Consider the following 71,901-nt stretch of genomic DNA (forward strand, 5'->3'; position numbering starts at 1 on the left):
TTTTTTGAGACAGGTCTCACTCTGGTTGCCCAGGCTGGAGTGCAGTGGCAGGATCACGACTCACTGCAGCCTTGACTTCCCATGCTCAAGGAATCCTCCTACCTCAGCCTCCCCAGTAGCTGGGACTACAGGTGCGCACCAGCACACCCGGCTACTTTTTCAAAATTTTAGTAGAGTCGGGATCTCACCATTTTACACAGGCTGGTCTCCAACTCCTGGGCTCAACAGATCCACCTGCCTTGGCCTCCCAAAGTGCTGACATTACAGGTGTATGCCACCTCACTCAGCCTATTTACATCTTTTAAAGCATATATCATTTAAAATATCAAATTGGCCAGGCATGGTGGCTCACACCTGTAATTCCAGCACTTTGGGAGGCCGAGATGGATGGATCACTTGAGGTCAGGAGTTCGAGACCAGCCTGACCAACATGGTGAAATTTCATCACTACTAAAAATACAAAAATTAGCCAGGCGTGGTGGCACACACCTATAATCCCAGGTACTTGGGAGGCTGAGGCAGGAGAGGCGCTTGAACTCAGGAGGCGGAGGTTGCGGTGAGCTGAGATCACACCACTGCATGCCAGCCTGGGCAATAGTGTGAGACTGTCTCAAAAAAAAAAAAAAAAAAAAAAGTCAACAATCAATGATCCCAGCTTAGAAATTAACGACCTAGAAAAAGGTCAGCAAATTAAACTCAACAGAAGAAGAAAACAGTAATGATAAGAACTGAAATCAACTAAGTAGAAAGAAACATGCAATATAGAAATTCAACAAAGCCAGAGTTAGTTGGTTGTCAAGAATAACATCAAGGCCACGGCCGGGCACAGTGGCTCATGCCTGTTATCCCAGCACTTTGGGAGGTCAAGGTGGGTGGATCACCTGGGGCCAGGAGTTCGAGACCAGCCTGACCAGCATGGTGAAACCCTGTGTCTACTAAAAATACAAAAATTACCTGGCGTAGTGGCATATGCCTGTAATCCCAGCTATTCAGGAGGCTGAGGCAGGAGAATCGCTTGAACCCAGGAGGTGGAGGTTGTGGTGAGCCAAGGTTGCCCCATTGCACTCCAGCCTAGGCAATCAGAGCGAAACTCCGTCTGAAAAAAAAAAAAAGGAATAACATCGATAAACCACTGGCAAGGCTGGTCAAGACAAAAAGAAAATATATAAATCGTCAATAATAAAACTAAAAAATAGCACCATTATAGATTCCACAAACATTTAAAAGATATGTTTTTAAATGTAAGAAATAATATTATGCCAATAAAATTGAAAATCTAGATGAGGTATTCAACTTCCTTAAAAACTGTAACAGTCATAGATGGAGTTTTCTTTTTGGCACAATTTTAAAAAGCATTTAAGAAATACATATTACCAATATTATAGAAAGTTTAGGCTGGGCACAGTGGTTCACGCCTGTAATCCCAGTACTTTGGGAGGCTGAGGCAGGCGGATCACTTGAGGTCAGGATTTCAAGACCAGCCTGACCAACAGGGAGAAACCCAGTCTCTACTAAATATACAAAAATTAGCCAGGCATGGTGACGCACGCCTATAATCCCAGCTACTCAGGAGGCTGAGGTAGGAGAATCATTTGAACCCAGGAGGCGGAGGTTGCAGTGAGCCAAAATTGCACCACTGCACTCCAGCCTGGGCAACAGAGCGAGGCTTCATCTCAAAAAAAAAAAAAAAAAGTTTAGCAATAGAAAATTAGACAAAACTTTTCAATTCATTTTAGGAGGACAGAAAAACATTAATAGTAAAACTTAACAAGCATATAACGGTAAGGAAAATCACAAATCGGTATCTCTCATGAACATAGAATCAAACATCTTAAACATGGTATTATCACATTTATCACATTTAATAATGTGCTTTATAAAAAGAAAAATATAACAAAGTGGGGCTTATTCTATAAATGCAAAGTTGGCTCAACAGTAACAAAACAAATTAGTTTACTACATTAACAGAATAAAGAAGAAAAATATATGGTCAATTTGGTAAATGTGGAAAAAAATTAATGCTTTTACACAATATTTTAAATCTCAAAAAAAATTGAAGAAAATTTTCTCAATTTGATAACAGGTATCAACTAAAACACCTACAGTTTTTACCCTATGTAATGGTTAAAAAAATTTTTTTTAATCAAAAAATAAACATAAACATAAACACAAAAATAACCCAAAACCGAACATTTTTTGCTATGATGTTGTAAACAAAGTAAGAATGTCCTCTACTACCACTTCTTTTTTAACATTATCCTGGACATCATAGCCAGTGCACTAAAGTAATTAGGGGCAGCTGGGTGGGCAGCACAAATATTAAACAAAATGAAGTAAAGCTCTTCTTATAACCAGATACCACAATTATATATATAGAAACTCCAAAAAAAATCTAACAATACATGAAACATAAAAAGATAATTTAGCAAGGTCTCTAGATACAAGATCAATATACAAAATAAATTGTGTAACTATATAATACAACAAACAGGAAGAAAATAAGCTCTTTAAAGTATCACTTATAACAGCACCAAAAAAATGCAATTTTGTTTGCTTGTTTGTTTGTTTGTTTGTTTTTGAGACAGAGTCTCACCTCGTCACCCAGACTAGAGTGCAGTGGTGTGATCTCGGCTCACTGGAACCTCCACCTCTGGGTTCAAGTGATTCTCATGCCTCAGCCTAGTATCTGGGATTACAGGCATGTGCCACCACACCCAGCTAATGTTTCTGTATTTCTAGTAGAGACAGGGTTTCACCATGTTGCCCAGGCTGGTCTTGATTCCTGGCCTCAAGTGATCTGCCTGCCTCAACCTCCCAATGTGCTGGGATTACAGACATGAGCTACCACTTCTGGTCTACCATAGGGTTTTTCAACCTTGGTACTATCAACATTTTGAGCCAGATCAGTCTTTGTTGTGGAGGGCCTATACTGTACATTGCAGGATGTTTAGCAGGATAGTTGATCTCTACCCACTAGATGCCAATAGCACTCCTCACCTCAGTTGGGACAGCTAAAAATATCTCGACATTGTCGAATGTCCCCGAGGGAAGCAAAATTAACCGTTGCTGAGAATCGTTGATCTAATGAAAGATATCAATACTCTTCCACTCAATACCTTAAAATATAGTTGACAGAAATTAAAGATCTAAATAAATAGATATTTATTATAGTTTGGAAGACAATATTGTTACAAGGTTAATTCTCCCTAAATTCATCTAGATAGTCAATGTAATTCCAATTAAAATCCCATCAGGTGGGCTAGGCATGGTGGCTCACGCCTGTAATCCCAGCACTTTGGGAGGCCGAGGCAGGCGGATCACTTAAGATCAGGAGTTCGAGACAAGCCTGGCAAAAGTGGTGAAACCCCATCTCTACTAAAAATACAAAAATTGGCCGGACATGGTGGTGGGCTCCTGTAATCCTAGCTACTTGGGAGGCTAAGGCAGTAAAATTGCTTGAACCTGGGAGGCGGAGGTTGCCATGAGCCGAGATCACGCCATTGCACTCCAGCCTGGGTGACAAGAGTGAAATTTCATCTCAACAACAACAACAAAAAAATTCCCACCAGGTTTCTTTAATGGAAAATGATAAACCCTATCTAAAATTTATGCAGAAACGAAAAGGCAACAGCCTATGCAATCTTGAAGAAAAAGAATAACAAAGTTACACAACTTATACCATCAGATATTACGTCTCTATATAATCCTACAGTAATTAACACAATGTGGCATTTGTGTAAGGACAGTCCAATAAACTGAATAGAAAGAACAAAAACAGTCACTTGATTTTTTTTTTTTAAAGTGCCACAGCAATTCACTGGATTAGAAATGGTCTTACCAATATATAGAGCTGGGTCTACTGAAAAACCACAGGGAAAGAACTAATCTTCAGCTTTAAAAAATTATTTTGAGATGGATTATGGACATAAATGTGAGACTATCTTCATGACTTCATTTAGGCAGAAATCAAACCTGACACATAAAAAAGAAAATCAACAAATTCAACTTCATTAAAATTAAGAATTTCTGAGCATCAAAGCTACAGGCAAGCTACAAGCAAAGAGAATGCTCGTAATATGTATATCTGGCAATGGGCTCATATCCATATTAAACAAAAACTTCCTAAACATTAGTAAGAAAAAGACTGACAACCTTCTTCCTCCTAATGGATAAAACAAATGGGCATTTCACTAAAGAAGATATCCAAATGACCCACCATATTACAAAGTCGCTCGGCAACATTAACTATCAAGGAAATGCAAACTGAAATCACAATAAAAAATTAACACAACCTCCTTAGAATGGCTAACATTTTAAAAGACTGGCAACACTATGTGTTGGCAAGGATGTTGAACAATGGGAGATCTCATTCATTGCTGGTTGGGAGATCTCATTCATTGCTAAAGATCATTGTAAATTGATCTTTAGAAAACTTTTTGACAGTATGTAGTGAAACTAGACATGCTGATACCATGTAACTGAGCAATTCCAACCCTGGATGTATTTCCAACAGAAATGGTGCATCAGTCCATCCAAAGGCATACACAGGAATGTTCATAGCTGCTTTCATAATAACCTCAAAGAGGAAACAGCCCAAAAGGATAAACTGTAGTATAGTCAAGTTACAGAATACTAAACATCAGTGAAAAGGAATAATCTCTCTCTCTCTCTCCGTTTCTCTTTTTTGTCCTTGTTCCCTGTCTCTTCTGCTAATGCTGCTAAAAAATAATCAAGGTCAGTTCTCAAGGGCTAGGGGAAAAGGAAAGAAAGCAACGAGACGGAAAAGAACTATCCCCCCAATTCTGAAGTCCAAATGCATTGTTATGAGGCAAAAATAAAGATTGTAGAAACAGGTCGGGCGCAGTGGGTCAAGCCTGTAATCCCAACACCTTGGGAGGCTGAGGCAGGTGGATCACCCCAGGTCAGGAGTTCGAGACCAGCCTGGCCAACATGGGGAAACCCTGTCTCTACTAAAAATAGAAAAACTTAGCTTGTAATCCTAGGTACTCCGGAGGCTGAAGCTGGAGAATCACTTGAATCCTGGAGGCGGAGGTTGCAGTGAGCCGAGATCGGGCCAATGCACTCCAGCCTGAGCAACAGAGCAAGACTCCATCTCAAAAAAAAAAAAAAAAAAGTAGAAACGAAGGCAATCTTCAATAGAAAATAAGAAAAGTGTGTTTTCTATTAAACAGCATGCTGTACCAGAACAAAAGTGGTCTAAAAAACAAAAATAAATAAACAGTATGTTGTAATGTACTGTGTATGGAAACTTTTTTTTTTTTTTTGGCCTTTAAATGTACATTTTAAGGAAAAAAAAAAAAACCCCCACAGATGGTAAAACAGAATAGTTTCCTAAGTAGTCACAGACATTTGTCTTCCAAAATAGATAAACCTAATTCAGAATAATGTTTTCTTCAGAAACGTTTGAGTCATCAAACGTAGATAATTCTAAATCTGAGGTTATAGCTCTTGAGACTAGGACATTAACCTATGCTGAGTAATTATTATTAAAAGTTAACGTCAACAAGTATCGATTGGCAATTTGTCTCCATCCCCGACCCCTAGTTTCCCTAACCGCGAAGCCCAGGGTTGGGGAGTGGAGTAGCACAAGCTCCCGGGAAAGACAGGCTGACCTCGCTCCCTGCACCTGCTGCGGCAAGGCCGTGACCCCTGGGTCCCTAGAGACGCGTGGCCCCGCCCCCGCAGCGTCGCTTCGACCCGACGGCCGCCGCGTCTCCATGGAAACGGCCCAGGCATCCACGCAGCCGAGAGCACGATGGCTACTGGGGAGCTCGGGGACATGGGCGGCTACTACTTCAGGTTCTTGCCTCAGAAAACCTTCCAGTCTCTGAGCTCTAAGGAGATCACTAGCCGGCTCCGCCAGTGGTGAGGAACCGAGGCGTAGGGAGAAGAGAGGCCCTTCGTCTTCGCGGCTATGGAGGCGCGGGCCGACGCCATTCTGAGTGAATCCCGAGGTTTCCTGAGTGAACCCCGAACCACCCGGGCAGGGCGGATGCTGTGGGTGGGATCGGTTATCGGTGCGCTCTGAGAGGGTGCCAGCCCCCAGATGATTTCTTTTTCCTTCTCTGCCCCAGGTCCATGCTGGGCAGAATCAAGGCGCAGGCGTTCGGCTTTGACCAGACCTTTCAGGCTTATCGGAAGGATGATTTCGTCATGGTTAGTATGGGGGTCGGAGAGTTCCTTGGGTCTCTGCCGATTTTTAAACTTCCCCCCAACGTTGGCATGGATTCTTGTGAACACGCCATTCCTTAATGTCGTCGTTTTCTTGGCGTTTGGGAGTAATAAAAGGTGCAAATGATTTTTTTAAAGGAACTTTTACGTTTCGAATCACCCATCATAAATTTGTCATTTAGTTCACTCTTTCTCTACTTTCAGCATCTTGTATCTTGCCTCAGGGAACTTTGCAGTTCTGGAAGATCGCCTGCTCTCTAGAAGATTAGTTTCTCCCTTTTCTAATTTTTGTTTCATTTTATTTTGTTTTATTTTATTTTATTTTATTTACTAATTTTTTGAAACAGGGTCTTTCTCTGTCAACCAGGATGAATGAATTGCAGCAGCACCATCTCAGCTCACTGCAGCCTCGACCTCCGGGGCTCAAGTGATCCTCCCACCTCAGCCTCCTGAGTAGCTGGGACTACAGGTGCAGGCCACCACGTCAAGCTAATTAAAAAACAAAAAAAACAAATTTTTTGAGGCAGAGCCTCACTAGGTTGCCCAGGCTAGTCTTGAATCCCCGGGCTCAAGTAATTCGCTCACCCCGGCCTCCCAAAGTGCTGGGATCCACCCCCAGCCTCTCTTTTTAGATAGGCACACCTCATTTAAAAAAATTTTGAATATTATCACACAGCTTTATCACCGCTTTATTTACTAGCTCCAAATTACTTTTGAGTTTTTTCTCAACATCACACCCATTCTGAGAACTGGGCTTCAGGCTCTACTAGCAGTTCCAAATGAGAATTCCCCCAAAAAAGTTTGAAGCCGTAGCATCGTGATTTGAACAAGTCTTTTGACTGCTAGAGGTGACTACTTTGAGAGGTAAAACTCACTTGAAAGTTTAAGTTTTGGTGTGTTTGTTAAAATTTAGTCCATTATTTTCAATCCTGTTTTGTTTTTGTTTTTTTTCTCTCCTCAATCAAATGGAAAACGCTGTTATGGTTTATGGAATTATCTTCATTCTCTGCCATTCATGTCCTTCATGCATTCACTGTAGCTTATAGTTTGGCATAATAAACACTTCCTGAGGGCCTGTCATGTGCTAGAAATTCCTTCCAGTGCTGGGGATAAGAGGAGGAACAAGACAGGAACCCAGCTGTCAAAGATTGTACAGGCCTTGGCAAGACTACAATAATTTTTTTTTAAATCTGATTATTTCATATAGTGATAAGGGCAGTAAAGAAAAGAGGAGGAAATGGAGAAAGGAGAACATTAGGTAGGATTGTGTCATAGTCCTGGAGGCTAGAAGTCTTAAATCAAGGTGTTGGCAGGGCCATCATTCCTCTGAAACCTGTAGGGGAGAATCCGTCCTTGCCTCTTCCTGGCTTCTGGCGGTTGCCACCCACCCTCGACATCCTTTAGCTTGCAGCTGCAGCACTTTCTTCTCTGCCTGTCAGTCCCATAGCCTTTCTCTTCATGTGTCTGCATCTCTTTTCTTCTTATAGAGACACCGATCATATTGAATTAAGGGCCCAGCATAACCTAATCTTAATTAATTAGATCAGCAACAACCCTAATTCCAACTAAGGTCACTTTCTGATATTTCAGGAAGGATGTAAATTTTGGGGGACACTATCAACCCGTAACAGAGAGTAAATTGGTTAAATGTCTATCTCCCTTTCTCTAAGATAGTGTGATAGTGCCATTATATTAGAATGCTACTGATAATGGCATTAATAACATTTCTCAAATACTCATGGTTAGATTATTATGTAGTTTTTTATATTTTTTATTTATACTAGTACTGGCTGTCTATAATTTTTTTTTTAAAGATCAGGATTTGAGGTCACTGAATTTTAGAATACTGTAAAAATTTTAATGTAATTCGTTTATTCAATAAATATTTGTTGAATATTTACTGTGTCCCTCTAGAGGGTATTAAAAAGGTGAAGAGACCTGATCCCAGCTTACAAGGCATGTATAGTTTGGGGAGCTAGAAATGTTAAGAAAAAAAAAGTCTGAGGCAGGGCATGGTGGCTCACAACTGTAATCCCAGCACTTTGGGAGGCTGAGGCAGGAGGATCACTTGAGCCCAGGAGTTTGAGACCAGCCTGGGCAACAGAGTGAGACCCTGTGGCTATTTTTTTAAAAAATTTTAATTAGCTAGGTGTGGTGGCACACACCTGTAGTCCTAGCTACTTGAGGGCTGAGGTGAGAGGATTGCTTGAGCTGTGATCGTGCTACTGCACCCTATCCTGGGTGACAAAGTAAGACCCTGTCTCAAAAAAAAAAAAAAATTCTATATTACTTTACAACGTATTATTCTATAGCAGTAGTGACTCCAGTGTGTGCAGATTTAGCTTTCGGCACCTTTTATATTACATTTATCATGAATCTTTACAATAATCTGCTAAGTTTGGTGGTCTTCTGACTCCCATTTTATAGCTTAAAATTCAGAAAGGTAAGTAATTTATGCAAAAACATTCAGCAAAGGGCAGAACCCAGGCATTTGGACTCTAGATACCATGCTGTTTCTACTACAAAAACTCATTACTGAACAGAGGGTATTGTTTAAACTAGAATTCCAGATTTTGAATTTTCCCTTTCAATTTAAAAACAAATTTTGTTCCAAAAGTGTATTTGTGAGATGATATATGGATGGGAGGAAACATTTATCTGGCAAACATTACTTTAGTTCCTAGGTCTATATAGATGCATAGACACAATTAAAGCAAGGGAAATAACCAAAACTGCATTGCAGAGAGAGAAGTGATATAATACATAGCAGAGGCATAAGGTACTTTGGTGGCACAAAAGAGAAAGTGATCATTTTTGGCTGAGGTGGTCAGGAGAGCATTTAACAAGACAAGACTCTTAAGGTGGGGCCTGAAAGATGAGTAGGAATTCATCAGGTCGATGAATTGGCAAGGATAATATTTGAGAGAAGGGTGGGATAATATTTTAGAAGACCTTTTGTGCCATGCAAAGAAATTTGGGCTAAGAAGGAGAAGGTTTTAAGAAAGACTTTAAATTTTAAAATATTGAGATCACCTTGCCAAAAGTGTGGAGAGTGGGTTGTTAGGACTGAGTTAGGAAGTAGTGACACCAAATTGGAAACCGTTGTCCTCTAGACAGTTACATGATGATGTCGAGTACCAGTGTGGCCCAGATTTAGGAGAAAGGCTTAAGGAATGGTAAGATATTGAGAGTAAAGGAGAGGGGGACATGTAGGATGACTCCCAAGTTTCTGGCTTGGTTGACTCGAGTGGCTGATGATGCCATTAAATGTGTAGAAAACACAGAATTACAAGGAAAATAAGTTCAGTTCTAGGCATGCTGAATTTGAGGTACATACAAGTGGCAGTATTCTAGATAGTTGAATATAACATTTAACTTTGGATTTCAAGAGAGCTCTGGGCTCAGTATACAGTGTTGACATCTTCACGATGGGACTAGGGATGATAAGGAGAATTTCCCACATAAACAACTGCAAGGAAGTGCCTTAATTTACAGAGCTTTCCTGGAAGCCTGCACAACACTTCTGCTTACATCTCATTACCAGAACTTAGGCAAGTGACCAGAATTTAGGCCTCCCACATCCCAGGGAGGCTGGAAATGCAGACTAAGCTGAGCATATTGCTGTCCCAAATAAAAATGGGATTCCTTAAGGAAGAAAGAATTGATACTGGATTAGAAACCATCAGTCTGCCAGATAGATGATATATTCAAATATATACTTAAATAATTTAGAAATATTGTCTGTTCATTATGCATTCTGGATGTAAAAATTAAATTAATAAAAAATTAAAAATAGAGAAACTTATATTTTTCCACTTTCAGATTTCTATTTATTATTTGTTTATTTTTAATAGAGACAGGGTCTCACTATGTTGCCCAGGCTGGTCTCAAACTCCCAGGCTCAAGCAATTCTCCTGCCTCAGCCTCCCAAAGTGCTGGGATTACAGGTGTGAGTTATCACACGCAGCCCACTTTCACATTTTATGAAACAAGTTTATTTAACATTTTCACATGCATTTTGACATCAGTGTCTTTGTTACTACTGTAACTAGTTTAGGAATCATCTTATATTTTTCCAAAGCACAATCAGCTTTCCTAAAGTTGAGATACAGAAAATCTCTTCTAATGCCTTGCTGGAAATTCCATTCCAGAAATGCAATTTTCATGTATTAGAACATTTTTTAAAAATTCACTTATTAGACATATAATCGTAATCTCAATAATGTACTTTGCATTGCCTTATTCAAGAGTCCCTTATAAAGACTCATTTCCTTTGGTTCTAGGTCAATTCACTGCAGGCCAGTTGACCTGCTGCTCCATTTATAATGACATCTAACATGTAACTGTTAAGTTAATAACCTCCAGGAATAATTACTAAATCCGAATTAAATTTTCTTTTTTTAAGAGATTCAGAAGGCCTAAAATGCATTCAAAACCAATATTAATTGAGGTTAATTCCAGTTTATGTATGTGTCTTTTTCAAAATGTACCAGTATGTAAATTAAAATACTTGCATAAATATTCTTTTATTTGAAAGCCTGAAGAGTCATAAGGCAACTTGCTTTTTGTCTAGAAATAACTTTGGGGAAATTTTATCTTTTTATAATTAAGCATATATGATACTTATTTGAAAAAAATGTGTTTACCTTCAATTCTTCACCACTAGAATGTAAACGCCGTAAGAACAGGGACTGTGTCTTGCTTGGCATAATGTAGACATTTGTAAATAATCCTCAGCTCACATCTCTTCTCTGTTCTCTTTCTTGTTAAATAGCATTTATTAAATGGTTTTTCATGAAGAGAAATCCCAGGAGTCACCTTCAATTCTTCCTTCTTCGTTTGTTTCTTCCTCCTAAATAACATTAAATCCATCTACTTCTCTTCCTCCCCACTTGGTATCTCCTTGACTGATGGGAACATCAGCTCTTCCATAATTACAACAGTAACCTTCCTCCTAACCAGTCTTTTTCCAGCCCTTCAATTCATTCTCCACACTGCATCCAGAATGAACTTTAAAGAAAAACAGATGATTCTGATAACTGTTTCCTCTGCTTGCAAACCTTCTGTCCGGCGAGGCGCAGTGGCTCAAGCCTGTAATCCCAGCCCTTGGGGAGCCCGAGGCGGGTGGATCACCTGAGGTCAGGAGTTCGAGACCAGCCTGACCAACATGGTGAAACCCCGTCTCTACTAAAAAATGCAAAAATTAGCTGGGCATGGGTGGCGGGTGTCTATAATCACAGCTACTCAGGAGGCTGAGGCAGGAGAATAGCTTGAACCTGGGAGGTGGAGGTTGCAGTGAGCTGAGATCACGCGATTGCCCTCCAGCCTGGGCGACAGAGTGAAACTCCTCAAAAAATAATAATAATAATTAATTTAAAAATAAAATTTAAAAAAAGGCTGGGCATGGTGGCTCTCACACCTGTAATCCCAGCACTTTGGGAGGCTGAGGCGGGCAGATCACCTGAGGTCAGGAGTTCAAGATCTGCCTGACAAACATGGAGAAACCCCGTCTTTACTAAAAACACAAAATTAGCCGGGCGTGGTGGTGGGCGCCTGTAATCCCAGCTACTTGGGAAGCTGAGGCAGGAGAATCACTTGAACCCAGGAGGCAGAGGCTGCGGTGAGCAGAGATCATGCCATTGCACTCCAGCCTGGGCAACAAGAACGAAACTCCGTCAAAAAAAAAAAAACCTTCAGTGTGGCTTGTTCCGTGGCTTATGCCTGTAATCCCAGCTTTTTGGGAAGCCAAGGCAAGAGGATCACTTGAAGCCAGGAGTTTGAGACCAGCTTGGGCAACAAAGTGAGACCCTGTCTGTATTATGAAATTATAAAAGAAAAAAGAAAAAGAACTTCAGTGTTTTCCCACTGCCCTTAGATCAAAATACTGATCAAGACCTAGATCGATTTTAGATCAAGATTAAAATTCTTCACTTGACTGCAAGGTCAATTTAACTCCCCAGCCTTATCTGACCATTGCGCCTTCTGGGTCACACCAAACCTCTTCACTTTCCTTGAATGGAATGTGCCATCCTTTCTCACCTTACAGCTTTCAAACTTGCCATTTTCTCTCCCTTAAAAAATGGTAATTCCAGTGGCATACTGGAACCAGTTTAGGAGAGCCTGATTGCTAGACTTTCAGGAATCTTTGTTGGTTGTTATACTGTTGGCAACTTGAAATTCACCATGGAAACAGGCAAATGCTACAATCAAGGCTTTTTGGGGGAGGAAGGGTGGCCAGTTGTTAAATATTTGCCAGTATACCCCGTTGCCCAGCTAACTCTTACTCAACTTTCTGATCTAAACCTAAATGTTCTTTCTATATTAACATTTCTTCCCAATACCATTAGATTATGTCTGCCCATTTTGTACTTTGATAGCACCTGCACTTTTTTGTAGTATACATGTCATGTAACTATCTTCTCTCTTACTATCTGCCTGCCCATGAAGGCAAGCACTGTCCATTGGATTTTAGTATTAGGAAGTCAAGGGTACTATTCATTAAGTGATAGGAGCAGGAGCCAGATAGAGAGGAATGAGAAGTAGATAAGAGAAGTGAGGCCAGGCTTGGTGGCTCACGCCTGTAATCCCAGCACTTTGGGAGCCTGAGATGGCTGGATCACCTGAGGTCAGGAGTTTGAGACCGGCCTGGCCAACATGGCAAAATGCTGTCTCTACTAAAAATACAAAAATTAGCTGGGCGTGTTGGTGCACTTCTGTAGTCCTAGCTACTTGGGAGGCTGAGGCAGGAGAATCTATTGAACCCTGGAGGTGGAGGCTGCAGTGAGCTGAGATCATACCACTGCATTCCAGCCTGGATGACAGAGCAAGACTTGGTCTCAAAAAAAAAAAAGAAAAAAAAGTGAGTCAGTTTAGATTCATCTCTCAAGAAGGTATTTAGGAAAAGTGAGTGATCACTTGAAGGGAATGTTCAAAAAATTAATATATTTATTGCAACAATTTTAACAACAAAGAATAATTCATAGAAAAAGTCAGTCTTACCCCATCTACTCCTACTCCCTACCCTCTCGACCCTCCTCTTACTAGGAGTCTGTAACCACCACTTCTGAAGTTTGATATTCTTTTTTTTTTTGAGACGGAGTCTTGCTCTGTCACCCAGGCTGGAGTGCAGTGGTGCGACCTCTGCCTCCCGGGTTCAAGCAATTCACCTGCCTTTGCCACCTGAGTAGCTGGGATTACAGGCATGTGCCACCACGCCCGGCTAATTTTTGTATTTTTAATACAGACAGGGTTTCACCATGTTGGTCAGGCTGGTCTTGAACTCCTGACCTCGTGATCCATCTGCCTCGGCATCCCAAAGTGCTGGGATTACAGGTGTAAGCCACTGCACTCAGCCTATGATACATATTCTTACATACTTTTCTTTATGCTCATATAAATGTATAGAGGTTTTATTTTGTTTTATCACATGCATTACTCTTTTGTTTTTTTTGAGATGAGGTCTCACTCTGTCACCCAGGCTGGAGTGCAATGGTTCGATCTCAGCTCACTGCAACTTCCACTACCCTGGGCTTTAGCAGTCCTCCCAATTAAGCCTGCCGGGTAGCTGGGGCCACAAGTGCACACCACTGTGCCCAGCTAATTTTTTGTATTTTTAGTAGAAATGGGGTTTTACCATGTTGCTCAGGCTGGTCTTGAACTCCTGAGCTCAAGTGATCTGCCTCAGCCTCCCAAAGTGCTGGTACCATAGGCGTGAGGCACCGCACCTGAACATATACATACTCTTAAACTACCCTTTTTGTGTGTGTGTGTGTGTGTGTGTGTGTGAGATGGAGTCTTGCTGTGTTGCCCAGGCTGGAGTGCAGTGGCACTATCTTGGCTCACTGCAAGCTCCGCCTCTTGAGTTCACGCCATTCTCCTGCCTCAGCCTCCAGAGTAGCTGGGACTACAGACGCCTGCCACCACACCTGGCTAATTTTTTGTGTTTTTAGTAGAGGCAGGGTTTCACCGCGTTAGCGAGGATGGTCTTGATCTCCTGACTTCGTGATCCGCCCGTCTAGGCTTCCCAAAGTGCTAGGATTACAGGCGTGAGCCACCGCACCCGGCCCTAAACTACGTTTTTTTAACTGAAAGTATTTATGGTTTTTCCTCAAAATCAATACATGGTCTGTTCAGGGGATGGTTATTTAGTAAGTGCTATATGTTAGGCCCTGTTCTAAGTCCTGAGATATAGCAGTGAATAAGAAAAACAGGACCCCTACTCTTAGGGAGTTTATATTCTGTTCTAATACTTTCTTTTCAATAGCTGCATTCTGTCTGATATAGATGGACTATATTTTATTCAACTGTTTTTCTACTGATAGATATTGAAATTGTCTCCAAGTTTTGACACTACAAACAATACTGTATTAAAACAAAAAACTCCTTATACCTAAATCTTATGCACTGGTGGTTTCAGAACCCAAAAGCAGAGTTTACTGGATGAGGTATGCATGTTTTTATTGTTCAAGATAATAGCAAATTACTTTCCCAATGGGTTATAAAGATTCACACTTCTGCCAGCAGCTTGTGCAAGTGCATGTCTTCTGGTGCTCTCACCAAAAGTTACCAGTCTTTTTAAATCTTAGCATTGTAACGGATAAAAGTGGTATCTTCCGGATTTTATTTTCATTTCTTTCACTGCTTTTGAAATTGAGCATCTTTTCCTAAAGTTTATTGGCTATTTGTGGGATTTTTTTGTTTGTTTGTTTTTTGGTTTTTGGTTTTATTTTGTTTGTTTAGATAGTCTCACTCTGTTACCCAGGCTGGAGTGCGGTGACACAGTCTCAGCTCACAACAACCTCTACCTCTCAGCTTCAAGTAATTCTCATGCCTCAGCCTCCGAGTAGCTGTAATTACAGGAATGTGCCACCATGCCCAGCTAATTTTTGTATTTTTTCAGTACAGAGGGGGTTTTGCCATGTTAGCCAGGCTGATCTTGAACTCCTGGCCTCAAGTGATCCACCCACCTTGGCCTCCCAAAGTCCTGGGATTACAGGCCTGAGCCACCGCACCTGGCCCTATTTTTATTTTTTATATGCCTATTTTTATCCTTTGGTGACATGTGCCACCCTCAAACTTTGTGATGACATTGGCCTATTACCCTTCTAACATGAAGAAAGAAAAAAAATTATAAAATAAAGAACAGCTAGGCTGGGTGCGGTGCCTCACGCCTGTAATCCCAGCACTTTGGGAGGCCAAGGCAGTCAGATCACCTGAGGTCAGGAGTTCAAGACCAGCCTGGCCAACATGGTAAAACCCTGTGTCTGCTAAAAATACAGAAAATTGGCCGGGCATGGTGACACACACCTGTAATCCCCAGATACTCAGGAGGCTGAGACAGAAAAATCGCTTGTACCCGAGAGGCAGAGGTTGCAGTGAGCCGACATCACGCCACGGCACTCCAGCCTGGGCAACAAGAGTGAAATTCCATCTCAAAAAAAACAAAAACAAAAACAAAAATCTTTAGTTCCTATCACCAGCAGCTGACTCAAGCTGAAAAGGCAGAAGAAAATTTAGGTTTGTCAGTTTTTCTTACATTTAGGGTTTTTTTTAACCACTAGGATGTCAGTTTCTCTGTTTCAACATATGTGTTGCAAATATTTTCTCTCAGTCTATTATTTTTCTTTTATTTATTGCTCTTCACAGACATTATGTTTTCTGGCTGTCCAACACCTTGTGAACAACCATGCAATTTGGGGGTAACTTTGGGAAATGCAAGTGAAACCTCCCAAAATGCAAGGAACTCCCTTGCATCCAGATCGTAAGCGTGCGACCTAGGTTTACAAACAGACTTATCAGTACAAGACTGGAATTTTGAAGCGAGCAACTTAAGGAAGGAGGCACACACAGAATTCATTTCATTGGCAAAGGCAGTGGCAGAGACCACCTTCAGGCCAGACAGACCTGGCACAGCAAAGGCCTAGGTTAGAAGGGAGTGATGCTGATGTCTATGACCATACCACCCGGAATGTTGGAAGCTAAGCAGGATTGGGCCTGGTTAGTACTTGAGTAGGAGAAAGGGGTGGTGGTGGCTTCCTCTAGTACTTGATGGGGCTATCACTTCTCAGCCTCTTGGCTACGATCAACTGTAGTGCTTGATGGGGCTGCAGCAGGGGTGACAGTTTCCTCATGAGGGCAGTTCTGCATATGATTTTGCATCGTTCCTGGGTCCAGCCATCAGCCTGATACCCTCCACCTCCGGAACATTTTGTGGACTCCCTGAGATGCTTCCAGTAAATTTTCTTCTGCCTTTTCAGCTTCAGTCAGCTGCTGGTGCTTAGAACTACAGCTCTTTTTTATTTTATATATTTTTTTATTTTTTCATGTCAGACTAACAATATGCCAACATCATAACAAGGTTCGAGGGTGGCACATCTCACACATACCTGTGAACACTTAGTCATCATACTCATAAACTACAAAAGGATCTGGAACTAAAACTCTTACCTGCTTTGTTGTCTTTTGTCATACAGAAAATGTTTCATTTTTAGGAAGTTAGAGTTTTCACTTTTTAAAATGCCTCTTGGAAAGAATTAAATTGACAGTTACTTTTGGATTTAGATCTAGTATATGAGTTGTTACTAAGGCAATTCAGTAAGCAAGATTGAAGGAAAACAAAGTTTTCAAATATTATATAACCTCCTAATGTTTATTGTATATCATTATTTTCTAAATTAAGTTCCAAAGACATCTGTACTTGGACACACAATGTTCATACTGTTCCAACTTGAATGTAATAAAACTTCATTTATTTATAAACTAGTACTCAAGACATTTTACCAATTTAAAATTGTCCTTTCCATTTGAATTAAACAAGATTATAGTAATTTTATGTTAATTTTTACTATCATTTATAATAAAATATCTAACTTATTGCCCTCAAATTTGTATTTTAGGCTTTTTTCAAAGACCCAAATGTTATTCCCAATTTGAAGTTACTTTCAGATTCTTCTGGACAATGGATTACATTAGGTAAACAAAATTTTCATCTTTTCAAATAGTATTTTACTATTATAACAAAATTTTGCCTCAGAAATTTTCATTATTAAAATATAAATTGTGAATGCCTCATCTGTTTGATACATCATGATCAAGTATGACCAGCTGTGCCAGGCCTGCCCTGCATCTCTTTCCTGGGAGTCTACTGCTACTATCCTGGCTTAACACATAAGAGCAATTTTTCTCTCTTTTTATTCATATAAAAGTATTTATTGTGTGTTTTCCATGTACTCTGCTAGATATGGGAACATTAAGGTAAATAAGAAAACCTGTACTAAAGGAACTTGATATGTTAAAATGTGTGTGTGTGTGTGTGTGTGTATGTGTCAAAGGTGTTACCATAGAAATGTAGCCAAGAGCCAGGTGTGGTGGCTCACGTCTGTAATTGCAGCACTTTGGGAGGCTGAGGCGGGCGGATCACTTGAGTACAGGAGTTCGAGACCAGCCTGGCCAACATGGTGAAACCACTTCTCTACTAAAAATACAAAAATTAGCCAGGCATGGTGGTGAGCACCTGTAATACCAGCTACTTGGTGGCTGAGGAAGGAGAATCAGCTGGACCTGGGACATGGAGGGTTGCCGTGAGCTGAGATTGTGTCACTGCACTCCACCCTGGGTGACAGAGCAAGACTGCCTCAAAAAATAAAAAAAGTTAGAAAGTGGACAAGAGTGGTCAGTTTTGCCCAGAGGGAAAAGATCAGGAAAGATTCCACTTATATGGGGATATTTGGGCAAAATTTCAATTGAGATGAGTACATGGGTACATGGATTTCTCACAGAGGAATCAGCCAACCACAGGATTTGTTTTTTTTTTTTTTTTAGACAAGGTCTCACTCTGTCTCCCAGGCTGGAGTGCAGTGGTGCCTCCTGGGTTCAAGCAATTCTCATGCCTCGGCCTCCTCAGTAGCTGGGATTACAGGCGTGGGCCACCACACCTGGCTAATTCTCGGCTAATTTTTGTTTTTTTGCTTGTTTGTTTTTTGAGACAGAGTCTCACCGTCACCTAGGCTGGAATGCAGTGACGTGATCTCAGCTCACTGCAACCTTCGTCTCCCAGGTTCAAGCGATTCTCCTGCCTCAGTCTCCCAAGTAACTAGGATTACAGGAGTGCGCCACCACACCCAGCTAATTTTTGTGTTTTTAGTAGAGACAGGGTTTCACCATGTTGGCTAGGCTGGTCTTGAACTCCTGACCACAAGTAAATCTGCCAGCCTTGGCCTCCCAAAGTGCTGAGATTACAGGTGTGAACCATCATGCTCAGCCTAAGTTTTTTTTTTTTTTTTTTTTTAGTAGTGATAGGGTTTCGCCATGTTGGCCAGGCTGGTCTTGAACTCCTGACCTCAAGTGATCCACCCACCTTGGCCTCCCAAAGTGCTGGGATTATGGGTGTGAGCCACCGTGCCCAGCTAGATTATATTTTCGTAATGTATTATTTCATAATACATTGAAAGAGCCAGAAATTTTTTTTAAGAAAATTACCCAAACACTTAAACACTTAATAACAGTCACTTAAATGCCTTCAATAACTCATGGGTCAAGGAAGAACGCAGAGAGTTAATATAAGATTATTTTGGAAAAAAATATGAAAACTATATTTTAAATTTTAGGTTGAGGTATCTTAGCAACAGAATGAATAAAAGCAACATTCCATTTAGAAGGAGAATTTGATTGGTGATATGGATTTATACTCAATAAAATGCATTTTAAATTAGATTTTTTTTTTGTTTGGGAATGTATTTTGGTAAATTACTGCATTATATTCTCATGGAAGCCTAGTAGCCTTACACAAAAGTAACAAAGTATTAGTCAAGAACAAGATTACAAACAGTTTGTGATGTTAGACTTAGTAGGTCAGATTTTATTGCTTTTGGCTAAAGACTACTGCAAAATTTATAGAGCAAAAAGCTGGTACAGACTACTTACAAAATTAAACTGAGTATCTGAGAGAATACATTTACCCAACTCAAAATTTTCAAAAGGAAATAATCAGAGCCATGTATCACAGTGCTTATAAAGCATGTTTACAGTAACTTCAATCTATTTGAAAAAATAACGTTCACTGAAATAAGTACTCAACCCTCTCTCATGTTAGTACATACACAAAATAGCATTAACTTTTTACTAATTTTTGAAAAAATCATTGCAAAAAAAGGTTATCAAATACCACATGTGCCTGACTTGATAAATTATAAATACTCTGAAAAATAGGACAGAAGAATGATAGTACTCTATTTCAGAAGTAGAAGTTCTAGTGGATTGTTAGTACTCTTCCATTAACTCATTTTTATCTCTTTTTTCTTTTTCTGCTATATTTCTTTTTCTGATATACTCCCCTCTTATTTTCCTCTGGGGCCCTTTTAAAGCAAAAGAAGCCGCTTTTTAAAATAGGTGAAGAGACATTCTTTTGGCAAGTGAACCAGTTCTAAAGAAAGTGATGATGGAACCTCGTTCACTGTGCTGCACTCCCTGGAGATTACCAGTTTTCGGTGCTGCTTTATCCTCTCAGCCAGCCGCCATAGCTCCTATGTTTAGATACACTTTGTCTTTTTTAAATAACATATAATGGATACTTCCTATGTGCTCAGCTAAGGGCATCATGGACATTACCTCCTTTCATTCATGAAACAATGCAAGAAAGGTAGTATTATATATCACTATTTTACAAATGAATAGTCAGAGGCATAAGCTAAGTAATGTGTGCAGTTTTACATGGCTGAGTGAGCAGATTTGAGATTCAGATCAAGGCTCCAGAATTCAAGACGTTGACCACTTCACTGTCCTGCCTCTGTCACTTCCACATTGATGGGGTTGCCAGAAAAGTACTAACTTAAGACACCAAATGATAAGGAGGCACCCAGTGTTTTATAATGCTAGTATTAGGGGAAAAACTGTATTCTTTCTGTATGTGATCACTGTGATGCATTACATCTCTTATAAATGCTGGGGACATAATGAAATTCCTACATAAAAAAATAGCATTTACTTTGGAGTGAGTTGTGTCCCCACCACCAAATTCACATGTTTAATCCCTAACCCTTCAATGTGATGGTTTTTGGAGATGGGGCCTTTGGAAAATAAATTAGGTTTAGATGAGGGCACAAGGTTGGGGCCCTCATGATGGGATTAGTGCCTTTATAATAAGAAGTAAAAACACTAGAGCCGTCTAAGTACACAGAAAGAAGGCAGTTTTCTGCAAGCCAAGAAGAGTGCCTTCACCAGCAACTGAATCATCTGGACCTTGACCTTGGACTTTCTAGCCTATAGAACTTTGAGAAAAACACATCGATTATTTAAGCCACCCAGACTATGGCATTTTGTTATAGCAACCCAAGCTGACTAAGACAGATCTTGGTACTGAGAAGTGAGGTGCTGCTGTAGCAAATACCTAAGAATGTGGAAGTGGCTTTGGAACTGAATAATGGATGGAAGCTTGAGGTACATGTATACGGACATTATGGGCAATTCTGGTGATAGCTCCCAAGGAAATAAGGGATATGTTATTGGAAACTGTGATAAAGGTGATCTTTGTTAAAAAGTGGCAAATAACTTGGATGAACTGTTTTCTATTGTTTTATGGAAGGCAGAACTTATAAGTGATGAAACTGGAGATTTAGCTGAGGAGATTTCTAAGTAAAGTCTTAAAGCAATGTCTTGCTTATAGTAAAGTATGAAAGAAGAGAGATGAATTGCAGAAGGAATTGTTTACCAGAAATGAACCAACATTTGAAGATTTGGAAAGTTTTCAACCTATCCTTATTGTAAAAAATGAGGAAGTTTGTTCTGAAGAGAACACTGTTCAGAACACTGAATAGCCATTTGATAAAGAGATCATGGGTATGACTCATGGACTTAATCGGCCATTTCAACAGAGTCAGGAATAGAGATGGAATTATATCAGCAGCAAAGACTGCTAGTTTGAACAGTGAGATGAGATGAAGGAAGGTTGTTGGACTTCTTAGATCCTACAAGACTGGACCATAGAGCTATTGGGCTGTGAACATGCGTTATTCTTCAGAAAAGATTAGAAAGACCCCGAAGCAATTCAGAGATCTTCAGGGCCATCAGGGCCACTGCCTCCATTAAACAGGGCAGATGGCCTCCAACCAAAGCCTTGGAGGCAGGGCCACTCTGCAGAGCATACGGGCTAAGTTGGCCCTGTGGAACCTTGGAGGTTGGGCCACCCAGAGCCTTCAGGGCTCTACCGCCACCAGGGTAAAAGCAAGACTGCCACCCCAGTGGGTCCAGAGGCAGAGTATCAAACCAAAGAAGATTATCCCTGAGCATTTAAGATCTAAAGGAATTTGCCTTTCTAAGTTAAGGGCTTGCTTGACACCTGTCACCCATTTCTTATTTCCTGTTTCTCCCTTTTGGAATGGAAATGACTAGCCTATGTCTGTCCCACCTATGTATTTTGGAAACACATACCTTGTCCTTCTTCACAGGTTTATAGCTGGAGAGGAATTTTGCCTTAGGATGAATCATACCTCAAGTCTACCCTTATCCAATTTTTATGATATTTAGAAGAGACTTTGGACTTTAGAGTTGATACTGGAGTGAGTGAAAATTTTGGGAGCAGGACAAGTGGCTCACGCCTGTAATCCCAACACTTTGAAAGGCCAAGGTGGGAGGATCACTTGAGCCCAGGCATTTGAGACTAGCCTGGGCAACGCAGCAAGACCCTATCTCTAAAAAAAAATTATCTGGCCGTGGTGGCACACACCTGTAGTCCCAGCTATTCAGAAGGCTGAGGCAAAAGAATCTCTTGAGCCCAGGAAGTTGAGGCCACAGTGAGCCATGATCACATCACCACACACCAGCCTGGGTGACAGAGTGAGACCTTGTTTAAGAAAACAAAAAAAAGTTTGTGGGGCTGTTGGAATGGAATGAATGTATTTTGCATGTCAGAAGAACATGAATTTGGGGTCCTAGTGGTTACATGTTATAGACTCAGTGTCTGAACTATGTCCTCCTTAATTCATATTTTGAAGTCCCATGACCATCCCTCCCTCTACCTCATTGAAACCCAATTATTTCCCAAAGGCCCCATCTCCTACTACCATCACGTTGATGGTTAGAGTTTCAATATATGAATATTTGGCCATACAGTTCAGTCCATAGAAAATGCTATTTTTATCTCTCAATATATGAATTTTGAAAGGACAGAATTCAGTCCATAGCAAATGCTATTTTCATGTCTCTTATTAAGTGGTTTGAATTTAATCACATTTTTTCACCATCCAAACCCTCCTTCTACTCCCCAAATCAGAGCTAGGGTAGACTAATTAAAATGGCATGCCCAATGTCAGTCCCTCCTCCTGTGTCCACTGACCAGTCTTCAGAAACTATCAGACTTTCCACTGCTCTTGTTTTTTTTGGTCTTTCGACATCACCTAGAACTCCTCTTATCATTTCCTATGGTCTCCTTTTTTCTTTATCTAATCCTTCAGAGGATCTTACCTCTAAACAAAGGAAGCTTCTTAGCAGCATAGCTTTTGCAATTACTGAGGCAGACACAGTTCCTGGCTCCAGGCATCCTTCATGCCTCCACATGAGCCCAGCACAGGACATAGAATAACAGGTCCTAGCATGACTCTCAAGTGGACAGCAAAAATAGCTAACGTAAACATTCACCAGCATTACTTACTCTTCTTAAGCACAAGCTGCTTCTTAGGTCAGAGATCCAGCAAATGTATCCAAGGTAGGGATACACTGAGGGCCACCACACCTAGGTCTACAATCTTAGAACTTTGAACAAAAGAACACCACCCCCTTCTATCAGAATGAGTATGTGTGTATATGTGTGTACATTGAGAGAGACTGATTCGGTGATCGATGGAGGTAATAATAAAAATATTCATTTTAATCTTTGTGACTCTCTGTAATTTAATGGGACCTCTAGTAGCAGAAAATCCATTCCTGAATGATAAATTCAGGAAATAAGCGTGGGATAGGGGATGGAGGATAGGGGCAAAACTAAGTCTACAAGAGAAAAATAGACAAAATGCTGTTATTTCAATTTTCTGTAATTCTGAATTTGTGATAAGTTGATTAGGGCCTGATTTGAAATTTACCTTCACTTAGAAAACCATTTTTTGTAGTAAATACTACAAATGAAATCACAAAGGAGAAATTTTTTGTTTGTTTGTTTGTTTGAGATAGAGTCTCAGTTGGTCATCCAGGCTGGAGTGCAGTGGTACCATCTCAGCTCACTGCAAACTCCGCTTCCCAGGTTCAAGTGATTCTCCTGCCCTCAGCCTCCCAGGTGGCTGGGATTACAGGAGCCCACCACCACAAGCAGCTAATTTTTGTATTTTTAGTAGAGAGGGCATTTCACCATGTTAGCCAGGCTGGTCTCGAACTCCTGACCTGGCTGATCTCGAATTTCTGACCTCGAGTGATCCACCTGCCTCGGCCGTCCATAGTGCTGGAATTACAGGTGTGACCCACCACACCAGCTAAGAAATTTTTAAATGAAGAGAAAATGTTTTCAAGATACACTCAAGGACTTCAAATGCTCATCAATTAAAATTTTTGTGGCCAGGTGCAGTTGCTCATGCCTATAATCCCAGCACTTCGGGAGGCTGAGGTGGGCAGATCACCTAAGGTCAGGAGTTCAAGACCAGCCTGACCAACATGGAGAAACCCTGTCTCTACTAAAAAATACAAAATTAGTCAGGCATGGTGGCACATGCCTGTAATCCCAGATACTCAGGAGGCTGAGGCAGGAGAGTCGCTTGAACCAGGAAGGCAGAAGTTGCGGTGAGCCGAGATTGTGCCATTGCACTCCAGCCTGGGAAATGAGTGAAACTCCATCTCAAAAAAAAAAAAAAAAGAATGTGAGTTATAAAGCATTAAGCGTAATAGGAATCAAAAATCATATGAAGCAATTCCTATGCTTTTATAGGCAATTCTGATAATATATGCATTAAGAATCCTCTACTGCATTTTTTAAAAATGTATTTCATTTTTAAGTATCCTCTAATTCATATTCATCTAGTCCTGAAATGATGAGATTTTTCTTATAAACTTTTTTTTTTTTTTTTTTGAGACACAGTCTCACTCTGTTGCCTAGGCTGGAGTACAGTGTCACAATCTTGGCTCACTATAACCTCTGCCCCCCCACGTTCAAGCAGTTCTCCTGCCTCAGCCTCCCTAGTAGCTGGGATTACAGGCATGTGCTACCACACCCAGCTAATTTTTGTATTTTTAGTAGAGACAGGGTTTCGCCATGTTAGCCAGGCTAGTCTTGAACTCCTGACCTCAAGTGATCCGCCCTCCTTTGCCTCCAAAAATGCTGGCATTACGGGCATGAGCCACTATGCCTGGCCTTGTTATAAACTCTTAATGATTAACACAAATGAAGAAGCTACAAAATAAGAATTTAATAAAATTCATAAACTAATAAATATTTTAAATATACCAAAAATGTCATATTTGTTAACGTCTTAGAATTTCTGCATAGCAATTTATTTTGGAAATAGTTGAGAATGCTAAATTAATTTTTCTATCTCCATTCTTTATAAAATATCTTTTTTCAGGAACTGAAGTGAAAAAAATTGAAGCTACAAATGTTCCCTGCACACAGCTTTCAATGTCATTTTTTCATCGCTTATATGATGAAGATATTGTACGAGACAGTGGACATATTGTTAAATGTTTAGATTCTTTTTGTGATCCATTTCTCATTTCTGATGAGTTACGAAGAGTAAGTACAGAATTTTAAAATTTCACAATGGAATTTTATTTCAGGAAATGCAAAAATGTCAAAAACTTTGCCTGCTTAAAGCATAAAATACCTTCTCATAAAGTACCTCTTATTTATAAATAATGATCAGTAATAATCCTAACATTGGTAGATTTCTACTTAGATGGCACTTTAACAGTCAACTTAATTATTTGTGTATTTCAGTAATTCTCAAATAGGTGCTACTAACATCTGATAGGTAGAGATGCTGCTAAGCGTCATATAACTCACAGGACAGTCACAACAAAGTTTTCTGGCTCAAAATGTCTATAGTGCTGAAGCAGGGAAATCCTGGCCTATTTAGTAAGGTCATTTTTGTTCAATGTGGGCCTTTTAACTTATCAAATTAATATTTTAAAAGTCCCAAAAAGCATCCCGAGGTTGGGCATAGTAGCTCACGCTTGTAATTCCAGCACTTTGGGAGGCTGAGGTGGGTGGATGGTTTGAGCCCAGGAGTTCAAGACCAGCCTGGGCAACATGACAAAACCCTCTCCACAAAAACTACAAAAATTAGCTGGGACTGGTGGCTCACATCTGTATTCCCAGCTGCTCAGAAGGCTGAGGTCCCAGCTGCTCAGAAGGCTGAAGTGAGAAGATTGCTTGAGCCTTGGAAGTCAAGGCTGCAATGAGCTGTGATCATGCCACTGCACTCCAACCTGGGCGACAGAGCAAGACTTTGTCTGAAAAATAAACTTAGATAAATAAATAAAAACATCCCAGGAGTAAAAGAATCTTTTTTATCTCATTGCTAATATCAACAAAGCCATTGGATTAACTAAATTCAATTTTGTTTTAGTGAAAGGTATACTGAACTTGGAATGAAAATATATAGATTACTTGCCTGATTCCTGAATTATTATTTAGAAGATAATAATCTCAGGCAAATTTCTCCATCTTTTGCGCCTCAAGATCTTATCTATACAACATGAAGATGAAAGTGTCCATTCTACCTTCTTCCTAAAATCATTGAGAAAATTAATTGAGGAAGCATTTAAATGTACCTTTTAGAAATATTGAATGCTGTTAAAATGGAATGTCAGCTTGGGCAACAGAGCAAGACTCTCATCTCTACAAAAATACGAAGAAATGAGCCAGGTGCAGTGGAGTGCACCTGTAGTTCCAGCTACTTGGGAAGCTAAGGTGGGAGGATTGTTTGAGCCCAGGAGTTTGAGACTGCTGTGAGCTATGATTGTGCCGCTGCACCCCAGTTTGGGCAACAGAGTGAGACCTTGTCTCTAAAAAACAGAAAAAAGAAATGTATTGTTGATATTATCATTGTTACAATTATTGAGAGTATTAAAACAGTTAAAAATGAGGGTTTTCATGTCAAATAGCCATATGTTCAAATCCTGCCTTTGTCACTTAATAACTGATGCTTAACCTCTCTAAGCCTCAGTTTCTTCATCTATAAAGTAGGCATAATGTGAGATTTGTGTGAGATAATGCACTTACTCTGCTTAGCACAATGGCTGGCGCTTAGTAAGTTTTCCATAATATTAACAACTTCTATTAATTACTACTGTTATTATTGTGCTCAGTTAAGAGAGAAGGGAGACATACAAGTCAGATGTATTGCAAATCCAGGTAGCAATGAACTAGGGAAGCTACTGATCCATCATTCCAGACATAGGAATCTTGTCTGTAGGAGAAAGGGAGACATCCAACCAGGCAATACCTAAGGCAATACCTAAAAGCACTCATTAACTTAGTTAAAGAAGAAAATAAAATTAACTTGCTGAGAATATCCAAACACACACAATTGAATGAGACTACATATAGTTTGCTCTTAGGTAAATGAAGTACATCTAACATGAGATAATATAAATGATATACATGGCTGGGCGTGGTGGCTCACGCCTGTAATCCCAACACTTTGGTAAGCCAAGGTGGGTAGATCACCTGAGGTCAGGAGTTCAAGACCAGTCTAGCCAATACAGCGAAACCCTGTCTCTACTAAAAATACAAAAATTAGCCAGGTGTGGTGGTGGGCACCTGTAATCCCAGCTACTCGAGAGGCTGAGGCACAAGAATTCGTTGAACCCAGGAAGCAGAGGTTGCGGTGAGCCGAGATCATGCCACTGCACTCCAGCCTGGGTAAAAGAGCAAGACTTCGTCTCTAAAGAAAAAATTAAACAAAACAAAACAAAAAATACTATACAGTAGGGATCTGATATTAATTTCTACTTCTTCTTACCAAGGATTGGAAATTACTATTTAGGAAATGTTTGGTCTGGGTTTCCCTCCTTTTGGATACTACTGTCAACTCTTGTCTCTCACACTTCTTCTCTGGCATAAGGGTCTAAAGACCCTTACCTCTAATTTTGGATAATTCACTGTCACTTCTACAGAAAGAGCATCATCAGTGGACATTTTTTTAAAAAAGAAGGATTAGTTTTCCAACAGAATACTCCGCAAAACTGCTTGCTGTCTATCTTATTTATTGCCATGAATAGCACCTCTATTCATGAAATGCTGGAGCTCAGTGTTTTTCTACTAGTTGCCTGTATGGCTTGCTCTTGGGTTCATTGCTACTCTGTGGCAACAGGGAGGAAAGGCTTTTAACTTGGTTGCTTTCTGGCTAATAAAAAAAAAAACTAACATCCAGCTTCAGCCTGAACTAAAAAGCGTCCCCCATTGTGCAGCACTACAGATTCTATTGGCTCACTGTAATGTAAGTACTAATTAACAACCACTTTCCTGACTGTGGCTCAGAAGTTTGACCTACTGTCTAAGAGCTACATTGGTGAAGAGATCTGTATGTGAATGGAGATGGAGAAAATCCATAGAATATTATGTTTTCACATTCATTCCAAAATTTTTTTTAATTATGTATTTTTAAATTACACAGCCGAGCTGGGCATGGTGGCTCATGCTTGTAATCCCAGCACTTTGGGAGGCAGAGGCGGGTGGATCACCTGAGACCAGGAGTATAAGACTAGCCTGGCCAACATGGTGAAAACCCATCTCTATTAAAAATACAAAAATTAGCCAGGCAAGGTGGCACATGCCTGTAATCCCAACTACTAGGGAGGCTGAGGCAAGAGAATCGCTTGAACCCAGGAGGCAGAGGTTGCAGTGAGCTGAGATTGCACCACTGCATTCCAGCCTGGGTGACAGAGCAAGACTCTGAAAAAGAAAAAAAAATTAGCTGGTAATGGTGTCATATACCTGTAGTCTCAGCTACTTGGGAGGCTGAGGTGGGAGGATTGCTTGAACTCAGGAAGTTGAGGCTGCAGTGAGCCAAGATGGCACCATTGCACTCCAGCCTGAGTGACAGAGTGGGACCCTGGCTCCTCCACCCCCCCAAAAATTGCACAGCCTAATCAGTTCAATATATGAGAGTATTCATGTAAGAAATGTGTTAACTATTCATTCCTAAGTACTTTATTCACCTTTCTCTTAAGTCAGATCTTCAGGTAGTTGCAAACATGGGCCACAATAACACATTATTTTCTTACAGAGGGAGGGAGGGAAGGAGAGAGGAAGGAAGGAAGTGGAGATGTGTAAGTGTTACCTGTGGCACACCCAGAGAGCAATTAAGTATGGACTGCTTTCCCTTACCTATATTTTCCTAGACATACCCAACCTTGGTTTTCATCAAGGCATTATAAATAAACTGTGTATGGACACCACCATAGAGTTGAGTTTTTTAAATACTTCTTATATGCAATGACCTGTGGTAAGTTTTCTGTAGAGATTGTAAATGAGCTTAATCAATTTTCATAATTAAGTGCACTTTCTACTAGACACTGATCATTGTATAATTCATTGTATTTTCTTTTTTCCCTTGTATGGTAGTGTTAAGCATAAGGTAGAATTTTGATAGCCTTTCTCCATCTAGAGTTCCTTTCTGTTTGTTTATTTATTTTTGTCTCTATTTTGTTTATCTGTGCTCTGATATTTATTATTTCCTTATACTAACTTTAGGTTTGTTCTTGCTTTTTTAGTTTCTTGAGGTGCATCATTAGATTATTTGAAGTCTTAGTACTTTTTTTATGTAGGCATTTATTGCTGTAAAATTCTCTTTTAGCACGCTTTTGCTATATTCCGTAGGCATGGGTATATTATATTTCTATTTTTATTTGTTCAAGAAAGTTTAAATTTTTCTTCTGAATTTGTTCATTGACTGGTCATTCAGGAGTGTGTTGTTGGTTCTCATGTATTTGTATAATTTCCAAAATTCCTTTTGTTATTGATTTCTCATTTTATTTTATTTTATTTTATTTTTTTTTTTTTGAGGCGGAGTCTCGCTCTGTCGCCCGGACTGGAGTGCAGTGGCTGGATCTCAGCTCACTGCAAGCTCTGCCTCCCAGGTTTACGCCATTCTCCTGCCTCAGCCTCCGGAGTAGCTGGGACTACAGGCGCCCGCCACCTCGCCTGGCTAGTTTTTGTATTTTTCGTAGAGACGGGGTTTCACCGTGTTAGCCAGGATGGTCTCGATCTCCTGACCTTGTGATCCGCCCGTCTCGGCCTCCCAAAGTGCTGGGATTACAGGCTTGAGCCACCGCGCCCGGCGATTTCTCATTTTATTCCATTGTGGTATGAGACGATGTTGGTATGTTTTCAATTTTTTAAGTGTGTTGAGACTTGTTTTGTGACTCAACATATGGTCTATCCTGAAGAATGTTGCATGTGCTGATGCGAATAGATATTCTGCAGCTGTTAGATAAAATGTTCTGTAGATGTCTATTTGGTCTACAGTGCAGCTTAAATCCAGTGTTTCTTTATGAATTTTCTGTCTAGATGATCTGTCTAATGTGGAGAGTGGGGTGTTGAATTTCCCAACTATTACTGTATTAGAGTCTATCTCTTCTGTTAGCTCTAATAATATTTGCTTTATATATTTATGTCTGCTGGTGTTGGATGCATATATATTAAGAATAGTATATCCTCTGACTGAATTGACCCCATTAGCATTATATAATGACTTTCTTTGTCTCTTTTTACTGTTTTATTTACAGGTCAAGTGAGTTTGTTATGGGCAACATAGTTAGTTGGATCATGCTTTTTGTTTTTTAGATCCACTCAGCCAGTTTACACATTTTAAGTGAAAAATTTAGTCTGTTTATATTCAAGGTTATTATTGATATGTGAGGACATACTTCCCTCATTTTGTTAATTTTTTTGGTTATTTTGTATATCTTTTGTTCCTTTTTCTCTTTTTGTTTATCTTTGTGGTTTGGTGGTTTTCTGCAGTGGTAATATTTGAATCCTTTCTGTGTTTTCAAATTTTGCTTTCAGTTATAGGTCTCCCTTAACCATTTCTTACAGGGCAGGCCTAGTGATGATAAATTGCCTCCATTTTTACTTGTCTAGGAAATACTTTCTCTTTCATTTATGAAGGATAATTTTGCTGGGTATAGTATTTTTGGCTGCCATTTTTTTTCTTTGTTTTCTCTCTCAGCACTTTGGATCATCCCATCCTCTACTGGCCTGTAAGGTTTCTTCTGAGAAATCCATTGTGAGTCTATTGAGGGTTTCCTTATATGTGACTAGACACTTTTCTCTTGCTGTTTTTAGAATTCCTTTTCTTTAACTTTTGATGGTCTGATGATAATGTGCCTTCAAGAAGACATTTTTGGGTTGTACTTATTTGGGGATCTTTAAGGTTCCTGTATCTGGTTGTCTAAATCTCTTGTTAGAATTGAAAAGATTTCAGCTATTATTTTGTTAAATAGATTTTTTTTTTATGCCTTTGGGCTTCTCTCCACCTTCTGGAACACCCATAATTCAAAACTGTGTTTGCTTATGGTATCCTATATGTCATGTAGGCTTTGTTTGTTCTTTTTCCCTTTTTTTTGTCTGACTGGGTTACTTCAAAAGACCCGTCTTCAAGTTCTGAAACACTTTCTTTGGCTTTATGTAGTCTATTGTTGAAATTCTCAATTGAGTCTTTTATTTCATTCATTGAATTATTCAGTTCTAGGATTTCTGTTTGGTGCTTTTTAATGATATCTATCTTTTTGGTGAATTTCTCATTCATATCCTGAATTGTTTTTCTGATTTCTTTGTATCCTTTTTCTGTGCTTTCTTGTATCTCACTGAGCTTCTTTAATATCATTAATTTTTTGAGATAATTTTTTTTCAGGACTAGAGACAGGGTTTCACCATGTTGCCCAGACTGGTCTTAAACTCTTGGGCTCAAGTGATCCACCCACCTCAGCCTCCCAAAGTTTTGGGATTGCAGGTGTGAGACACCATGCCCAGCCAAGTCATTATTTTGAATTTTTTTCTTATAGCTCATAAATTTATTTTTGATTAAATCTGTTGCTAGAGAATTATTGTGTTCCTTTGGAGGTGTCATCTTTCTTGCTTTTTCATATTTCTTATGTCCTTGTATTAATATCTGTGCATCTAGTTTAACAGTCACTTCTTTGAATTTATTGGATTGGCTTTTTTAGGAGAAAACTTTTTCCTGAAAATGTACTTATATTGTTGGTTGGGTAGAGCACTTTGGTTCTGATTCTGGGTGCAAGCAGTAGTGTAGTGTCCATATGATTTATTCAGGTGTACTCAGCATCACTGGTGTCTGTGGTTTCCTCAGTGGCTTAGGTTGCAATTGTTAGTAGAGGCTGGGGTGAAGTTTTGCTGGGGACAGGTAGGCCAGTTCTTGGGTCCCAGTAGTGGCAGCAGCAGGCCAAAGCACACCTGTCCTTGGGCCCCTGAGCAGTGTAGGCAGGCAGTGGTGTTTGCAGGTCCAAGCAGGCTGACTCTTGGGCCTCCAGGCAGCTTGCTCATATGCCAGCAGTGTTAGTGGTGGGTTGGGTATGTGGATGTGTGTTTGGGTCCCCAGGCAGTGTGCATTAAATGGATGATGGCTGTAGCAGTGGTGGGACAACCTTTGAATTCCCAAGCAGTGCACACTTATATTAGCAGTGGCTGTGACATGCAAGGCAGGCCAGTCCCCAGGCCCCCAGGGAGCAAGTATGCTATGGTGGTGGCCAGTTGAATGGGCCTGTGCTCAGGTCCCCGAGAGGAGTGCACAAATATCAGCAGTGGTGGATGGGACAGGGCAAACCCCAGAGTCCTGGGTGTGCTTGGGCACTGGATGGGGGACAGTGCCAGGCCAGAGGGGCTGTCCTCAGGTCCCCCAGTGGTGCATACAGATGCAGCCTCTTATGAGTTGGGCAGGGTGATCCTCAAGCCCCCTAGCAAAGTGCTCAGATGGCAGCAGCAGTGGCAATGAGTGGAGAGAGCTCATCCTGAAGGCATGCGCGAGGGAGCTGTGGCCCTGCTGCAGGGCTTGGGGTGTGGTTACTGTCAGTGGCTACAGCCACTGGCAGGTGGCTCTTGGGTTCTGGAGAACATACATTTTAGCCTCCAGTAATAGTGGTCGTGGCAGTAGTGGCAGCAACAGTAGGGAGAGCCAGTCTTCAGGGCACATGCAAGTGTGTAGTGGCCCTGCTACCAAGGGAATGGGGAGTACAAGGTTGCTGCCAGTGGCATATGCTTCAGCCCCTCAGCTGTGGGTGGGAGACTCCATCTACAGGGAGCATGCAAGTGCATGGTAGACCTGCTGCTGGTGGTGGCAAGGTTGCTATCAGTAACAGCAGCCCCAGGTAAGTGGGTTTCAGGTTCTGGGGAGCACACATTTTGTTTCCCTTTGTCTCAAGGGCAGCCTCCTCAGTGTATTGCATTACTCATTCCCCGGGGTAAAAAATACCATGCAGAGTCCAGGTGGACATTTGGGGATGTCATTGGGGATCTAGAGAAGTGGAAATGCAGTGACTGTTGGGCCCCAAGGAAGGATGCAGTCTGGTAGGAGTTGGACTCTCAAAATGGTGCCATCCTGCAGCTCCTTAGGACTTGGAGGTGGGGGAGGGGTTGTGGGAGCCAGCATGAGCTCCTCTCTGGAGCAGTGCCATGGTGTGGTCTCCAGGCAGCACCCTATTACTAGTTTCAGGGCCCATGAGGGTTGAGGAGCTCTCCCATGATGAGGATTGCAGAGGTCCACAGTTGAAATGTGGACTGCCAGGGGTCTTTCACTTACCATTTCCCTGCATTGGGAAGCCTCTCCAGACTCCCAGCCAATCCCAGCTCCTTCTGTGCCTGTGTGTTTCCTGTCACCTCTCTGTTGAATTTCAGTGTTCTCTCTTAGACTCCCTCTTTGAAGTATGATTATCTACTTGCTATTTTGGTTCTACTTTGTTCAGAACGTGAGTGCCAGAAGCCTCTAGTCAACCATCTTGACATCCCTCCTATCTAAAGTTGTTTATATGTATTTATTTTTTTTCATTTTATTTCTTGACCATAGTTTTTTGTCCTTTATTATTTGGGTCTTATTATATCTATGTTTTATTTTTAGCTATTTCACATTCTTTTTTTTTTTTTTTTTTTTTGCTCTGTCACCCAGGCTCATTGCCGCTTCAATTATCTTCTGAGCTCAAGCAATCCTCCCACCTCAACCTCCTGATTCACTAGGGCTACAGGCATTCACCACCACACCCAGCTTATTTTGAGGGTGGGGGTTACTAGAGATGAGGTCTCACTATGCTGTTCAGGCTGGACTCAAGCTCCTGGCCTCAAGCGATCCTCCTGCCATGGCCTCCCAAAGTGCTGGGATTATAGACATGAACCACTGTGCCCAGCCTTCACATTCTTTTTTTAAAATAGGGAGGCTGAGGTGAGAAGATCACTTGAGCCCAGGAGTTTGACACCAGCCTGGGCAACATAGTGAGACTCCATCTCTAAAAAAAGAAAAAATAAACAAAGTAGGTAAGATATAAACAATCCAATGGAAGAAATATATTTCTTACATTGGTCACCTTTTTATGCCCACTAATCAATAAATGAATCAGTGGTCTGTATTTCCCAATGGCATAAGAAAATCGCCTATATCATATCTAGTTTTTCTGCTCTCTGTATGAGATAGTAAGACCTCAGAGGGGCAAGAGTCAATGTCAATAGGTGATGTGTGAAGTGATCTTACTAGAGAGTGGGAAAGCAAGAGCTGGATATGAGGCTCCAGCACCTGAAAGTTTCAAAAAGGAGTACTTGTGGGAATAAGAACAATACTCATCCAAACTCCATAAGAGGAGAGAGCTTAGAGCATGACCGTTTAGTTTCTGGGTAGAAGCCAAGGCAGGAGGCCTTATGGGATGGAGAAGTGTTCTCATTTATTTATGCTCCTATTTATTTCCAAATAAGATTTGAGGTGACATAAGACTAAAACAATTACTAAAAATATAAACTAGAATAAAGACATAAAGTGGAAGGCAGGAAGACTTAGCCACTGTGTTTTAAATTTTGATTTATTCTTTTCATTGATTGTCAGTTCCTAATGATAAAGCAGAGGCAAATAAATGCAGATTACAGGTTACTCTCTTCAGTTGACTCAAGACTGGTTCTTAAAATAGGTGTAAGATTATTTTTAAGTATATAAAATGAAACCTCTGAAAACATAAAAGTTAAAACCTTGAGTTATGTTACATTAAGATGAATTTTATCATCTTAGGTTTTGCTAGTGGAAGACTCCGAAAAATATGAAATATTCAGCCAACCAGATAGAGAAGAGTTCCTGTTTTGTCTTTTCAAACATCTTTGCCTTGGTGGAGCCCTTTGTCAATATGAAGATGTGATTAGCCCATATCTGGAAACAGCAAAGCTTATCTATAAGGATCTAGTGAGGTAATATTGCTAGATCACAATATGTAAATCTCTAGTTAATAGAATAAATTATTTGTTTAACCATGATGGAATTACACAACATTATTCAGTGGTCATATTAACAACCAAAGCATATAAAAAGCACTACCCTCACCTCCGTCTCATAACTTTTCCCCTCTCGTCCAGAATAGAAAGATTTCTGGCTTTCTCTTTTATTTAGTTCTCAGTCCTCTCATTCTTCATCTACCTCTTCTGCTTTTGTCCTCATTCAGACCTGTTACCAACTGCCATCTTCCAAGCCTTCTTTTTTTTCTTACCAAGCCTCCTTTTAAATCTGAAGGGAAGGCAAGAGATCCCTCCAGATGTTTGAGTTTGCTTAACTAATAGTAAAAACAATTATTACCTTTGTTTCGAAGAAGTGGAAGAATTTTCATGTAGGTGTAATATTTACCTTTTCAAATTAATCCCAGTGCTATACAGTTTGAGGTATTTTGGTAGCATTTTTCTTTTTGAAGATCTAATAAGAATTAAAACCTTATGAATTTCTTGTTTATACCTTTCTTTTAACTGAAGTGAATGTTCTTTCGTAGGGTTTTTCAGTTATGAAGATATTGAATCATCTTAATAGGCATAACAACAGAGAGCAAAGGGTCTTAAAAGTTAGTTATATAATTTTACTTTCATAAGAGAAAACCAGAATTAGCTTCTCATTGGACTCATAATTGTTACTTTACTTATACTCAACACCTTAATTCTCATCCATTCCTTGTGTCATATAGCTATACAGCAAACTGCATAATTTAGTTGTTTATTCAATTAATTTATTATATGGTTTTAAAAACAGGAAAATATTTCTATAATCTCCCTATGATTTTAATGAACAAGTTATTGTCAACACATACAGATTATTGGACGAAGATATGTTAGAAACAATTTCAGAAAAAGCATGTACATACCTATTAATACATCAAACATACTGTCCTAATTATTTGAAGTTCATGTAAACCTGCTAGTCTGCTTCTAGCACCCTACACACACACACACACACGCACGCACTCATGCACGCACACACATACTACTACCACTACCACCACAACATGTTGTACCCCATCAGCCACATGAACCTGTGGAATTCCTCACTACTGTGTGCTATGGAGGAGGAGATTGTGTTGGAGATATTTGGAGTAGAAATAAGTTTAGAACCTACACATTGAAGAAACTGCTATTTTTCCTAACATTCCCTTCTCCAGATTCTCATCTGCAATTCTCTTCTACATTTTTAGACTCTAAGAAAAAGTATGACTGCTTTACAGTGTCTAACCTGCCCTTGCAGATAAACGTTATTGCTAATCCATTCTAGCACAGTCCATCCCTTATGTTTGTACATGTTGGGAGCACACTACAGAGTGTGATTTTAGGAGTCTCTAACTCAAACAAAAGGGTAAAAATATTATTAAAATATTTTCGTCTTCATCCATTATAACAGGTCCTATAAAATACACCTTGTATTTTTTAAATTTTATTTATTTTTTTTTGAGACAGAGTCTCACTCTGTCACCCAGGCCAGATTGGAGTACAGTGGCATGATCTCGGCTTACTGCCACCTCCACCTCCTGGGTTCAAGGGATTCTCCTGCCTCAGTCTCCCAAGTAGCTGGGAGTACAGGCTTGAGCCACCATGCCTGGCTAATTTATTTATTTTTCATAGAGATGGGGTTTCACCTTGTTGGCCAGGCTGGTCTCAAACACCCGACCTTGGGTGATCTTCCCACCTCGGCCTCCCAAAGCGCTGGGATCACAGGCGTGAGCCACCGCACCTGGCCAAAATATACCTTTTTAATGTTTTTAAAAATGTTTTCCTTAAAAAGATTGAGATTTCTTTAAACCAAATAAGCAATACTTTAGAACCACCCATTTTGTTAAAGAGTAAATGATCAATTGTTTTATTACGTTTCAAAAATGTATATGCAGAAATGTACGTAGTTAATAATAGTGCCTGTGTCTTTTCTGCTTTAGACATTAGACACGTGCTCTTGTCAAAGTTTCAGGAGAGTTCCCCCAAGCCATGTATCCACTCCAGATGTGCAATTTTATTATTTGAACTGAGAAGCTTAGATTACGCCCTTCAGATACTAGTTAAGCAGTAGGTTCTTGTTTTTTTCTATTTCATTTATTTATTTATTATTTATTCTTTTGAGATGGAGTCTTGCTTGTCACCCAGGCTGGAGTGCAGTGGTGTGATCTCAGCTCAGTGCAACCTCCGCCTCCTGGGTTCATGCCATTCTCCTGCCTCAGCCTCCCAAGTAGCTGGGACTACAGGCACCCGCCACCACACCCGGCTAATTTTTTGTATTTTTAGTAGAGACAGGGTTTCACCGTGTTAGCCAGGACGGTCTCGATCTTATGACCTTGTGATATGCCTGCCTCGGCCTCCCAAAGTGCTGGGATTATAGGCGTGAGCCACTGTGCCAGGCCTGTTTTCTTTATTTTTTATGGTTTTGTTTTTTTTGTTTTTTTTTTGAGACAGGGTCTCACTCTGTTGCCCAGGCTGGAGTACAGTGGCACAATCTCAACTCACTGAAACCCCTGCCTCCTGGGCTCACGCACCATTACACCTGGCTAAGTTTTTCGTATTTTTTGTACAGATGGGGTTTCACCATGTTACCCAGGCTGGTCTTGAACTTCTGGACTCAGGTGATCCACCTGCCTCAACCTCCCAAAGTGCTGGGATTACAGGTGTGAGCCACTGTGTCCAGCCAGATCCTTGTTTTTTAAAATGTGCAGTTACTTAGAATAGTCTGGACACCCTGGAGTTTAGAGTCAATATGGGACTGATCCTCAGAAATAATCGCAAATGATGTTGACAAGAAACAACTATATTATGTCCAAACCATTACTATGATTACACTTTAAAAAATACTATATAGAAATTATGTTCCAGTATCCTTAAAACCATGGTTATCAGAGGATGGAGTTAGTGATGGATAAAGATCTGATATAATGCAATTATTAGTAGAACACCATAGAGCACTAATCAATATCACTTTATATTTCCTTTTCCTTTTTTCTTAAGAGATATAGGACAGATGATAACTGTACTTTCTTGCTAGGCCTATAAAAAATAAAATTAGACAAATTATTTTAGAGATATTTTAAAGTAATACTAATGTAGGATCAGAGGTAATGGAATAATATGATTTCTTTCTATTAGTAACTAACTTCTAATAATGTACAAATGGTAGTCTCTTTCTAAAACAATATACTTATTTTTGTTTTTGTTTTTGTTTTTTTGAGATGGAGTCTCACTCTATTGCCCAGGCTGGAATGCAGTGGTGCGATCTCGGCTCACTGCAACCTCTGCCTACCGAGTTCAAGCAATTCTCGTGCCTCAGCTTCCCCAGTAGCTGGGACTACAGGCGCATGCCACCACAGCCCAGCTAATTTTTGTATTTTTAGTGGAGACGAGGTTTCACCATGTTGGCCAGGCTGGTCTGGAACTCCTAACCTCAGGCGATCTGCCCAGCTTGGCCACCCAAAGTGCTAGGATTACAGGTGTCAGCCACCACGTCCGGCCGATATACTTGTGGTACATGTTTATAGGTGTTAAGTAATTGTTCTAGTATCAAATACTAAATTTTCCCCTAAACTGATTTGATAAGCACTTTTACAAAGTTTTTTCTTTCCTCAGATTTTCAAACTGGAAATAATTTATGTATAGTAAAATGAACAAATCATAAATATACATAAAATTCGGTGAATATGTATGTTTATACCATGTAACCACCCACAGATAAATGTTTATAATTAGATATAACCATAGATATGTTCTTTATATTGATCTAGCTGATTATATAGGTGTATGCAAGTATTTTATATATAGTGGTTATAGTCATTCCTTGGGTAAGCACAAACACTTAAAAGTAGTATTCAACTTTTAAGCAGTATGTTAAGCAATAGAGAAATCAAAAGAAAATGAACTTGACCTATGTCATCGAAATATTTGGAAATCAATTTAATCCTGGGTTGAAGTCTAAATGAAATATCTAGTAGAGATGAAAACCACCTAAGAATCTTAAACCTTGAAATGGCTATGGCTGGTCATCCCCAAAAGGTACACAAGCTCATACATACATACATACACACACACTGCTCAAACTGAGTCTTCCTTTTTCCTCCTCCTCCTCCTTCTTCTCTCCCTCTCTCAATTACTTTTACATGTGTAGTAGAGGAAGAAGCAGTACTTTCACCTAAAGAAGTAGAAAAGACGGTATCTTCCTTCAGATTTTACCTATACATGTCACACATTAATAATACCCTTGATAAATATGTGTTAAATATTTATAGAGTGTATAGGTCTGGGATAAGCAGCTGAGATGTAGCAGAAAGATGATTGGACTCTGAGTCACCTGTATTCTATTCCCAGAAATACCACTTTTATTTAGTTTATCTTAATTATATCATTTAGCTTCTTTAGTTATATTGTCCATAAAATTGGCAAAATAATGCCTACCTCAATGAGTTGTGTGATCTTTAAATGAGGTAATGTATATAAAGGTATTTTGGAGGCTGGGTGCAGTGGCCGTAACCTGTAATCCCAGCACTTTGGGAAGCCAAGGCAGAAGGATCTCTTGAGGCCAGAGTTTCAAGATCAGCTTGGGCAATATAGCAAGACTTTGTCTCTACAAAAATAAAAAACAATAAAAAGTTAAAAAATTGTGTAAAAAATGTTTTACAAACTATAAAGCATTAGAAAATGTGTGTATATTTATTTACATATGTAACAAATTTTAAATATATATCTGTAGCTTATTTTCTCAATCCTTAGTTTGCTTTCTCACTACATATTGCCACAGGAAATCTTTTGTGAGGAGGGTAACTGAAAGAAAGCTACTGAGAAAAAATTATTTTTAATATGATATAACTTAGCAATATATAATTTAACAAATAGTTGTTTGGGTTTTTGTTTTCGTTTTTGTTTTTGTTTTGAGATGGAGTTTCGCTCTTGTTGCCCACACTGGAGTGCAATGGTGCAATCTTGGCTCACCGCAACCTCCGCCTCCCGGGTTCAAGCGATTCTCCTGCTTCAGCGTCCCGAGTACCTGGGATTACAGGCTAAGTTTTTGTATTTTTAGTAGAGATAGGGTTTTTCCATGTTGGTCAGGCTGGTCTTGAACTCCCGACCTCAGGTGATCCACCCGCTTAGGCCTCCCAAAGTGCTGAGATTACAGGCTTGAGCCACCGTGACAGGCCAACAAATAGTTTTTGTATACATTATCTCATTTGATTTTCATATACTAAAAGAAACATGTTATTCCCAATTTACATATGAGAAAATTGAGGCTCAGAAAGGTTAATCTTACTTAAAGTGAAAGAACAGGTCAGTGGCAGAACTAGCATTTGTATTTACATTGTTTAAGTCTTCAGTCTAGCATGCTTTTATCTACCCCCATATGGTTGTCTACACTTCAGTCTGATTTTTACCAATCCCTATTTGTCCAATAATTGTCTCTGTAGCCTGTGAAGGTAATTTCATCATCTGAGTCTCAGACTGACTTTAAACCTTCTAACTGTAAGATTCAATTTTCTGCTATTTCAATTCAGTTGACCTTGCCCATTCTTGGTTGAAGGCTCAGATGCCATTTTTTAAACCACTTAGTTGGATAGTATGTATTTCCATGTACTATATGAATAAGAATATGTAAATACTAAAAGGGATCATTACTTAAATGTATATGCCAATGCCTATTATATGTTAAAAGCACCTTTTCTTCCTTTTTTAGTGTTCGAAAGAATCCTCAAACCAAGAAAATACAAATTACCTCTTCTGTCTTTAAAGTTTCAGCCTACGTAAGTGTGAGAGAACTTTTGCAACCAAAGAATTTAATTACTTTTTGTTAATACAGTTGTTACAACTGGAGTTAACAATTAGGACAATGTTATGCCTAGGAGAAAAGACAATGTTATTTAGAGTTTTGTTAAAATTAAAAGTTGATAGAGTATGCTTTTGTTTGGAGAACAGTTTGAACTTTCTTCCCTGGCTTCCTTTCTGTCATCTGTATCTAATAACATTGCCTGCTTATTTTAGAGCTAAATCTGTGACTCAGATGGAGTAGAATACAGTTCTCTTAGTCTGTCAAACCATCATTTATAGGGCAGATAAATAAGAATGCCCTAAATGTTGACGGGCACCGTGGCTCACTCCTATGATCCCAGCACTTTGGGAGGCCAAGGCAGGTGGAACAGGAGGTCAGGAGATTGAGAAGATCCTGGCTATCATGGAGAAACCCCGTCTGTACTAAAAATACAAAAAATTAGCCGAGCGTGGCAGCACACACATGTAATCCCAGCTACTCGGGAGGCTGAGGCAGGAGAATCGCTTGAACCCAGGCAGCAGAGGTTGCAGTGAGCCAAGATAGCACCACTGCACTCCAACCTAGGTGACAGAGCAAGACTCCGTCTCAAAATAAATAAATAAATAAAATTGAAAAAATAATAATAATAATTTAGGTTTGTCTTTTTCAGGATTCTGCTGGTATGTGCTATCCTTCATCAAAGAATCATGAACAGACATTTTCTTACTTTATTGTGGATCCTATCAGGCGTCATCTTCATGTTTTATACCACTGTTATGGTGTGGGAGACATGTCTTAATGCTCTTTCAAATTATGTACCTCTACTATTTTTTATTTATTATTTTTCTCTTTTAACACTAATAGATAAACATTTACTTTACAAATTAATTCAAGAAAAATGTAAGGAACCTACTTAGAGCAGAAGAAAGCAAACACCAAGATGCCTTTTTAAAAATTTGTGTGGAATACTAACTGGGGATCAAATTTCATCCCTAATAAAATCTATACCAAAAAAATTGTGGAATTTTTACAAAAAGTTACAAGGAATTCCTTGTAACTAGAAATCTAGTTCTAATTTGCATTGTGATTCAAGTGAATCCTCAATTTTCCATGTATTTTAATTTATATTCTAATTAATTCTGGATTGCAAATGTAGCAGAAAACTAAACATTTCTACTACTGATCATTAATATAAATTGTTAGTTTATTTAACTTGTTTCATTTAATTACATTTCTTCATTGCACAAGCATTTACATCTCTAAAGCTAGGAAAAGCATAACAATTCTTTTGCTTTATTTGTTCCACCTAAAAGCCTCAATAAAAAGATAGTGTTCTGGGCCTTGGCACAGTGGCTCACGCCTGTAATCTCAGCACTTTGGGAGGTCAAGGCGGGCAGATTACGAGGTCAAGAGATCAAGACAATCCCGGCCAACATGGTGAAACTCCGTCTCTACCAAAAGTACAAAAATTATCTGGGTGTGGTGGTGTGTGTCTGTAGTCCCAGATACTCGGGAGGCTGAGGCGAGAGAATCACTTGAACCTGGGAAGCGGAGGTTGCACTGAGCCGACGTTGTGCCACTGCACTCTAGCCTGGCAACAGAACAAGACTCCATCTCAAAAAAAAAAAAAAAAAGTTCTGAAAGTAGCCGTAAACTCTTTTATCACATAATAAATTAAGGCTGCAGCCGTCCCACAGCTAATACAAGAGCTACACGTAAACAGAGAAAGTTGGCCTGATGGTATTAGTGGTATTAGTAGGCTGTTCAAACAGTGAGAAGCAGGTTATCTTAGTACTGTTCCTTATTTCATTCATAGAATGAATGTATAACCTGGATTTTTTTTTTTTTTTGGATGGCAAAAATCATTGACATATATCCCATGAGTCATGGGAAGCCTGTAAGAAATGTTGAGGTTTTGAGGAGGAGCAAGTTTGAAAGATGTGCTTCTGTGTTGTGGGATAAAGATGATAATCTTGGACTTGAACCTGGATTGAATCTGGAATGCAGCTGGCAATTTGGATACAGAGCTCAGGAGAAAGAGTGTGTTTTACTTCTAATACCTAGCACAATGCCTTAGCATATTAAATGTTTATTGAATGAATAACTACTTTCCAGATATGCTCATAATACCCATAGATTTTTTTAATTACATAAAAACATAAAATCAAGAACTGAAATGTCTGTTTGCTACCAGCTTTGCTGCTTACCTCACAGTTCCCTGTGACCTGGAGACGCTTTTGATCAATCAAGCGGCCAATCAGTAATTATTTTTGAACACCAAATCTATGCAAGGCACTGGGCAGTTTACTTTGGGGAAACATACACTCCCTATAAACCTATTTAGGAAGGTACTCTTTAAGAGTGTGACTACCAATAGTGATTGTTACATGAATTCAGAGATAGAAGAGATCACTCTGAACTAAGACAGGCTTAGTCTGGCTTCTATGGAAAGACTGGTGGGATTTCAACAACGGAAGAGAACAGCAGTTGAAGGGAGTGCATGATGTGGCAGAGTACTCTGGGCCTGGCCCTCAGATGAAAGTTCAGAGGCAACAGATGGGAAAGTGATACTGAGGAGTTGCCACTATTTTTTCTCAGCTCTAAAGGTGGAGGTAGATAGGACCTTTGAGGAAAGATTGCTCCATTGTTTTGGAAAAATCATTTGATGATTCATTTGTGTTTATGTAAATTATCTATATTGTAAGGCATAATAGAATAGTGATAAAGAGTTTGGGCTGGGCTGTCAGGTTGCCTGGATTTTTAAATTTGCCATTACTTGTGTGACCTTGAGCTGGTTACTTAACTCTCTGCACCTTGATTGTCTTTTCTATAAAATGGAAAAAAATAATAGGACTGCCTTGCAGGGCGCAGTGGCTCACACCTGTAATCCCAGCACTTTGGGAGGCCGAGGTGGACGGATCACGAGGTCAGGAGATCGAGATCATCCTGGCTAATACAAAGAAACCCCATCTCTACAAAAAAATACAAAAAAAAAAAAAAAAAAAAATGAGCCAGGCGTAGTGGCGGGTGCCTGTAGTCCTAGCTACTCGGGAGGCTGAGGCAGGAGAATGGCTTGAACTCGGGAGGTGGGGGTTGCAGTGAGCCAAGATCGCGCCACTACACTCCAGCCTGGGCGACAGAGCGAGACTCCATCTCAAAAAAAAACATAAAAATAAAAATAATAATAATAATAGGACTACCTCATAAGTTTTTTGGAAAATTATATAAATTAATACATATGTTGGGCTTTGAATGATGCCAGGCACATAGTTTAACTGCTCATGAATTTTGGCTGCATTCATTCTCTACTGCGGAAATAAGAAAAAAAAGAGAAACAGTTAACTGTCTGCACAATAATGTAAAGAGCTCTCTTCTTGGGGCCAGAATTGTTTTTGTACAGATTATTATTAATTTGACTAGATAGAGTATTAGAGATGGGAAAATTGGTTCTTCTTCTTTTGAGGCCCCAGAGAATGTAGAGGTCCTGAGCATGGACTCCAGGTATTTCTTTGGCAGCATCTGTACACTTGAAACTATTTGCTCAGCTACTTGTCATAATTTGTTTAATATCTTTCATGAAAACCAGTACTGTGTCTATTTTGTTTACCTTTGTGTCCACAATGTCTAGAACTTGAAAGACAATAAATATCCATTCTCTGACAGACACAGTACTGTTGGTAGAGAGAAATTGGCCTTTGAAGTGCAACTGTGCAGAGTGTGGAAAGTGAGGGGGGGAAGGTTGGTGCTGAAGGTCATAGATCATCACCATGGAAGCCTCCTCTGCAGGGGCTGAGCTGGCGGACTCTAGCAGCCTTCATACCTAGACGCCCACCTTAAATTTACTGTACAGTCATCCCTCTAGTTATACTTAAACCTTTTGTTAAATTTTGCAAACTATTATAGTCTGGATTCATACCGTAGTCTGGATTTAGCTGCCCAGCATGGGATTAGATATGCAGCCCAGGAATATGCCTGTGGCAAAAATTGTCCCTAGAGCCACAGCCTGTGGAAGCCAGCTTCGTAAAAGCAAACTGTGATCAAGTGAGAGAAGAGGGGTTGTCTGGAGTGAGACAACTGGCCATGGTGACAAGTGACCACAGAATGGTTTTCTGAGACTTCCTGAGAACATTCTTCAAAAATTCCAAAAGCTACTTAAAGAGAGGAGTCTTGCAGAATTGTAATTTGCACATTAAAAAGAGGAACTTAGAGAAGTTGGGATATTTAGGTCACATGAGCAAAAATAAATTCAAAGATACAAAAACAAGGTGATTTGGGGGGACATGAATACATTTGAGTAGTTAAAACTAGTAAGTTCTGTTCTGGAGTTCTGGATGATAACAGGGAAGATAGACTACTGGGGACTTGGTCACTGAGGGCTGTGGGCACAAAGCTAAGAAATTGAAATCTTTTAAGTAGGTGATGTACAGCAATCATTAAGGACTTTTGAATAGGGGTAGTAGCATCATGAAAGTGATACTCTAGAAAGATCAGTCAGGCAGTGATAAATTGGGGTGAAAAAAGTCCAAAGATCAAATAGAGGTACATAGTAGCTGTCAAAGCACAGAATTCACTGAATTGAGCTCATAGCAATGGTAACATCTCAAGGCATCATGAAGTATGGGACAACAGAATGCTCGTTAGAAAAAAAAAAATCAAATATGGCTCAAAAAAGGGTAGCAGACTGTGTGAATTATTAAATGTTGGTGTTTGACATATTAAGAACTGGAAAGTGGGAACTGTGATAGGAAGCTGTGGTCAGAGAGGAAAGCTCCCTTGTCCTGAGCTCTCCTTGTATTCAGATTCACTGGTCTGTCATCCTTGTTCCCACTCATCTCTAACCAGCGTTGGTCCTTAAAACTTTGAAAACTGATCTGAAGGTTCTAGAAACAGACTGGAGGCTTCTTAAGGAAAACTATCTACCCTGAAGGCTTCTCAGTCATCCAGTTAATCAACAAGAATTTTTAAAGAACTACCGTTCATTCTCAAGAATCCTACAGGTGCTTTTTTTTTTTAAGTCGGAGTCTTGCTCCATCGCCCAGACCGGAGTGCAGTGGCGCGATCTCAGCTCACTGCAACCTTCGCCTCCTGGGCTCAACCCATTCTCAGGCCTCAGCCTCCCGAGTAGCTGGGGCTATACCCACGTGCTACCACACCTGGCTAATTTTTGTATTTTTAGTAGAGATGGAGTTTCACAATGTTGGCCAGGCTGGTCTTGAACTCCTGACCTCAAGTGATCTGCCCACCTCGGCCTCCCAAATTACTGGGATTACAAGTGTGAGCCACCATGCCCGGCCCCACAGATGCTTATTGATTACCCGTTATGTTCTGGCCTCTTTCTAGGCACTGCAAATACCCCAATGAACAAAAATTTCTAAATTAGGGCGCTTACATTCTAGTGCCCATAACTGTGTTAGGTGCAATGAGAAAGAGAAAGACTCAATTACTCAAGAAAGTTGGTCTTGTTGGAGACATAAGGCAATCATACATGTTAGTATTACTAATAGTATAAAACAGCACGTAAGTATCAGATGTCTAGCAAAGACTAATTGCAAAAAAACTTCAGAAGAAATCATGCCTGTGAAGTAGTCAGGAAATTCTTCAAAATGGATCTGGGAGTCCTATTAGGTAATGTTTTTGAAGAAACAAAGAATGGGGAAAGGTATCTTGAAGAAAGGCAAAAGTCAAGAAAGATTAAACTGTTCCACAGGCAGGAGTATATTTCCAAAGAAACTTAAAGTTTTGTAGGGATTTCCTTATCTTTCTCCCTTGTATTAACTGAATGGTTAAAATATTAATTGGCAACAAATCAGATTACCTATTTATTTCTATTTTATACTAGCAGCATTGTCTGACATTAATAACTGGAACAAACTAGCATCCCTTATAAGTCAAAGGGTATAGCTCTGGAAGTAGAAAGACAGTATTATTGTTGTTATTTATGTTATGTATGTATGTATGTATGTATTTATTTATTTATTTATTTTGAGACGGAGTCTCGCCCTGTCACTCAGGCTGGAGTGCAATGGCAAGATCTCGGCTCACTGCAACCTCCGCCTCCTGGGTTCAAGTGATTCTCCTGCCTCAGCCTCCCTAGTAGCTAGAATTACAGGCGTCTACCACCATGCCCAACTAATTTTTTAGTAGAGACGGGGTTTCACCATGTTGGTCAAGCTGGTCTCGAACCCCTGACCTCGTGATCCGCCCACCTCAGCCTCCCAAAGTGCTGGGATTACACACATGAGCCACCGCACCCAGCCTGTTGTTGTATTTGTTTCTAGTCAAAGTTAGTGCTTGACATGTCTTACTTTATTTATCTTCTCAACTACCCTTTCAAAGTAGGTCAAGTCAGTAGAATCTTTGGGGTTATAAGTGAAATAAAATTTGATCCAAATTGTCTTAAGCAAAAAGTGAATTCATTAGCCCACATAACTGAAGAGTCCCATAGTAGTTTGGCTTGCTTTTTGGTCTGATTTAATGCAAGACCCGTTTTCTCTCTCAGTTCATATTCTCTCTGTTGACTCCATTCTTAGTTTGTGACTTTCCACATACAAAAATGTTAGTATACCTAACATACATCCTGTCAGTTTTAAAAAACCAGTGGGAAAATAACATCTATCTCAAGATTCCCAAGAATCTCAACAAAAATCCCATCTTGTCACATTGGCTCAAGTGGGGTAGTTTGACCATCTGTTAACTAATCCCTGCAGCCTTAGAAATGCTAGCTTCAGATTGGCCAGATCTGAGATAAATACTACTCAGCCAGAGGTGGAATCAACAACATGACAACCAGATGGAAGGAGTAGTGAGAATGCTAAGCTCAAAATGGGGAGGAGCAGTTACTAGAATAAGAGGAGCAGCACTGTATATGAGCATCATTGCCTGACATTAGGAAAAGGAGTAAGCTAGCTTCCTGCATCAGTCAAGGATGTGCTTATAGTTATGGAAGCAGAAGATATGTTATATATCCCAAAAAGTGGATTACCAAGGTTCTATTACATTTCCACTTTATATGAGTAGGCTAAAACTTAAAGAGGTTAAGTAATTTGCCATAGGTCACAGGACAAGTGATTGCTGGGTCCAGGATTTGAACCCAATTTGGTCTCACTCCAAAGTAACAAATGATTTACAATCCTGGCTTTGCTTGAGAATAATGAGGGAAACTTTTTAAAAATTCAAATGCTCCCAAACTTATGAGAGGGTTATGTCCCAATAAACGCATTGTAAACTGAAAATATCAGAAGTCAAAAATGCATTTAAGACACCTAACGTACCAAACATCATAGTTTAACCTAGCCTGCCTTAAATGTGCTTAGCATACTTATATTAGCCTACAGCTGGGCAAAATCATCTGACACAAAGCCTATTTTACAATAAAGTGTTGAATATCTCATGTAATTTATTGAAAACTGTACTAAAAGTGAAAAATGATGGTTGCATGGGTGCTTGAAATACAGTCCCTATGGAATGTGTATCACTTTTGCATGATTGTAGTCGAAAAATCTCAAGTTGAACCATCATAAGTTGGGGACTATATAGATGACTGATCTCTACTTCTACTTCTGGTGATTGAATCAGTTCTGTAGTGGGTTCCAGACGTTGCTTTTTTCTTTTAAATATGAAAAAAGTGCAGGGAATACATAACATACCCTCCACCCAGATTTGACAGTTAACATTTTACCATATTTAACATTTTTAAATTAAAATTCTTGAGACAAATGTAGATTCACATGCAATTGTATGAAGTAATACAGAGATCCTTTGTATACTTTGCCCAGTTTCCCCCTTAATGGTGACATTGTACAAAACTGTAGTGTAATATCATAACTAGAATACTTACATTGATACTCACTTATCTTATTCAGATTTATCCAGTTTTATTTGTACTCATTTGTGCATGTGTGTGTGTGTGTGTGTGGTATGTATATTAAGTTCTATTCAGTTTTATCACCTGTGTAAGTTTTTCTATTCATTAGAACAGTCAAGATAACGAACAGAGGTTGGGCACAGTGGCTATGGGAGGCCAAGGCGGGAGGATCACTCAAGCCCAGTAGTTCAATACCAGCCTGGGCAACATAGAAAGATCTCGCCTTTACAAAAATTAACATTTTGCCAGGCATGGTGGTGTGTGCCTCTAGTCCCAACTCCTTAGGAGGCTGAGGTAGGAGTATCACTTGAGCCCAGGAGGTTGAGGCTGCAGTTAGCCTTCTTCATGACACTGCACTCAGCCTGGGCAATAGAGTGAGACCCTGTCTCCAAAATAAATAAAAAAACTTTTTTAAAAGGCCGAGTGCAGTGGCTCATGCCTGTAATCCCAGCACTTTGGGAGGCAGAGGCGGGTGGATCACTTAAGGCCAGGAGTTTGAGACCAGCCTGGCCAACATGGTGAAACCCTATTTCTACTAAAAGTATAAATATTAGTCAGGTATGGTAGTGGGTGCCTGTAATCCCAGCTACTAGGGAGGCTGAAGCAGGAGAATCACTTGAACCCAGGAGGCGGAGAATTCAGGGAGCTGAGATGGCACCACTGCACTCCAGCCTGGGCAATGGAATGAGACTCCGTCTCAAATAAATAAATAAACAAAATATAAATAAATAAATGAAAATAAAAAGATAATGAACAATTCCAACAACACAATGATATCTCATATTACCTTGTTATAACCACAGTGACCTTGCTCCTGGCCTTACTATGTATCTGATATATGTTATTTTTATTTTTTAAATTTATCTATTTATTTATTTATTTGAGACAGGGTCTCACTCTGTCACCCGGGCTGAAGTGCAGTGGTGCGGGCACTGCTCACTGCAGTCTCAAACTCCCAGTTTCAAATAATCCTCCTATTTCAACCTCCCGAGTAGCTGGGACCACCTGGCTAATTTTTTTGTTTTGTTTGTTTGTTTGTTTGTTTGTTTGTTTTGAGATGGAGTGTCACTCTATCATGGGATCCCGGCTCACTGCAACCTCTGCCCCTGGGTTGAAACAATTCTCCTGCCTCAGCCTCCGGAGTAGCTGGGATTACAGGCACCTGCCACCACACCCTGGCTAATTTTGTATTTTTAGCAGAGACGGAGTTTCTCCATGTTGGTCAGGCTGGTCTCAAACTCCCAACCTCAGGTGATCCGCCCACCTCAGCCTCCCAAAGTGCTGGGATTACAGGCATGAATCACAGCTCCCAGCCTGTTTATCCATTTTAACTGGATGGCCTTACCATATCTATCCATCTCTCTATTATTAGACATGTTGGTTGCATGAATAATGCTGGAATGAATATCCTTGGGCATGTCTTCCTCTGAAGTGTTCTCTAAGCCTTTATTCTTTTTTTTACAGATGAGATCTGTCTGTGTTGCTCAGGCTGGGCTTGAGCTCCTGGATCTCTAGGCTTCTATCTGATAGAATTGATGGTTAGTAGTATATATTCGGCCTTACTAGATATTGACAAGTTGCTCTTCAAAATGATTGCACAAAGTTATGCTCCCACTAATGATGTAAGAACTCCCATTTTACAACTTTCTAGATAACACTTAGTATATGTCAAATCTGTATTTTTTTTCAATATGATGAATGTGAAATGGTGGTGTTTTTATTTTTATTTTCATTTTTAAACACGGTCTCACTCTGTCACCCAAGCTGGAGAGCAGTGGCATGATCTTGGCTCACGACAGCCTTGAACTCCAGGGCTCAATCAATCCTCCCATCTCAGCCTCTTGAGTAGACCACAGACACACACCACCATGCCCAGCTAATTTTTTGTATTTTTGGTAGAGACGGGGTTTTACCATGTTGCCCAGGCTGATATCAAACTCCTGAGCTCAAGCGATCCGCCTGCCTCAGCCTCCCAAAGTGCTGGGATTACAGGTGCCCAAGGTGAGCCATTGTGCCCAGCCTGAAATGTTTTTTTTTTTTTTTTTTGAGACAGAGTTTCTCTCTTGTTGCCCAGGCTGCAGTGCAATGGCACGATCTCGGCTCACTGCAACCTCCGCCTCCCGGATTCAAGCAATTCTCCTGCCTCAGCGTCCCCAGTAGCTGGGATTACAGGCATGCATTACCACACCCGGCTAATTTTGTATTTTTAGTAGAGATGAGGCTTCTCCATGTTGGTCAGGCTGGTTTCAAACTCCTCACCTCAGGCGATCCACCTGCCTCGGCCTCCCAAAGTGCTAGGATTACAGGCGTGAGCCACCGCACCAGGCCAAAATTGTATTATTTTAATTGCTCTAACTTGTTTATGAGAGAGAGCTTTATTTTGTATATTGCCTTTAAAATGTGTATTCATTCTGGTTGGCAACTCCAGGGTTTGGAATGACTACTCCACTCTCTACTCCTCTAGTTTAAAAAACCAGAGAGAAAAAGAAAGAAAAGAATAGAGAAAAACAAAACAACAAAGGAAAGAATAAAAGACAGGGAAGTATTCTTTTACAGTGAAAGCTGCGTTCATTAACACTAAAAGCTACGTTTAGTGCCACATTTAGCAGTGTCCCAATTGGTAAACTCTAGTAGCTGATATCCTCTAAGGTAAGTCTTCAATATCCTGACTTGGTACACAAGTTAAGCAGGCTAAACTTGGTTTAAGTAAGGTTGAAACTTACCATTCCTACTACACTTGATATTAGCCAAAAGGCTGAAGAGCAATACCATTCCTGCTTATGTTTCTTTCCTCATGCTTTCTCTTTCTCTCTCCCTTTTTTTTTTTTTTTTTGGCAAAGAGAAAAAAGTAACCTCATGGGGCTTTAACAAACACTATGGATCTATAAATTATATTTCTTTTTTTTTTTTTTTTTATTTGAGACGGAGTCTCGCTCTGTCACCCAGGCTGGAGTGCAGTGGCGCAATCCCTGCTCATTGCAAGCTCCAACCCCGGGTTCATGCCATTCTCCTGCCTCAGCCTCCCGAGTATCTGGGACTACAGGCACCTGCCACCATGCCCAGCTAAATTTTTTTTTTTTTTTGTATTTTCATTAGAGATGGGGTTTCACCGTGTTAGCCAGGATGGTCTTGATATGACCTTGTGATTCGCCCGCCTCGGCCTCCCAAAGTGCTGGGATTACAGGCATGAGCCACTGTGCCCGGCCTATAAATTATATTATCGGCTTTGCTATTAGAAAGGTATGAGGGTGATATTAATGTAAAATCATGTATGATAGTATAAGTTAACTTTTAAATTAACTTTTACTTAGCCAATTTTTTTAATCAACTAGCACCCTTTATTCCTTTAATATATTGTAAAATAAAACATTTTGTAGAACAAACTGGCCAGGCGTGGTGGCTCACGCCTGTAATCCCATCACTTTGGGAGGCCTAGGCAGGTGGATCACCTGACGTCAGGAGTTCAGGACCAGCCTGGCCAAGATGGTGAAACCTCGTCTCTACTAAAAATACACAAATTAGCTGAGCATGGTGATGGGTGCATATAATCCCAGCTACTCGGGAGATTGAGGCAAGAGAATCGCTTGAACCTGGCAGGTGAAAGTTGCAGTGAGCCGTGATAGCGCTACTGCACTGCAGCCTGAGTGACAGAGCCAGACTCCATCTCAAAAAAAAAAAAAAAAAGAACAAAGGAAAAGAAAAAGCTGTGTTTTTAAGTACTTCATAAATATAAATTTAGACGTATCAGTGAAGTTCTAAGGGAACCAAGAGAGAGAGATGTCAGTCAAGGATGATCCATAGTCAAAGGCTTCCTTGGGAAGGGAATTGAGGTTTATTTTAAAAGAAATGATAGCCATGGATTGGCTTAGAGGGGGAAAGAATTCTAGGTAGAAAGAATGTTCCATGCTATGGTGCAGAGGTAGGAAATAAATGTGCAATTACAAACTTTCTTGAATAGAGCAAGAGATCTGCCGAAAGAGTAGATTATTCAAAGAATGTTTATTGGGTGCCAGACACAATTCTAAGCTTGGAGAAACAGTGGTGAACAAAACACATTATCATGGCTCAAAGAAACTTAGCATCTAGTGACCAAAAAATATAGTAAAATATATAAAGTAATTATAAATTATGATTATACTAGGAAATAATAGTGGTAAGTCTGAGAAGATTCTTCTGAGGAGGTTAACATTTAAATTGAGACTTAAGCATGTTAACGTTCTCGAAAACAATGATAGCATATGCAAGGGCTCCAAGATGGAATGAATTTGTTATGTTCTAGGACCTGACAGAAGTCATTGTGGATGGAACAAGTCGACAAGAAAGAAAGTGGCATGAATTGAAGTTGGAAAGGTAGAAAGATAGATCACATACCTCTTGTAAGCCAATGAGGGGAGTTTGAAATTTAGCTTAAGTGCAATGGGAAACCAGTACAAGATTTTAAGCAAGAGAGTGCTATATATTTTTGAAAGATCAAAAGATCACTGTGGCAGTTATGTGGTAAGTAGATTCAAGAGGACATGCAGAAGTAAGGAAACTAGCATCACAGTCTAACGACAAATGAGGGCAGCTTGGACAAGGATGGTTTTGGTGACGATGGAGTGTCATGAGCTGAACTGTGTGCCCCTATCCCCCATACTCATGTGTTGAAATCCTAATCCTCAGTACCTTTGAATGGGACTGTACTTGGAGATAGGTCCTTTGAAGAGGTAATGAAGGCAAAATGAGGTCATTTGGGTTGGCCCTAATTAAATCTGCCTGCTGTCCTTACAAGAGGAAGAAGAACATAGCACAGAAGGACAATCATGTGAAGAAACCGGAAGAAGATGGTCATCTACAGGCCAAGGAGAAAAGTCTTAGAATAAGCAATCCTGCTGGAACCTTGATCTTGGACTTCTAGCCTCCAGGAGTGTGAGAAAATAACTTTCTATTGTGTAAGACACCAAATCTCTGGTACTTAGTTATGACAGTCTAAAGCAAACTAATATACATGGAAGGAAGTAGGTATATCCAGATGTACTTTTGGACCTGAAACCAATATTACTTGCTGATGGATTGAACTAGGAAAGTCAAGGAGACTCTCAGCCTCCTAGTTATAGAACTTTTATAATAGATCTACCTGACTTTTTTTGTTTTTTTGGTGAGACAGAGTCTGGCTCTGTCACCCAGGCTGGAGGGCAGTGGCACTATCTCAGCTCATTGCAACCTCTACCTCCCGGATTCAAGCAATTCTCATGCCTCAGTCTCCTGAGTAGCTGGAATTACAGGTGTGTGCCACCACATCCGTCTAATTTTTGTATTTTTAGTAGAGATGGGGTTTCACCATTTTGGCCAGGGTGATTCAAACTCCTGACCTCAAGTGATCCTCCCGCCTTGGTCTCCCAAAGCACTAGGATTTTAGGCATGAGCCACTGCATCCAGCCTTGATCTACTTGAAATATTTAACAAGAAACAATCTTGTGAAATAAAACAGCAACAGTTGATTGAAGGCTTTGAAATCCAGAGAGAAAGACAGGAATCAAATGAAACAGGATGATGTGTGGAAGCCTTGAGAAAAGTGTGTCACACAAATGTAAGTCATTGTTGTTAACTTCATCATGATTGTTTTTAGTGTATGATACACTATAGTGATCAAACACAGTTTTGAGTGGGTGAACAAGGGTGAAAATGGTACTTGAGGGAAATGGCTGTAGAATTGAAGAAGATTGATAGAAACAGGAAAGGCCGTATGGAGCCTGGGAAACCAGCCAGGAATTGGCTGCAGAAATTGAGGTATGAGCTGAGAAGTATCTGATGTCCCAGGGAAGGTCAAAGGGATTGGAGATATTTCAGTAAAACATATACACATTTATATACATAAATACATTAAATAGCTAGAGGCCAAAAGGAAAAATGTGACCAAACTGTATGTCATTTTCTGTATAGGCAGTAATCCTATTTAGAGTGATTTTCTTTCTTTCTTTTTTTTTTTTTTTTTTTTTTTGAGACAGAGTCCCACTTTTGCCCAGGCTGGAGTGCAGTGGCGCGATCTCGGCTCACTGCAACCTCCGCCTCCTGTGTTCAAGCGATTCTCCTGCCTCAGCCTCCTGAGTAGCTGGGATTACAGGTGCCCGCCACCACGGCCGGCTAATTTTTGTGTTTTTAGTAGAGACAAGGTTTCACCGTGTTGCTCAGGCTGGTCTGAAGCTCCTGACCCTGTGATCCCCCCACCTAGGCCTTCCAAAGTGCTGAGATTACAGGCGTGAACCACTGCACCTGGCTTTTTTTTTTTTTTTTTTTTTTTAAATTTTGTGAGACAGAATTTCACTCTGTTGTTCCAGGCTAGAGTACAGTGGCATGATCTTGGCTCACTGCAACCTCTGCCTCCTGGGTTCAAGCGATTTTCCTGCCTCAGCCTCCTGAGTAGCTGGGGTTATAGGTGCATGTCACCATGGCTGGCTAATTTTTGTATTTTTAGTAGAGACGAGGTTTCAACATGTTGGCCAGGCTAGTCTCGTACTCCTGGCCTCAAGTGCTCTGCCCACCTCGGCCGCCCAAATTTCTGCGATTACAGGCTTGAGCCACTGTGCCTGATCTAAAGTAATTTTCTTTTTAAAACCTTTTTGGAGCAAGGCAAGTGGCTTGTGCCTGTACTATCAGCTACTGGGGAGGCTGAGGCAGGAAGATCGCTTGACCCCCAGGAGTCTGAGGCTTCAGTGCACTATGATCATGCCTGTGAATGGCCACTGCACTCTAGCCTGGGCAACATAGTGAGACCCTGTCTATAAAACAAAAAAGAAAGGCCGGGCGCGGTGGCTCACGCCTGTAATCCCAACACTTTGGGAGGCCAAGGTGGGCAGATCACGAGGTCAGGAGATTGAGACTATCCTTGCTGATACTGTGAAACGCCGTCTCTACTAAAAATACAAAAAAATTAGCCAGGCGTGGTGGCCGGCGCCTGTAGTCCCAGCTACTTGGGGGGCTGAGGCAGGAGAATGGCGTGAACCTGGGAGGCGAGCTTGCAGTGAGCCGAGATCACGCGACTGCACTCCAGCCTGGGCGACAGAGCAAGACTCCATCTCAAAACAAAGCAAAAACAACCTTTTTGGGGTCAGGATCCATGCCTACCACAATGTTTTCTGCATAAACGTAATAAATGCTTGTATATTAGAGATGTAATCGCTCATATTTCATCTTATTTTAAAAGGTAGTAGATAGTATGGTGAGATATCTCTAGACTAGGAACTGGAAGTTCTGGCTCTGCCACTGGTTAATGATTTGCTTTGGGCGAATCATTTAAACCAGCACTGTCCAAGAGAAATTTCTGTGATGAAGAGACGATTATCTGTATCTGTGCCATCTACCACAGCTGCTAGCCACATGTGTGGCTACTGAGCACTTGAAAAGTGGCTAATGTGACTAAAGAACTGAATTTTTTGTGAAAATATGACTAGCGGCTGCCATATTGGATGATGCAGATTAACCTCCCAAGTCCTTGAGTTCTGTAAAATGAGGAAGTTAAGTGATCTCCTTTGCCTTTTAGTTCTAAAATGTTCTTTTCTGAATTCAGCACAATAAATACATGGGCACAAGATAAGAGCTTACATTTTTATTTCCTAACAAAAAAATATTTTTAAAGAATGTTAAATTATACACTTTTTATATATAGAAAATCTTGATACATTTTAATCAATTGTATATACACAAATGATGTTTTGGACTGTCCGTAGCATATATCATGACAATAAATAGAGAAGAGGCCGGGTGAGGTGGCTCACGCCTGTAATCCCAGCACTTTGGTTAGGTCAATGCGCGCAGATCACCTGAGAGGTAGAGAGTTCAAGACCAGCCTGACCAACATGGAGAAACCCTATCTCTGCTGAAAATACAAAATTAGCTGGGTGTGGTGGCATGGCGCATGCCTGTAATCCCAAGTACTCGGGAGGCTGAAGCAGAAGAATCGCTTGAACCCAGGAGGCAGAGGTTGGGGTGAGCCGAGATCGCGCCGTTGCACTCCAGCCTGGGCAACAAGAGTGAAACTCCGTCTCAAAAAATAAATTAGAACGTGGACTGCTTGGAGAGGCTTCAGAGGGCTGTGAGATGATTAAAGAGTTGAGAAACAGACTGAGTAAAGGTTAAGGGACCCAGAGTGTTTAGAAAAAAGATTGAGGGAATAATGATTACATTCAAGTATATGAAGGGTTATTAGACAGAAATGGTATCCAGCTGTTCTCCACTTATTAGACAAAACACTAGGAACTTAGGTTAAAGAGGAAATAAGTGGATATTAGAAGGCACTTTCAGAGAGTTGAGAGTTGATGTATTAAATTATCAAAAGAAATTTAGTGTTTTCTTTTTCTTTTTTTTTTATTTTTATTTATTTATTTATTTTTGAGATGGAGTCTTGCTCTGTCACCCTGGCTGGAGTGCAGTGGCATGATCTCGGCTCACTGCAACCTCCACCTCCCAAGTTCAAGCGATTCTCCGGCCTCAGCCTCCCAAGTAGCTGGGATTATAGGTGCCTACCACCAAACCCAGCTAATTTTTGTATTTTTAGTAGAGACAGGGTTTCATCATGTTGGCCAGGCTGGTCCTGAACTACTAACCTCAGGTGATCCGTCCTCCTTGGCCTCCCGAGGTACTGGGATTACAGGCATTAGCCACTGCACCCAGCCTAGTGTTTTCTACTTAATAGTTTTTTTGTTTTACTTTTTTGATATAAGGTCTCTCTCTGTTGCCCAGGCTGGAGTGCAGTAGCATGATATCGACTCACTGCAACCTCCGTCCCCTGGGCTCAAGTGATCCTCCCACCTCAGCCTCCCGAGTAGTTGAGACCACAGGCATGCTCCACCATGCTTGGCTAATTTTTATATTTTTTTGTAGAGATGCGATTTTCCCATGTTGGCCAGGCTGGTCTCGAACCCCCAAGCTCAAGAGATCCACTGGCCACAGCCTCCCAAAGTGCTGAGATTACAGTCCTGAGCCACTGCACCGGCCTACTTAACGGTTTTTAAAACGTAATTGTGAGGCCGGCATGGTGGCTTACGCCTGCAATCCCAGCACTTTGGGAGGCCCAGGCAGGCAGATCATGAGTTCAGGAGTTTAAGACCAGCCTGGCCAACATGGTGAAACCCTATCTCTACTAAAAATACAGAAATTAGCTGGGCATGGTGGCATGCACCTGTAGTCCCAGCTACTCGGGAGGCTGAGGCAGGATAATCTCTTGAACCCGGGAGGCAGAGGTTGTGATGAGCCAAGATCGCACCACTGCACTCCAGCTTGGGCAACAGAGCAAGACGATGTCTCAAAAAAAAAAAAAAAAAAAAAAATTGTGCTATGTTATGTTGAAGATACATGTATGACGAAGCAGCAGTCACAAAATTTTAAAACTATAAACATGGCTGGGTGTAGTGGCTCACGCCTGTAATGCCAGCACTTTGGGAGGCCGAGGCGAGTGGATCACTTGAGGTCAGGAGTTCAAGACCAGCCTGGCCAACATGGTGAAATCTTGTCTCTACAAAAATAGAAAAATTAGTCGGGCATGATGGCACACGCCTGTAGTCCCAGCTACTCAGGAGGCTGAGGCAGAAGAATCCCTTGAACCCAGGAGGCGGAGGTTGCAGTGAGCTGAGATCACGCCACTGCACTTCAGCCTGGGTGACAGAGTCTCCATGTAAAAAAAAAAAAAAAAAAAAAACTACCAACAAATTGGAATCACTGCTTAAGAGATGTTTTAAAATAGGATTAATTGTCAGCTTTCAGGTAGGATTCAAGACCTCAGTTTGTAAGATCCTTTACAACATGAATATATTATGAATCAGATAGATATTTTCAAACATATTATATGCTAGATATAGATATTTGTGGGGAAAATGAGATTAAAGGATTTGCCTATAAAATGAAGACATTTACTTTGATGCATAATGTTTACAAAAGATGATTAATATTAATAGAACAAAAACAGAATGTAGAAGATAATATAGAGCAGTGGATCTCAAACATCAGCATGCACCAAAACCACTTACAGGGCTGGTTAAAATGCAGATTATGCTAGGCACAGTGGCTCATGCCTGTTATTCCAGCACTTTGGGAGGCTGAGGTAGTTGGATCACCTGAGGTCGGGAGTTCAAGACCAGCCTGACCAACATGGAGAAACCCCATCTCCACTAAAAATACAAAATTAGCTGGGTTTGGTGGCGCACGCCTGTAATCCCAGCTACTCGGAAGGCTGGGGCAGGAGAATCGCTTGAACCCAGAAAGTGGAGGTTGCAGTGAGCCGAGATTGTGCCATTATACTCCAGTCTAGGCTATAAGAGCAAATCTTTGTCTCAAAAAAATAAATAAAAATAAACTCCAAAAAAACCCAGATTGCTGTGTGCACCTCCAGAGTCCCTGATTTCATTGGTCTGGGTTATGGCCAGAGATTAGTGGTGCTGATGCTGCTGGTTTAGGGACCACACTGTGAGGATCATTGATAGATAATCATGGAATCTATTTAATATATTTAGAAGACAGCTTTACATTTTTTAGTATAATTTAGTAAAGTATAGTAAATAATGAGATCTGGTAGCCTTTATTTTCAAGCCGGGATGTGGAAAAGTACAAGCCTGAATCTGATAACTGGTATTGTATATAGCATTTGAGAGACTATTTGAGGGGCCTATTTGGTGCATGCCACACCCAGTTCTGCCCTAAGCATGAAGGACCTCATACTCCAAAATTCTTCACACCCGGCTATTCGGCCCTACTTTAATTTCTCTCATAAGGATAACTTTAGCTAGATTTTAGAAGAAAAATAAATCTAATTGGAATTTAATTTTTACTGTAGCACATATGACTTTATATTTTAAAAAAAAGAAGCCGATTAACCAAAACGCATCTATAGTTGGAATAATATGAAAATGACATATATTTGAAAGGAGTAAGCCTTTCTGGAAGAGGCCTGACATCTCCGACATACCAAACAAACAAATAAAAAGTATTGAACAAATTAGCTCAATATACAAACCAGTGTCAGAGAAGCCAGTTAAATGTTGGCTTCTTTTTTTTTTTTTTTTTTTTTTTTTTTTTGAGGCAGAGTCTCTCCCTGTCACCCAGGCTGAAGTGCAGTGGCGCAATCTTGGCTCACTGCAACCTCCGCCTCCTGGGTTCAAGTGATTCGCCTGCCCCAGCCTCCCAAGTAGCTGGGATTACACGTGCGTGCCACCACGCCCAGCTAATTTTTTCTATCTTTAGTAGAGATGTGGTTTCACTATGTTGGCCAGGTTGGTCTCAAACTCTTGGCCTCGTGATCCTCCTGCCTCTGCCTCCCAAAGTGCTGGGATTACAGGCGTGAGCCATCATGCCTGGCCAACTGTTACTTTTATTCCATCAAAAACATTTGAGCTTACAGACAAATGCATTAGCATTTAGTCCATGTTGTGATGTCTTGGAGATACATGGTATAGAAACATCTGTCTGGTCTGTGGAGGCTGAATTTTCAAAATTAGAATCATGGCAGCAAGTTAGTTGTTTGAGATTCAACCGTATCTTAATTTTTGGCCTCCAACATCTCTCTCCTTACCTCTCTCCCCTCCCTCTTTTGCACATTTATTGAACACCTGTTATTTGTTGAGCATTGCTGTCATGGGGATATAGAGATGGGAGATAGTGTTGCAGAAGCACTCAGAGGAGTGCTGGGGACACAAACATGTATGTAAACTGTTACAACAAACTATGGTAAATGCCATGATGGAGACAAAAGTTAGATTCTTTGAGAGCCCAGAGGTGAAGCCCCTTGCCTACTCTGGGGTGGGGACCGACGAGCAGGGGAGAACCATGAGAGCTGTCTGTTAGAGGTTAAGTCTTCAAGGTTGAATTTCAGGGGAAGCTATGTGAAAAGGGGGCAAGTGAGTTCCAAGCAGCAGTAAAAACATCTGCAGTGGCAAAAGGATGAGAGGAAAAATGGCTTACTCAAGAAACCAAAAGTGGTTCAATATGTCTGGAAAACAAAGCAGACATAGAAGAGGAGTGGCAAAAGATAGGTTGAGGAGAGCAGCAAGGACCAGAATGGTTAAAAGCCTCATATGCCATTCTAAGGGGACTGAATTTGTCCTGAATGGTATCACACTTTGATCAGACTTACATGTTGGGAAGCTCACTCTGACATCAAAATAGAAATCTGATGGAGCCAGGTAAAACTGGAAGCAGGAGGCCGGGAGCAGTGGCTCGTGTCTGTAATCCCAGCACTTCGGGAGGCCAAGGCAGGCGAATCACAAGGTCAGGAGTTGGAGACCAGCATGACCAACATGGTGAAACCCCGTCTCTACTAAAAATACAAAAATTAGCCGGGTGTGGTGGCGGGCGCCTGTAGTCCCAGCTACTCGGGAGGCTGAGGCAGGAGAATCGCTTGAACCTGGGAGGCGGAGGTGGCAGTGAGCCAAGATTGCGCCACTGCACTCTAGCCTGGGTGACAGAGTGACACTCTATCTCAAAAGCAAAACAAAACAAAAAAAACTAGAGCCAGGAGCATGATTTTGGTGGTTCTGCCAAAAAAAAAAAAAAGAAAAGATGAGAAGTGAAGTATTATAGAAGTGAAAATGGGCATATGGTTGGGTGGTAGACTTTCGAATATCTGAAAGAAAGTTAACACAAATGAGTAACAAGTAAGTTGTAAGTGATGGTGAGAAGAAGGTGATTAAGGGGACGCCCAGTTTTCTGGCTTAAACAAGCATCTGGACCATGATGCCATTAACTGAACTGGTGAATCAGAAGAAGGATGTGGCTTGTGAGGTTGTGTACATGGTTGGTGACGGAGGAGGGTAGAGGTAAAGAGTTCACTTTTAATTAATTAATTAATTTCTTTATTTATTTCTTGAGACAGAGTCTCACTCTGTCGCCCAGGCTGGAGTGCAGTGGTGTAATCGCAGCTCACTGCAACCCCTACCTCCCATGTTCAAGCGATTCTCAGTGCCTCAACTTCCCAAGTAGCTGGGACCACAGGTGTGTGCCACTAGGCCCAGCTAATTTTTGTATTTTTTGTAGAGACAGGGTTTCACTCTGTGGCCAGGCCAGTCTCAAACTCCTGACCTCAAGTGATCTGCTTGCCTTGGGCTCCCAAAGTGTTGGGATTACAGGCGTGAGCCACCACACCTGGCCAAGAGTTCACTTTTAGATGTATTGAGTCAAAGGTAAATGAACAAAAAGTGAAGTAAACAGGCATGTGGATTGCTCTTTCCAAAAATGTGCCTGTGAACGGAAGAACTTGTGAGGATGTAGACATATTTATGTAGGTCAGGGAATGAATTTTTTTTTTTGAGACGGAGTTTCGCTCTTGTTGCCCAGGTTGGAGTGCAATGGTGCAATCCCGACTCACCACAACCTCTGCCTCCTGGGTTCAAGTGATTCTCCTACCTCAGCCTCCTGAGTAGCTGGGATTACAGGCATGTGCTACCAGACCCGGCTAATTTTTGTATTTTTAGTACAGATGGGGTTTCTCCATGTTGGTCAGGCTGGTTTGAACTCCCGACCTCAGGTGATCCACCTGCCCTAGCCTCTCAAAAGTGCTGGGATTACAGGCGTGAGCTGCCATGACTGGCCAGGGAAAGACTTTCAAGACTTTTGTATATGGTGTCCTTCGTATCTCTGAGCAATTGGAGAAGATGTCATTTTCTGCAGGGCAGGGGGATAATGAATAAATGCGATGAGTTGTGTGACGAAGTTTAGAATAGTTACATCATACGAGAAAAGGCTAATTACAGATGCAAAGAAACATGGTTTGGTTAGAGACTATAAATGTGGAAGGACACTAATCCATTCACCTGTGAGATTCCCTTCTGTTGGCCCCAGAAACCAAGGTGTTAGCCAGGCTTCTTGGAGGCTGGAAGACAGCTGACCACTTCTTTCAAGTTCCCAGTGTACTTAGCGTGCCAGAATGCCAAGAGAAGGTTCTAAAACATGAGTATGTTTCAAACGTTTACATTTAACAAGTTAATACTTTTAACATGGGATAATTACAAAGAAAAAAATTGTGATATTCACCAGATAATTATAGAATTTACTTAAACTTTTTTTTTTTTTTTTTTTTTTTTTTGAGATGGAGTCTCACTCTGTCACCCAGGCTGGAGTGCAGTGGATCAATCCTGCCTCACTGCAACTTCTGCCTCCTGTGTTCAAGTGATTCTCCTGCCTCAGCCTCCAGAGTAGCTGGGATTACAGGCGTGCGCCACCACACCCTGCTAAGTTTTGTATTTTTAATAGAGACAGGGTTTCACCATGTTGGTCAGGCTGGTGTCAAACTCCTGACCTCAAGTGATCCACCTGCCTCGGTCTCCCAAAGTGCTGGGATTACAGGCGTGAGCCACAGTGCTGGCCTTTTTTTTTTTTTTTTTTTTTTTTTTTTTTTTGAGATGGAGTTTCACTCTTGTTGCTCAGGCTGGAGTTCAATGGCGTGATCTTGGCTCGCTGCAACCTCCACCTTCCAGGTACAAGTGATTCTCCTGTCTCAGCCTCCCAAATAGCTTGGATTACAGGCATGTGCCACCAAGCCTGTCTAATTTTTTTGTACTTAGTAGAGACGGGGTTTTACCGTATTAGTCAGGCTGGTTGCAAACTCCTGACTTCAGGTGATACATCCCTCTCAGCATCCCAAAGTGGTGGGACCACAGGCGTGTGCCACCACACTCAACCCACTTAAACTATTAATTCATAATGTGTTATAGATAGGGTCATTTGGTAATGAGACAAAGTTTGAAGTTCTATAAAGAATGCCTCCTTGTAATTGTATAGTGTAGGCATATCTTTGGGAAGGTATACCTGATTTGGACAAAATGTCAAAAGTTTTGATTGAAGCTTCTCATGAATGTGGGGCTAGGGCCCCATAAGCTTAGGTGTTGGAATAAAACACAGAAAACCAGATTAAAACAGTTTAACAGATTCAGTTCATTAAAATCCATGAGAGAATGGGACTGAAGAAATAGATAATTGTGAGACGTTTATTTATTATTATTATTGTTTTCTGAGATGGAGTTTCGCTCTTTTGCCCAGACTAGAGTGCAGTGGCACAATCTTACCTTACTGCGACCTCCGCCTCCTGGATTCAAGTGATTCTCCTGCCTCAGCCTACCAAATAGCTGGGATTACAGGCCACCTGTAATTACAGACACAATTACAGACATTGTGCCACCATGCCTGGCTAATTTTTGTATTTTTAGTAGAGACAGAGTTTTGCCATGTTGGCCAGGCTAGTCTTGAACTCCTGACCTCAGGTGATCCACCCTCCCAAAGTGCCGGGATTATAGGCATTAGCCACCATGCCCAGCATGGGAAGTTTAAACAATGAATTATGATTTCCAAACAGAATTGGCAAGGATATTATCTTAGGCTGTTTGTGCTGCTATAACAAAATACCACAGACTGGATAATTTATACAAACTAGAATTTTATTTCTCACAGTTCTGGAGGCTGGGAAGTCCAAGATCAAGGCAGCAGCAGGTTTGCTGTCTGGTGACAGCTGCTTTCTGCTTCCAAGATGGTGCCTTGTTGCTACATCCTCTTAAAGGGATGAAAGCTGTGTCCTCACACAGCAGACAGATGAAAGGTCAAAACAGCTGAATGCTGTGTGAAGCCTCTTGTATAAAGTTCTTAATCCCATTTAGAAGGGAGGAACCTTTATGACCTAATCATCTCCCAAAGGCCCCACCTCTTTAATACCGATGCATTGGAGATGTTTCAACATGAATTCTGGAGAGACACAAACATCCAAACCATAACAGAAATGAAAAGGGAAGGGAGTGATAGGTTGCAGAAAAGGGAGAGGTGAAGGATAAATGAGGTGCGAGTAATGAAATAAGAGAACCAGATGATTATTAAGAATATGGTATACCATAGTCTGACTTCATTACTGGAGTATTTCTGATGATGACAGAGTACAGACAAACAGGTAGGTGGCTAAAGTGAAGTAGAGGTGAGGGTCCATTGTAGTTGAGAGGTCAAGTAATTGGGAGACGAGTATTTTGAGATAGCGATCTACCTGGACATTGAAAATGATTCAGGATAAGCGTGAATCTTTGTATGAAGAAGGTGACTCCCTATTTTAAGATGTTGTCAACAGATAATTGCCCCACAAAATGGGCAGAAGAGGAAGGGAGTAGACAAAGGATTGAATATGTTATCTTTATCGCCTACTACACTGTGGCTGAAATTGTATAAACGAGGAATAGTAAGTTCCAAAATCTTGGTTGATGATACAGAAGTGCTTACAGATCACAGTCACTCCAAAGACCCTTTCACTCCACTTATCAAAGTAATTTTGTCCTCATTTTAATGGCAGGCGAAACAATATTGAACAAAGCAGCCTCTGCTGTACTTTAAGCCCTTTAGCTAGTGTTCATAGTAGTAAACGCTCTAGTAAAAGAACAGCTTCCATTCCAATCCCAGGTTTTCAATCACTTTGGTTCTTTTTTTGAGACAGAGTCTCACTATGTTGCCTAGGCTGGAGTGCAGTGGTTTGATCTCAGCTCACTGCAACCTCCACCTCCTGGGTTCAAGTGATTCTCATGCCTCAGCCACCTGAGTAGCTGGGACTACAGGCACATGCCACCACACCTGGCTAATTTTTGTATTTTTTGTAGAGACAGGGTTTCACCATTTTGGCCAGACTGGTCTCGAACTTCTGACCTCAAGTGATTCCCCTGCATTAGCCCCCCAAAGTGCTGGTACTACAGGCATGAATCACCACGCCCAGCCCACTTTGGTTCCTAAAGTTTTCTTTCAAGTAAAGTTTTTAATGCACAGTTTCTGCCCAAAGATTTTGTTTGTGTGGATTATTGGATAGGAGAGGAAGGGATTACCAACAGGGTCCCTAAGGCTGTGCTTAGAAAGAGAGGGTTGCTGCAAGGAGAGGCTATGTTACTACCTGTGAAGTCATCTGTGAATATGGGACAACAATAACACTGACATTGATGCGCAACTCACTGCACGTCCCAAACTAGGCTAAGTACATTATATCCATTGACTCATGTAATGCCCCAGCAACTATGAGGTAGGTGTTATTACCTCTGATGCTAATATTAAAGAACAGGAAATAAATAACTTGTCCAAAATCTCACAGCTAGTAAATGGCAGAACTGGGACCTGAACTCAAAACTCTGTAACTCCAGAACCTACAAGTTTGTCGTTAAATGCACTTGACATTTAGGAGTGGGAACAAATCCAAGAATTAGTCATGGGTGTCATTTACTCTGATCCTTTTCTTCAGATAGGAAACTGGGGGTTCAGAGTAGTTGATTGGAATCTTCTGTTAGAATTTTGAGTGTCCGAAGCCTGCTCCTTTGGCCGAGCCCTACCACACCAAGTGATACAGATCCTTCAGAATTCTCCTGGGCATGTTCTGGCTGGAGGAAGAGATTATCTTTTTGCTCCCGGACTTTTTCCTTGCTTAATCCTATTTATACCTCTGTTTCACTAGCATTGTAGACAAAATCATTAAAACAAGAAAGCCAGATTTCCTTAGAATGGGCTAGTGCATTTAAAATTAGACTGACGTTGCACAATCCTATGCATATACTAAAAAAAAAAAAAAAAAAAAAAAAAAAAAAACCCCACAGAATTGCTTATACAAATATGTACAAGTATTACAAAAACTGTATGGTATATGAATTACATCTCAACAAGGATGCTTAAAAAAAAAAAAAACAGAGTGTGACTTAAACAACAAATTTCCATTGTTTTTGAGTGGCTTCCAATGGGCTCCTTGTACATCAGGTGCCTGGGGTGACCTACTTGCCCATTTATTTCTTATTCAGTCCACATTAACGGAGTCTACCCTTGGGCCAGGCACAGGGATAGCAGGGGTAGGCACCCAGCTCCCTGAGGATGAAAGGCAGGTACAGAGGAATGAATGCTTGTATCTGAAAAAGCACTGATATTTTGGGTTGAGCCTTCCAGTGACTATGTTGCAAACTCGAGTACTGAAACAGTTGATGTGATTTCACTATTTAGAAAATGTAGTGTTTTTGTTTCTTTTAATAAGTTACACTGACTCACAGACCTGGTCTCAAAGCTTCAATTACAGTAACCGTTTACCCCTTTCAAGTGAGTTTTCGCATAATAACAGATAAGTGAAACAGAATTACAAAATAAAGTTAATGCTGAAAACAATGGACCTTTATTAACAGTGCCGTCTCACCGTATCTATTTTAACTCCCATCTATCCTGGCGGCTTTAAGCCCGCACTGGCGCTCGGCTCGGTCAAGCCGGGGTAGCGCCGGGAAGAGGAGGTGGGTTCGCACATCCTCTCTCCACTTCTTTCGGCCTTGGCCCTTTCGCAGGTCCAGGCGAGCTGGAAGCGCCTTTCCCGAGCACTGGCGGGGAAAAGGGGCCGAGCGGGGCGGAAGGACTTCCTGCGGCCAAGGGTGGCCGCGTTCTTTGCAGAGACCACAGTTTGGCTCCGGAATGGACCCAGCGTTTGTGGTTCGCGGCGTAGAACACGGGGCACGCTCCGGACCCCTGCCCGGCTGAGCGCGGGCGAAGGGCGGACCGGACCGGACCAGGGCGAGCGGGTCACGTGCAACCGGGAGAGGCGCCGCAGGCTGGGAGTGTGCAGGAATGTAGCAACTTGCAGCGAAAAGTTTCCCTGCGCTGCCGGCCGGGCCGCGGTGCGGGCGGGCGCGCAGAGGAAGGAAGAGCCGAGAGGAGGCGGGGCCGCGGCGGCGCGGGCGGGCGCTTCTCATAACTTTAGTTTTGGCGTCTGAGGCGAGTTTCTGTCTCAGTCGGGCGCAGCCGCCGCCAGGGAAAAGAAAGGGAGGAAGGAAGGAACAAGAAAAGGAAATAAAAGAGAAAGGGGGAGGAGGGGAAAGGCAACGAGCTGTCTGGCCTCCGTCAAGGGAGTTGGAGGGAAAAAGTTCTCAGGCGCCGCAGGTCCGAGTCCCTCGCAGCCCCTCCCGAGGCGCAGCCGCCAGACCAGTGGAGCCCGGGCGCAGGGCGGGGGCGGAGGCGCCGGGGCGGGGGATGCGGGGCCGCGGCGCAGCCCCCCGGCCCTGAGAGCGAGGAGAGCGCCGCTCCCGCCGCCCAGCACCGCCCGGCCCGCAGCCGTCGCCGCTTCTCCACCTCGGCCTGTGGAGCCGGGGCGTCCGGGCGGAGCCCTCGCTCGCCTGGTTTAGGGGGTGCGCGTCGGGGGAGGCAGAAGCCATGGATCCCGGGCAGCAGCCGCCGCCTCAACCGGCCCCCCAGGGCCAAGGGCAGCCGCCTGCGCAGCCCCCCCAGGGGCAGGGCCCGCCGTCGGGACCCGGGCAGCCAGCACCCGCGGCGACCCAGGCGGCGCCGCAGGCACCCCCCGCCGGGCATCAGATCGTGCACGTCCGCGGGGACTCGGAGACCGACCTGGAGGCGCTCTTCAACGCCGTCATGAACCCCAAGACGGCTAACGTGCCCCAGACCGTGCCTATGAGGCTCCGGAAGCTGCCCGACTCCTTCTTCAAGCCGCCGGAGCCCAAATCCCACTCCCGACAGGTAACCTCGTCGCCCCTCTCCCCGCTTCCCCGTCGGGCGGGCCTCAGACCGGGGGGGGCGCTCGGGAGCCGCGGCCGCCAGCTCTGGCCAGGGGAGGGGGTTGCGGGAGCTTTAGCTGGGGTGGGAGTCCCGCGGCGAAGTGGAGGAACTGGAGTCGTCCGCTCGGCCGCGGTGACCAGCTCCCCATTCCTCCCAGAGTCCGGGGCTGAGATTTGTTTTTCTCTTCGGAGTTTCTCTCTGCGGTTGCAGCCCCGGGGGGCGTGCTTTCCCTCCTTCCTTTCTTTCTCCCCGGGGTTCCCGGGAGGTTGGCGGGAGTGGAGGAGGGGTGGGGAGGAAGGAAGGGGGTGGGGAGAGCCGAGCCTGGGCCGCGGTGGGCTTGCACAATGCGCGCGCCTCCGCGCGCTCCGCACCTTCGCTCCCGCCGGGGCCGGGCCGGGAAAGGGGGAGGGGGGCCTCTGGCATTTGTGTGTGGGTGAGTTGCCAGCGGCGGCCGAGTTTGTGAAGTTGAGCCCTGGGCCCCTTTCCTTTGCGGCCTCTCGGTCCCCTTCAGTCTCCTGGGGGAGTCAAATAATTGTTCTCTTGTTTTCTAGTGTTGATTAGAGGTGGGGGTAGAACCGGTCCATTTAGTTTTTTGCTCTTTCTTTCCCTCCCCCCCAGCCGTTTCCCCTCCCCCTCCCGTAAGCATTTATTTTCCTCGCGGCTCAGGCAATTTCTGAATACAGGTTTCGGGCTTCCCCTGCCCAGACTTTCCTGGAAGTTGTTTATGGAGTTCTTTCACCCCAGCGCTTCCCTTGTGTGTTGGAACTTGGGTCGGCTCGCTCTTATCAAACTTAGTAGGTTGCGTGTTGGTTTCCCGATTGTAGGCTATTATTTACAGTCGGCTGAAAAGCTTTTGAATTAGCCACATCTGTACGTTGCGCAGGAACTGAGTTGCGCTTTACAGTACCGAGGTTTTAACACAAGCCTTTGATAATACACTGCGGGTTGACTCATAGGCCAAGTCCTGCCTAGTTCAACTGTGATTAAAAGTTAATGTTTGGGAAGCGATGACTAATTCTAGGATCGCCATTGCTTTTTAATTCTTATTGCGGATATGAACATGGCTGCTTTTCCACATACACAACATTCGATTATTTTGCCAGCTTGATTCAGCATAGAAGTGAAACTATTTATAATGAGAGTGTTAACATTCCGATAGGTCCCAGTGGATTTTAGTATAGGGTTCTCTCTTTTTCCTTCTTTTCTTTTTTCTTCTTCTTCTTTTTTTTTTTTTAAAGAACTTGCTTCAGGCTAAACTTCATAGGAACGTTGCCCAAAAGTTAATAGGTTTTCCAAATACTGCAATGTAGTTAGCCCACTCTGGCTGTAACTTGAGTGGAAAGAAGAGTTACCGCCCCCACTCCCATTCCCTCTCCTATTTGCAGGCCTGTTGTATATTCTTCTGTCAGAGACCACGGGATTTTGGAACTCAGAAAAACTCACTTAACCTGATGACAAAAACTCGGGTTAAGGAGGAGGAAGGAAGGAAAAACAATTTAGCTGCTTGCCTAAACACTTCAATTTGTCAGAAGTAGACTTAGCTATGCTTTTTTTCTTACCCCTGGAAGTGGGTTTATGGACTCATTGTAGGTAAATGTATGTTGGCATGCACCCTACAGACTACACGGTATTTTTTCAAAGTATAATACACATAGATTGGATCCCCCATTTTGTGACAAAGAGTCACAACTGGAAAGTGTAGTTTTTCTTCTAGTAAATAATTTTTTTTTTTTTTTTGAGACGGAGTCTTGCTCTGTTGCCCAGGCTGGAGTGCAGTGGCCGGATCTCAGCTAACTGCAAGCTCTGCCTCCCGGGTTCACGCCATTCTCCTGCCTCAGCCTCCCGAGTAGCTGGGACTACAGGCGCCCACCACCTCGCCCAGCTAGTTTTTTTTTTGTATTTTTTTAGTAGAGACGGGGTTTCACCATGTTAGCCAGGATGGTCTCCATCTCCTAACCTCGTGATCCGCCCATCTCGGCCTCCCAAAGTGCTGGGATTACAGGCTTGAGCCACCTCGCCCGGCCTTAGTAAATAATTTTTACAAGAATTTATATCCAGCAGTTCTAAAATTCATAAACTATTATAGTTTTGTTTTTTAATAAGTTTTTAACTAAGTGTTGCTCATCTGTAAATTGGACTTTTATTTCTGCTAGTGATTTTCTAAATCATACTTATTCTGATGGGAAACTCAGAAAGGTATATCACTTTAAGGCATTAATGACTATACTGAGTCCTTCCGGTTTCCTTAACTTTTGTGAATCTAGGAAATTCTAACTTTTTGATAATCAAACTCTAATTCTAATTAAAAACATTTAAAAAACTATGCAAGATTATGAATAGTAAAATGTAGGTTGTGAATACTACTGTTCTCCACACAAACTGGTGACTATAAGTTGTTTTATATGCATCCATTTTTCTATCTTGAAAACTATGTTACAAACGAGAAAACAGGCATATGGAAGTTAACATACTTGTTCAGTGTCACACTAGACAGCTTGGACTGGAACTCAGATCTTTGGGGTCTGAATGCAGAATTTTTCTGCTTGTGTAGAGTTGTGGATGTCTGTGAGTTCTTAAGTTATAATTGGACTGATAACCTCATTATCTTCTACATACAAAGATACAGTTGAGTTTTTTTCATCCTGTTCATTGTAGATGGCTTTTAAGAACATTTGGGCAGTTCAAATTTGTTGCTTTCATTAAAAATTGTGTAATTTGTTATGATTTCTTTATTGATGGCGTTTTATCATGGTGGGAAAAAATGACAAGGGCTTGTTTTTTCTTGGGCTTGTCCTAGAAAAAAATTAATTACTTAAAACCTAGTAAAAAATGCATATTCTTTGCGTTGTGTTTATACTTAGAACATTTTAGAACTTGGAAAAGCACCCATAACTGCACTGACTTTTTAAAAATTAGGTTTTAAAATTCACTATTATTTTTGGAATGTTTTATTCATTCAGTACTAGTTGCCCTTACATGTTTAGTGTGTAGTAGGTGGAAATTCATTAGATGGACTGCTCATCAATAAAATTACAAATATAAAATTTATATTAAAATTATACAATATTAAAAGTATCCGTTTGAAAACCTGTGTTCTCGTGTCAAATATTAAATGTTGAAATTTTCCTTTGGCACTTAGATATTCGGCTGCAATTAAGCACTGACTGGGAAATTTAAAGGGACTCTCTAAAAAGTTGTGTTTCTTTTTTAATTTTTCATCTTAATATTCCTAATAGGCCAGTACTGATGCAGGCACTGCAGGAGCCCTGACTCCACAGCATGTTCGAGCTCATTCCTCTCCAGCTTCTCTGCAGTTGGGAGCTGTTTCTCCTGGGACACTGACCCCCGCTGGAGTAGTCTCTGGTCCAGCAGCTACACCCACAGCTCAGCATCTTCGACAGTCTTCTTTTGAGATACCTGATGATGTACCTCTGCCAGCAGGTTGGGAGATGGCAAAGACATCTTCTGGTCAGAGATACTTCTTAAAGTAAGTGAAAATAATGGTGGGAGACAGTTATCTAAGAAAAATATGTATTGGAAAACACAGTAAAGTGGTGTCAAGATACAGAATATCATTTGTTTTTTTTTTTTTTTTTAATATTTATGTTAAGCTCTGGAGCTCTGTTATATCTCCCATGTATATGTTTAAGTTTGGTATGACCTAAATACCTTTGTTAGCATGGGTAATATTTTGAGAGCTTTACTGAATCTTGGTTCTGGGCCTCTTTATAATCTTTTCTTTTGTGGAAGCTTGGTTATTCTCATTTTGAGCTTTTGCCAAACCTGTTAATTAGCCCTAGCACAAAGCAGAAAGAATACCGTGAAAATTTTCAAATTCTGAGAATATTAGGGCTAGCAGCATCTTATGAAGTACGTGTGGTACTACTTGTATCTTTTTAAATAAATATTTTATTGGTGGAGAGCTACAAAATAAGTAGGGCTTTTAGGGGAGTCTAATTTTACAGTATTTTAAATTGTGAAATGACAAGCACTACAACTGAAGCTTGATGTGACTTACCAATATTTCCCCCCAAAATGTAAAGGGAAATATAAATTTTTAGGTTTCATACGCAGTCTCTCAGTGGCAGACTTCTTTCAAGCTAGTAGATCTTCACAATAGAAACTCTCCTCTCTGGGAAAACA

At 41.2% G+C, this 71,901-nt stretch overlaps 2 protein-coding genes and 1 non-coding gene across 7 annotated transcripts in view; 2 read left to right on the forward strand and 1 right to left on the reverse strand.

Annotated features, from left to right (window-relative positions):
* Positions 1-5,721: 5,721 nt before the first annotated feature.
* Positions 5,722-41,574, forward strand: CFAP300 (cilia and flagella associated protein 300). 3 transcript variants are annotated; one of them, XM_023208009.1, is made up of 7 exons: positions 5,722-5,886; positions 6,096-6,177; positions 17,088-17,163; positions 24,729-24,895; positions 34,389-34,561; positions 40,320-40,386; positions 41,062-41,574. In XM_023208009.1, the coding sequence occupies exons 1-7, from the start codon at positions 5,777-5,779 to the stop codon at positions 41,188-41,190; spliced, it is 804 nt and encodes a 267-aa protein (XP_023063777.1). In that variant the 5' UTR covers positions 5,722-5,776; the 3' UTR covers positions 41,191-41,574. The 3 variants fall into 3 exon arrangements, with proteins under 3 accessions (XP_023063777.1, XP_026305869.1, XP_023063778.1); XM_026450084.1 differs by lacking the exon at positions 40,320-40,386 and having other exon boundaries at positions 34,389-34,556; XM_023208010.2 differs by lacking the exons at positions 24,729-24,895; positions 40,320-40,386; positions 41,062-41,574 and having other exon boundaries at positions 5,749-5,886; positions 34,389-34,627.
* LOC111540385 lies at positions 16,516-16,619 on the reverse strand. Its single transcript, XR_002730969.1, has one exon. It is a non-coding gene; the product is annotated as a small nucleolar RNA U13 (small nucleolar RNA).
* Positions 41,575-66,971: 25,397 nt separating the features above from the next.
* YAP1 (Yes1 associated transcriptional regulator) overlaps positions 66,972-71,901 on the forward strand; it is a 123,417-nt gene continuing 118,487 nt past the window's right edge. For 2 of the 3 annotated variants that reach the window (XM_023208108.2, XM_023208109.2), the window contains exons 1-2: positions 67,399-67,719; positions 70,995-71,245. In XM_023208108.2, the coding sequence (XP_023063876.1) occupies positions 67,399-67,719; positions 70,995-71,245 (572 nt within the window). Of the gene's footprint in view, positions 67,720-70,994; positions 71,246-71,901 lie in introns of all 3 variants that reach the window. The other variant, XM_023208110.2, reaches the window with a different exon arrangement.

This window comes from Piliocolobus tephrosceles, chromosome 13 (genome assembly GCF_002776525.5).
Source record: "Piliocolobus tephrosceles isolate RC106 chromosome 13, ASM277652v3, whole genome shotgun sequence".
Classification (NCBI taxonomy): domain Eukaryota; kingdom Metazoa; phylum Chordata; class Mammalia; order Primates; family Cercopithecidae; genus Piliocolobus; species Piliocolobus tephrosceles.

Coding starts and splice junctions, on each gene's coding strand:
- CFAP300 (XM_023208009.1), top strand. CDS start 5,777: ATGGCTACTGGGGAGCTCGGGGACATGGGCGGCTACTACTTCAGGTTC. Junction 5,887..6,095: donor ACTAGCCGGCTCCGCCAGTG/GTGAGGAACCGA, acceptor TCTCTGCCCCAG/GTCCATGCTGGGCAGAATCA. Junction 34,562..40,319: donor ATCTATAAGGATCTAGTGAG/GTAATATTGCTA, acceptor TTCCTTTTTTAG/TGTTCGAAAGAATCCTCAAA.